Source organism: Euphorbia lathyris, chromosome 7, assembly GCF_963576675.1.
Source record: "Euphorbia lathyris chromosome 7, ddEupLath1.1, whole genome shotgun sequence".
Taxonomy (NCBI): domain Eukaryota; kingdom Viridiplantae; phylum Streptophyta; class Magnoliopsida; order Malpighiales; family Euphorbiaceae; genus Euphorbia; species Euphorbia lathyris.
The window spans coordinates 34,059,210-34,131,298 of NC_088916.1; the positions used below are offsets into that span (position 1 = coordinate 34,059,210).

General features: G+C 37.4%; 2 protein-coding genes and 1 non-coding gene across 8 annotated transcripts; all 3 read right to left on the reverse strand.

Moving 5' to 3' along the window:
• Positions 1 to 11,691: 11,691 nt before the first annotated feature.
• LOC136236071 (wall-associated receptor kinase 5-like) lies at positions 11,692 to 23,282 on the reverse strand. Its single transcript, XM_066026179.1, has 4 exons — positions 23,279 to 23,282; positions 13,056 to 13,841; positions 12,808 to 12,984; positions 11,692 to 12,728 (listed from the first exon to the last, which is right to left on the reverse strand). The coding sequence occupies exons 1-4, from the start codon at positions 23,280 to 23,282 to the stop codon at positions 11,692 to 11,694; spliced, it is 2,004 nt and encodes a 667-aa protein (XP_065882251.1).
• A 9,408-nt stretch (positions 23,283 to 32,690) lies between these two features.
• Positions 32,691 to 36,166, reverse strand: LOC136200637 (protein LAZ1 homolog 2-like). 6 transcript variants are annotated; one of them, XR_010673425.1, is made up of 8 exons: positions 35,868 to 36,155; positions 35,593 to 35,761; positions 35,426 to 35,482; positions 35,158 to 35,266; positions 34,858 to 34,948; positions 33,504 to 33,568; positions 33,189 to 33,398; positions 32,691 to 32,873 (listed from the first exon to the last, which is right to left on the reverse strand). XR_010673425.1 is itself a non-coding variant. In XM_065991050.1 (8 exons), the coding sequence occupies exons 1-5, from the start codon at positions 35,961 to 35,963 to the stop codon at positions 34,881 to 34,883; spliced, it is 462 nt and encodes a 153-aa protein (XP_065847122.1). In that variant the 5' UTR covers positions 35,964 to 36,164; the 3' UTR covers positions 32,691 to 32,873; positions 33,189 to 33,398; positions 33,504 to 33,568; positions 34,858 to 34,880. The 6 variants fall into 6 exon arrangements, 5 of the variants coding, with proteins under 5 accessions (XP_065847122.1, XP_065847120.1, XP_065847123.1 ...); XM_065991050.1 differs by having other exon boundaries at positions 35,593 to 35,724; positions 35,868 to 36,164; XM_065991048.1 differs by lacking the exon at positions 34,858 to 34,948 and having other exon boundaries at positions 35,593 to 35,724; positions 35,868 to 36,166.
• Positions 36,167 to 40,457: 4,291 nt separating this feature from the next.
• On the reverse strand, positions 40,458 to 40,564 carry LOC136201718 (small nucleolar RNA R71). Its single transcript, XR_010674060.1, has one exon. It is a non-coding gene; the product is annotated as a small nucleolar RNA R71 (small nucleolar RNA).
• Between the last annotated feature and the right edge of the window lie 31,525 nt (positions 40,565 to 72,089).

The following is a 72,089-nucleotide window of genomic DNA, read 5'->3' on the forward strand; positions in this document are numbered from 1 at the left end:
TTCAATTGATTCTGAATCATTGGAAACATGCGAAGCATGTTTAAAAGGTAAAATGACAAAGACACCCTTTAGCAATAAAGGTGAGCATGTATCAGACACTCTAGGATTAATACATTCAGATGTATGCGGTCATATGTCAGTCCAAGCAAGAGGAGGACTCAGATACTTCATAAGCTTCATAGACGACCATACCAGATATGGTTATGTTTACTTGATGAAGCACAAGTCCGAGGCTTTTGAGAAATTCAAATGCTTCAAGAATGAAGTAGAAAATCAATTAGGAAAAAAAATAAAGATACTTCGATCCGATCAAGGTGGCGAATATCTTTTAGATGATTTTCTGAATTATCTAACTGAATGTGGGATATGCTCACAATGGACACCTCCCTATACACCACAACACAATGGTGTATCCGAAAGGAGGAACCGTACCTTACTAGATATGGTACGATCTATGATGAGCATAACATTACTTCCAAAGACATTCTGGGGCTATGCCTTAGAAACTGCCCTCTTCACCCTAAATCGAGTACCAACTAAATCCGCTAGTTCCACACCATATGAATTGTTCGTTGGTAGGAAACCCACATTCTCATTCATGAGAGTATGAGGTTGTTCAGCATTTGTCAAACGCGTAGCGTCAGACAAGCTAGATTCTAAATCTGATAAATGTTTCTTCATTGGATATCCTAAGGAAACTGTAGGGTATTACTTCTATCATCCAGATGATCAGAAAGTAATAGTATCCAAGCACGCAACCTTCTTGGAGAAAGAGTTTCTCGAAGAAACAGAAAAGGGAAGCATGATTGAACTTGATGAAGTTCAAGAAGAAGAAACACCGATTGAAACAATAGAGGCAGTTGAGGAACCCGAAGCAGTCCCATTGGATGAGACTCAAGTGCTACCCATTCGTATATCACAAAGAGTTCGTGAACTCCCAATTAGATATGGTTTTCTAGTGGGAGATGATGATGAGGTTCCCGTGTTAGACGACGAACCCGAAAACTACGAAGAGGCTCTTACCAGTCCAGATTCTAAAGCATGGCTTGAGGCCATGGATTCTGAAATGGATTCCATGTACACCAACCAAGTGTGGACTTTTCTTGATCCACCCAAAGGGATAAAACCCATTGGGTGCAGGTGGATCTTCAAAAAGAAGACTGACATGGATGGAAAGGTTAGCACCTACAAAGCTAGGTTAGTAGCGAAAGGATATCATCAGAAACAATGAATTGATTATGATGAAACTTTCTCTCTTATGGCTATGTCCAAATCAATCAGAATAATGCTCGCTATTGCCGCTCACTACAATTACGAGATATGGCAAATGGATGTGAAAACAGCTTTCCTAAATGGAAACCTGCTTGAGGATGTATATGTGATGCAGCCTGAAGGTTTCATATCAAAGGATGCAAACAAGGTTTGCAAACTACAGAGATCCATTTATGGACTCAAGCAAGCATCTAGAAGCTGGAACAAGCGTTTTGACGAAACCATAAAATAATTTGGTTTCGAACAAAATTGCGAAGAGGCTTGCATTTACAAGAAAGCAAGTGGGAGCTCAGTTGCATTTCTAATATTATATGTGGACGATATATTATTAATGGGAAATGATACAGCTCTGCTACAGTCGGTAAAAGTTTGGTTATCAGGTAACTTCTCCATGAAAGACCTTGGTGAAGCAGCTTATATACTTGGTATAAAGATCTACAGAGATAGATCAAGAAGACTGTTTGGTCTTTCACAGGCTACATACATTGAAAAGGTGCTAAAGCGGTTTAGCATGCTTGAATCGAAACGAGGTAACTTACCCATGGTACATGGAGTAAAGTTAAGCAATCATCAATGTCCTAAAACCGAAGATGATAAGAAACGCATGGCTGTAATCCTGTACGCCAGCGCAATCGGTTCGATTATGTATGCTATGCTATGCAGTAGACCTAACGTAGCGTTCACGTTAAGTATAACGAGTCATTATCAAGGTAATCCGGGAGACGAGCATTGGAATGCCGTCAAGAACATTTTTAAGTACTGGAGATGGACTAAAGACATGTTCCTAGTGTACGGAGAAGGGGATCTGAAAATAGAGGGATTTTCAGATGCCAGTCATCTCACAGATGAGAACGATTTTAGATCCCAATCAGGATACCTGTTTATCTTGAATGGGGGTGCGGTCAGTTGGAAGAGTTCCAAGCAGGGAAGCATAGCTTTCTCTACGACCGAGTCAGAGTACATCGCTGCTGCAGAGGCAGCAAAGGAAACGGTTTGGATTAAGAAGTTCATTATAGAACTTGGTGTGGTGCCTGACATTGTAAATCCCATTACTCTGTACTTTGATAACAATGGAGCCATTGCACAAGCAAAGGAACCACGGTCTCATAATGCATCCAAGCATTACCTAAAGCGATACCACATTGTAAGAGAGATTGTGGCAAGAGGAGATGTGAGAATAGAAAGAGTACCTACTCAGGACAACGTTGCAGATCCGTTGACAAAGCCCTTAGCCAAGAAAGTACATGATCGTCATCTAAGTTTTACTGGGATAAGTTGTAAAAACAATTGGCTTTAGTCCAAGTGGGAGTATGTTGGGGTTTAGTATCCTATAGACAATTGTTCTAGGATATAAACTTAATGTAAATGAAGTGTTCTTTACATCATTTGTTTTAAATAGATATGGTTTCATAAACTATATAAAGGCAACCTCTTTTAAGAACTAAATAAGTCTAATAAAAGGAAATCCTTAAGTTTGTTTAAAGTGATTATAAAGTGTTCATACAAGCATGAAGTGAGACAAAACTTTATAATAAACTAATAAACTTAAAACCACCCTAAGTCAAGTAATATGTTTAGAAATAGGATTGACATATCACTGTTGAGACTTGCATATAACAATGTCTTCTGTCAAGACAGAGAGCTGATCTCACAAGCTTCAGATATGCAGATATTTGGACAGTTACATGGATCCAATGAAAGGGAGTTCATTAGGATTGGGACCCGACTTGAGATAACAGGATGGGTAGATTTATCCTTGTCACATGTTCATCTCATTGGTATTAATAGGTATAAGTAATCCTCAGACTCAAAGGAATGTTAATTAGTGATTCTGGATTATGGAATGTGATGCTTTGATCATGTTGTAACACGATCCGTAACAGAGATGACTCTGGGGTGTGAACGGCAGACGTTGGGTATCACATGAAGTAATTGCAGGATAGTTATACATTGGATTGAGCATTTGTCACTCCCGATAAATGGGAGATACGTCCAAGGATCGCTTGTGGAAGACTTGACTCTAAATCCTTGCAAGGTGATAGCTTAAGACTTGAAATACAGATTTCACTTAACCTATCTAATTGGAGTTAACTCGGCCTGTACAAGTAAAACGAACGTCTCGCTATATGTGACTTGACATTATCCATAGTCATAAGATTCGGTTCAAGGATGTAGTTGATAAAGGATCGAATTATACTGTAACTAATACGGAAAGGTCAACGACAGATTCAACCTGTCTTCTTATAGCTCTGGGGGAATGTTTCGGATTTGCTAATCACATTTCGCGTACTCATTCCGTTATGCAAAGATTAAATATAATTCTGAGAAAATTAATTTAATAGTTGCATACGGCTAGAAGCAATAAGAACCTAATGGGTCACACATAAGACTTGGAGCCCAAAAGAGAAACAGATGTTAATTAATTGATGGAAGCCCAACTGAGTCCACTAAGGCCCAGTACTTAAGGGGGCGATTTTTATGTATGTAAAATACATAAATAATTAATTTGATTTTTAACAATTCTAATTAGATTATGATTGTGAATTAAATTAGTTAAAGGATAAATAAGTTAGGAGGTTTAATGAGATTAAATTGCTCCTATTATTATCCTAAAAGGTTATTATTATTATCTTTATATTTAGATATAATTATAGATAATAAATAAGAATTATATTCCGAATTAAATTCTTATTCAGTAACCTAATTCTATCTAACTAGGGTTTAGATACAAGAGAGTATATATACCCCCTTTATGTGTAAATTTCGGCCAAGCACTAGTCTACCGAAGAGAAGAATTTTCGACCCCCTTGTTGATGACGAGATCATTCACCGCTTCCTTCCGTTTCAATTGATTATTAATCTCTTTCTCTATTCCTTGATCTTGTGTTGATTAATTAGAGGCAATCTATTCTTGATTGCTTTCATACGGTTGAATTCTAACTTGGTTTTGAATTGTGTTTTTGTCTTGTGCTCGGGAACTCGAAGTAAGAGTTGTGGGCACTTCGATAGCAACGGTAGATAGAACATCAAAAGGTATTTCCTTCTATCCCTCTTTATATGAAATAACGATTAACGGATCTTGGGTTAATAGAAAGGGAATTTTCCCAATCCTAAACATTCCAAGAAAGGCAAGGGGGCCATGCCCACTAGAGCTAAGGGAAAGGAAGTGAAGAAGCCCAAAGGAGAGTGCCACTTTTGTGGTAAAGACAGGCATTGGAGAAGGAACTGCAAGGAGTACCTAGCCTCCCTCAAGAAGGGAAAAGACGGTGCTTCAACGTCCGGTATGTTTTATATTGAAATAAATACAATTTCACAGTCTGAATCTTGGGTACTTGATACCGGATGTGGATCTCATATTTGTACAAATATGCAGGAACTAAATCAGACTAAGGAATTGAAGAAAGGAAGCATAAACTTGCGAGTAGGAAATGGAGCAAGAGTTGTCGCCCTCGCTGTTGGAGATTATGCTTTGAGTTTGCCTTCTGGGCTTGTAATAGAATTAGGGAACTGTTTGTATGTTCCAGAAATGTCCAAAAACATTATTTCTATTAGCCGTCTTGTTGACGACGGTTTTCATATTTCAATAAAAGACAAACATTGCGAGTTTTATAGAGATGGGATTTTCTATTTTTCAGGAATATCACAAAATGGGATTTATGTGCTAGATGACAAAAATTTATGTATTTGCGATTGATACCAAAAGACATAAGCTAGATAATTCGACTTACTTGTGGCATTGTCGTTTAGGCCATATAAACAAAAGACGCATGCTTAAGCTACATCAAGATGGGCTTATAGATTCAATTGATTCTGAATCATTGGAAACATGCGAAGCATGTTTAAAAGGTAAAATGACAAAGACACCCTTTAGCAATAAAGGTGAGCATGTATCAGACACTCTAGGATTAATACATTCAGATGTATGCGGTCCTATGTCAGTCCAAGCAAGAGGAGGACTCAGATACTTCATAAGCTTCATAGACGACCATACCAGATATGGTTATGTTTACTTGATGAAGCACAAGTCCGAGGCTTTTGAGAAATTCAAATGCTTCAAGAATGAAGTAGAAAATCAATTAGGAAAAAAAATAAAGATACTTCGATCCGATCAAGGTGGCGAATATCTTTTAGATGATTTTCTGAATTATCTAACTGAATGTGGGATATGCTCACAATGGACACCTCCCTATACACCACAACACAATGGTGTATCCGAAAGGAGGAACCGTACCTTACTAGATATGGTACGATCTATGATGAGCATAACATTACTTCCAAAGACATTCTGGGGCTATGCCTTAGAAACTGCCCTCTTCACCCTAAATCGAGTACCAACTAAATCCGCTAGTTCCACACCATATGAATTGTTCGTTGGTAGGAAACCCACATTCTCATTCATGAGAGTATGAGGTTGTTCAGCATTTGTCAAACGCGTAGCGTCAGACAAGCTAGATTCTAAATCTGATAAATGTTTCTTCATTGGATATCCTAAGGAAACTGTAGGGTATTACTTCTATCATCCAGATGATCAGAAAGTAATAGTATCCAAGCACGCAACCTTCTTGGAGAAAGAGTTTCTCGAAGAAACAGAAAAGGGAAGCATGATTGAACTTGATGAAGTTCAAGAAGAAGAAACACCGATTGAAACAATAGAGGCAGTTGAGGAACCCGAAGCAGTCCCATTGGATGAGACTCAAGTGCTACCCATTCGTATATCACAAAGAGTTCGTGAACTCCCAATTAGATATGGTTTTCTAGTGGGAGATGATGATGAGGTTCCCGTGTTAGACGACGAACCCGAAAACTACGAAGAGGCTCTTACCAGTCCAGATTCTAAAGCATGCCACGAGGCCATGGATTCTGAAATGGATTCCATGTACACCAACCAAGTGTGGACTTTGGTTGATCCACCCGAAGGGATAAAACCCATTGGGTGCAGGTGGATCTTCAAAAAGAAGACTGACATGGATGGAAAGGTTAGCACCTACAAAGCTAGGTTAGTAGCGAAAGGATATCATCAGAAACAAGGAATTGATTATGACGAAACTTTCTCTCTTATGGCTATGTCCAAATCAATCAGAATAATGCTCGCTATTGCCGCTCACTACAATTACGAGATATGGCAAATGGATGTGAAAACAGCTTTCCTAAATGGAAACCTGTTTGAGGATGTATATGTGATGCAGCCTGAAGGTTTCATATCAAAGGATGCAAACAAGGTTTGCAAACTACAGAGATCCATTTATGGACTCAAGCAAGCATCTAGAAGCTGGAACAAGCGTTTTGACGAAACCATAAAATAATTTGTTTTCGAACAAAATTGTGAAGAAGCTTGCATTTACAAGAAAGCAAGTGGGAGCTCAGTTGCATTTCTAATATTATATGTGGACGATATATTATTAATGGGAAATGATATAGCTCTGCTACAGTCGGTAAAAGTTTGGTTATCAGGTAACTTCTCCATGAAAGACCTTGGTGAAGCAGCTTATATACTTGGTATAAAGATCTACAGAGATAGATCAAGAAGACTGTTTGGTCTTTCACAGGCTACATACATTGAAAAGGTGCTAAAGCGGTTTAGCATGCTTGAATCGAAACGAGGTAACTTACCCATGGTACATGGAGTAAAGTTAAGCAATCATCAATGTCCTAAAACCGAAGATGATAAGAAACGCATGGCTGTAATCCTGTACGCCAGCGCAATCGGTTCGATTATGTATGCTATGTTATGCAGTAGACCTAACGTAGCGTTCACGTTAAGTATAACGAGTCATTATCAAGGTAATCCGGGAGACGAGCATTGGAATGCCGTCAAGAACATTTTTAAGTACTTGAGAAGGACTAAAGACATGTTCCTAGTGTACGGAGAAGGGGATCTAAAAATAGAGGGATTTTCAGATGCCAGTCATCTCACAGATGAGAACGGTTTTAGATCCCAATCAGGATACCTGTTTATCTTGAATGGGGGTGCGGTCAGTTGGAAGAGTTCCAAGCAGGGAGGCATAGCTTTCTCTACGACCGAGTCAGAGTACATCGCTGCTGCAGAGGCAGCAAAGGAAACGGTTTGGATTAAGAAGTTCATTACAGAACTTGGTGTGGTGCCTGACATTGTAAATCCCATTACTCTGTACTTTGATAACAATGGAGCCATTGCACAAGCAAAGGAACCACGATCTCATAATGCATCCAAGCATTACCTAAAGCGATACCACATTGTAAGAGAGATTGTGGCAAGAGGAGATGTGAGAATAGAAAGAGTACCTACTCAGGACAACGTTGCAGATCCGTTGACAAAGCCCTTAGCCAAGAAAGTACATGATCGTCATCTAAGTTTTACTGGGATAAGTTGTAAAAACAATTGGCTTTAGTCCAAGTGGGAGTATGTTGGGGTTTAGTATCCTATAGACAATTGTTCTAGGATATAAACTTAATGTAAATGAAGTGTTCTTTACATCATTTGTTTTAAATAGATATGGTTTCATAAACTATATAAAGGCAACCTCTTTTAAGAACTAAATAAGTCTAATAAAAGGAAATCCTTAAGTTTGTTTAAAGTGATTATAAAGTGTTCATACAAGCATGAAGTGAGACAAAACTTTATAATAAACTAATAAACTTAAAACCACCCTAAGTCAAGTAATATGTTTAGAAATAGGATTGACATATCACTGTTGAGACTTGCATATAACAATGTCTTCTGTCAAGACAGAGAGCTGATCTCACAAGCTTCAGATATGCAGATATTTGGACAGTTACATGGATCCAATGAAAGGGAGTTCATTAGGATTGGGACCCGACTTGAGATAACAGGATGGGTAGATTTATCCTTGTCACATGTTCATCTCATTGGTATTAATAGGTATAAGTAATCCTCAGACTCAAAGGAATGTTAATTAGTGATTCTGGATTATGGAATGTGATGCTTTGATCATGTTGTAACACGATCCGTAACAGAGATGACTCTGGGGTGTGAACGGCAGACGTTGGGTATCACATGAAGTAATTGCAGGATAGTTATACATTGGATTGAGCATTTGTCACTCCCGATAAATGGGAGATACGTCCAAGGATCGCTTGTGGAAGACTTGACTCTAAATCCTTGCAAGGTGATAGCTTAAGACTTGAAATACAGATTTCACTTAACCTATCTAATTGGAGTTAACTCGGCCTGTACAAGTAAAACGAACGTCTCGCTATATGTGACTTGACATTATCCATAGTCATAAGATTCGGTTCAAGGATGTAGTTGATAAAGGATCGAATTATACTGTAACTAATACGGAAAGGTCAACGACAGATTCAACCTGTCTTCTTATAGCTCTGGGGGAATGTTTCGGATTTGCTAATCACATTTCGCGTACTCATTCCGTTATGCAAAGATTAAATATAATTCTGAGAAAATTAATTTAATAGTTGCATACGGCTAGAAGCAATAAGAACCTAATGGGTCACACATAAGACTTGGAGCCCAAAAGAGAAACAGATGTTAATTAATTGATGGAAGCCCAACTGAGTCCACTAAGGCCCAGTACTTAAGGGGGCGATTTTTATGTATGTAAAATACATAAATAATTAATTTGATTTTTAACAATTCTAATTAGATTATGATTGTGAATTAAATTAGTTAAAGGATAAATAAGTTAGGAGGTTTAATGAGATTAAATTGCTCCTATTATTATCCTAAAAGGTTATTATTATTATCTTTATATTTAGATATAATTATAGATAATAAATAAGAATTATATTCCGAATTAAATTCTTATTCAGTAACCTAATTCTATCTAACTAGGGTTTAGATACAAGAGAGTATATATACCCCCTTTATGTGTAAATTTCGGCCAAGCACTAGTCTACCGAAGAGAAGAATTTTCGACCCCCTTGTTGATGACGAGATCATTCACCGCTTCCTTCCGTTTCAATTGATTATTAATCTCTTTCTCTATTCCTTGATCTTGTGTTGATTAATTAGAGGCAATCTATTCTTGATTGCTTTCATACGGTTGAATTCTAACTTGGTTTTGAATTGTGTTTTTGTCTTGTGCTCGGGAACTCGAAGTAAGAGTTGTGGGCACTTCGATAGCAACGGTAGATAGAACATCAAAAGGTATTTCCTTCTATCCCTCTTTATATGAAATAACGATTAACTGCTCTTTAATCTGAAGACACTGCGCCACTGATGCCACATCTGTTTTATCCTGAAGCTGTAATAGCAACTTATGGCATCACACAATTCCACGAAAGAATCGCCCCATAAAATCCCCACCCCACTCCGCCATTTACGCGCTACAGGCCTCCAGCCTAGTCATGACAAACTTCCCTTCTGTATCCCAACACTGGTGAACCATCTCCTTGAACCCTTCCTCATCCCGCCAAGCTACCTCAAAATGAAATTTGTGCTTACACAGACCCTGTTGTCTTGGCTCAAGGGTAAACAGGAGTGGATTATGATCAGAGTATACGGAACACAAGTTGGATAACGTGTAATTACCGAAACGTTGCAACCAAACAGTCAAGTCGAATGCTCTATCCAACTTTTCTCAAACCTAGTCTACTGACCCTCTCCTTCTCTCCCAAGTAAATGGACTACTCAGTAACTGAAGCTCATGAATGTCATTTTCCTGAACTGCCTCCAGAAACTTAGAAATTAAGTGAACTGGGTAGGACTGGCCTCCAACCTTCTCATCATGGCCTAATAAGCAGTTAAAATCTCCAATAAAACATACTAGAAGAATAGATGCATGATTAACTCTAGTCAACAGCTCCCATGATTCCTGATATAAGTTTCTTTTTGCATACCCATAAAAGCAACTAACTTTCCAATCCCATTTCCTGACATCCCAAACACTCATCTCAATATGATGATCCGAGAATGAAGACAGATTTAGCTCTGCCAAAACCTTCCATAAAACAGCCAAACCCCCACTGCGGCCGCTTGCGTTGACCACAAAACAATTATCATAAGCGAACTTTCTACACAAACCCCCACTCTACTTTTCTCACATAAAGTCTCAATCAGAATAACTACGTCTGGCTTGTGAGTTTTAATCAACTCACCCAGTTCTCGAACTGCCCGAGGGTTGTCGATACCCTAACAGTTCCAACTTAAGAAAATCATGATGATCGGCAGGTCTGGTTCCTAGACTGCGCCGTTTCTATCTCCATGGAAATTGAATTATCATTAATGTTCTTAGAATATTGAATTCCCTTGGATTGTTCCTGTTGAATACCCTTAAGCCACATACCTTGAGTAGCTCTAGGAGTTCCGTCTATCGAGGATTGGCTCCGACATTTACGCTCATCGTCAATGTCCATCGCTACTTCTTCCCCCATTATGTGCGTAGCTACATCTACCCGAACACCTTCCCACGACACCACCAGCACTCTTTCTAGTCAGTCCTGACCCCCATTTCGACTCATCAAAGCTACCTCCTGGTTCACGCAACCATTTAGATATAATGGAGCTGCCCCTACCACGAGACATTGCACGTAGCCATTCTCCCTAGCCCATGCCATCTCCTTTGGTAGATTAAAAAACAACTTCTCGCAGAAACTTTCTGTGTGGCCTATAATGCTACAAATATAACAAAAGTTACACAAACGCTCATATTTGAATTTGATGAGTGTTCCCTCCTATCCAGCTTGCTTAACTCGTTTGAAATGTTTTAAAGGAAGACGGATATCCACTGCAACCCTAATCCGCATAAACAACCGTCTAGCACTGCTTGTGTTCTTCAGGTCATATTCGAGGAAACTTCCAATGAAATCCCCAATCTGCTGACCGATAACTTCTATCATGCACCCCAATGGTAGTTCGTGAATCTGTATCCACATCGGGACAGTGTTAGCCTCGACTGGTGTCAGTGGTACCCCGAGTTTCCATTCCGCCAAAACCAACATTGAATTATCAAAAGCCCAGGGGCCCCCTTCTAACACCCTATCCAGATTAGCCCGATGAAAAAACTCAAAAGAGAAGAGATTATCATCGACCTCCTGGATTGTTATTCCCATCTTTGCCATCCAAATATCAGCTAACTGATTCTTCATAGCAACATAGTTAATAGGTCGTTCCGTTAAAAATATGCCCACCAGTCGGAATTTAGAATGAGCATCCACCTCCATCTGCTCGCTTGCGGGAAACTCCAGAAGAGATAACTCCTCCGCAACTAGCCACACTTCTTCCACAGCTCGCTCCATACAACCCAACGACCAATCCACAACTAGAAGTAACGATTAGTTTAAAGCACAACACGCACAAAAAGCACCACCGTGATGAACACGGAACCAGCAAACCCTAGAAGACTCCAACGAGATGGTGGTACTAAAATTAATAGACATAAGACTTAGTTAATTAGACGGTAATTGTATAATAATCATTGAAAATGCAATTAGAAAAGATAAAGGAAAACATGAAGCTAGTTATTAGTTGGTTGAGTGTCTCAAAAGATGAAGGTCTTCCATGATTTGTTTCATAGTAGGTCTCCTTTCTCCTTCCAAGCTTAAGCTAGTCCTTGCTATAGCAGCCAGTCTTTTAATTTGAGTTTTAGTTCCCTCTTGTTTGACTTTATCTTCCAGAATATCGAACAAGTTGTTTGTTTTAAACGAAGAAAGGAAATACAAAGCTAGACTCTTCTCCTGGCATTCAGAACAAATGGCCTTCTTCCCTGTCAGCAACTCAACAAGAACTACTCCGAAGCTATAAACATCACTCTTTTCTGTTAATAATCCTGACTGAAAATATTCAGGGTCCATATACCCAAGTGTACCCTGAACCAGCGTAGATATCTCTTCTTGATCAAAAGGTACCAATCTTGAAACTCCAAAATCAGAAACTTTACTAGTGAATTCATCATCTAACAAAATGTTAGAAGATTTGACATCTCTGTGTATAATCTGCATAGAGTGCATATATGCAAGTGCTGAAGCAGTTTCTTCTGCTATTCTCAAACGTGTTGCCCATGGTAATGAATTCACACGATTTGGAGAGTGAAGATGGTGAAAAAGAGTAGCATTAGTGATGAATTCGTACACCAGTAATGGAACGGATGTTTCTAAACAGCAACCCATAAGCTTGACTACATTTGGATGATACACTTGAGTAAGAACAATAACTTCATTAACAAATTGCTCAATCTGGGTTTTGTCGATAGCCTTTGATCTCTTGATGGCCACAATTGTGTTATCTGATAGAGTTCCTTTGTAAACAACACCAAATCCACCTTGCCCGATTATCATATTTTTATTGTAGTTATCGGTTGCCTTGTTTAGTTCTTCTTCAGAAATAATCTTAGCTGCTGCATCTTCTGAATGTTTGCTTTTCGAGAGTAGTAATTTTTGTAACAAGAAACCTCCATTTTGCTTGAAGTATTCTTTTCTCAGCTTCAGGATGCTTCTTCTATGGACTCCCATTATAATTATGCCAATCGACAAGAATAACAACCCAAAACTGATGCTGCCGCCTGCACAATACCAATCAAAATTTAAAGGTTTTTCATATTAAAAATGTTTCCTTTACCTTAAAAATTTGAAACTAATTACCAATAATTAAAATATTTTGGGCGTGAAAACTGGAACGATCACGAATAACACAACCAACTCCATCTTTTCTTCCGTCTCCTTGGTAGCCCTTTGGACAATAACAATTATAATTCCCAATTATATTTGCACAACCATTTGTACACTGATTAAGACTGGCCATTTTACACTCGTCTACATCTGATAAACAATAAAAAGAATAAATTAATACAAGTATAGTATACGATGATGAACATAATCCATATACGTACCTTGACATCCATTTTGAATATAAGGGTTGCCATAAAAACCAGGATGACACATGCAAAGGTAGCCAGGGCCATTATGAGAATCATAGCAGGTGCTATTATAGGCCTTGCAAGCAAAATCATCATCCTTGTTTTTAATTGCATCATCGCAGGTTTGATTTCGAATAGCCCAATCAAGAACAAGCGGAAACACGATTGGATAATCATCATCAGGCAAACGAGCAAGATCCAAAGTAGAGAAATTGTAGGAGTTTACATCAACCAAAAATGCATAGCTACAGGGATTAAAATCCTGGACAATTTGATGGTTGAAAAAGCTTGAAATCTCAATAGAAAACTCCATTGCTTCAGTGGGAAGTGAAGTCTGGCAACAGCCCATTCCTGTGCAGGAGGCATTGATCATATCTACAATATTCTCACAATAGGAAATGCAACCAGTTGCATATGATTTAGTTTCCATGCCTGAGATGACTGCATTGGTGTCACACCCAATGGCAGTAAACTTGTTCTGTGTATAAGAAATTGGGAATATGAAGTGCTGCTCCCACAGTGAAACCCTGGTGGGTTTAGCTTCCGCATAACAATCATAGGCTGGCCATGTACCTACGCGGAGAGTCCCATCCACAGATATATTTAGGATTCGAGTATCTGTTAATCCCAGAAATGGCTGTGAATCACGACATGTTATCAGGAAATCCTCGTTAAGGCTGCATCCTTGGGTTGTCCCAAAGGGAAATGGAATGCTTATTTCTCCACATTGTCTTTCACAAGATTCATATGCTTCTATACCTGCAACTAATAACAACATATATAATAATAATTTCATATGCATCATTCCGCCCTTGCTTGTTCTTATTTCTGCTGCACAACATTTGCTCTTATGATAATATCTTTAATTCATCGTATTCATCGAACTTAAGAGAGATCGATCGGAATTAAAAACTCTAAATTAACAACTCATTGTGCACTAATTGACAAAACCTGCCCGCCGGCTACTAGTTCAACGGAAACTTTAGTTAACAATTCATAACATCAGTTTTGGATGATAATGTTAATTCAAGTTTCACTAGAGACTTCAATTTATAAACCTATGACTATGGTTACTTTCAAATATTGAGTTTTTGTGCAGCCGTACTTGTAATAAAATTCCAAGCAAATAAAATAAAATAAATAAAGATCCAAAGCAGAGACTTGGCTAATTCTAATTAGGTTGGTACCAATTGGAAAACAAACTTAGATCCAAAGTCTGGGATACATCAAAAAAAATATACAAACCAGAAAAAGAAAATAAATAACGCACAAGAGCCTAAACAAAAGGAAGATAATCACTGTAAATAAGAATAGGGAAAAAGGCCATCACCAGGAATATTCACGTGGACCTTAATGACTAAGTGAATTTAGTCATTCACCGTTTGATGTAGGCTTATTAAATCTAAGCCACATAATTCTTCGAATCCCCATCTTAGGATTCTAATATGCCTAGATCTAACGATGAATGACCGAATATTGCATCAAAACCGAGGTCATCAAAAAGCATGCCAAGCAGAACCTCCAAACCGAGCAAGTGCATCAGAAATGCATTACCCACACGAAAGACATGGCTAATGCAGACACATCATCCAACTGTGGAGCTACTCAAACCATATATTCACCCTATCCACCTGTTAGTCACTCGCTAAGTGAATTTGGCCAATCACAGTTAGATCTATAAGGTGTAATGCGCCAAAGCTAAGTATAAAACATCTAAACAAGGTAATTGTTGTGATCGCTTCGCTAATGGATTTGTCCCCCGAGAACAAGAAATGCATATAAAAAAAACCGATACCCCAGGAAAAAAATATTCAGAGTTCTCGCAGTGGATTCGCACTTAAGAGCTATCGTCGACTGATCGCATTGATTTGCATGTTCTAAAATGGCCCTAAGTTTGTTCCCCATTCGGTAGTTTCAGACTTCTTTTTTCGTTTTAGTAGAATGTCTCCGGCTCACAAAAAAAAAATCCGAGTCTTTGAAGAAAAAGTTAAAGTTTTTAAGACTAGTCCTAATCGAAGACGAAAGCCTCTAGTTCAGGATACGGAACAACTATCAAAAATCTTCCAGAAAGCGGAGTTGAATCTCGAAATGAGTATTTTTATTTAACGAAATAACTTAATGAAAGGAACGGTTTTGATTCTTAGTCAAACAAGGGCGAGCACTAAATTCAAAAGGCGAATGGGAAGAGTGTGGAGCCATAAGATTGTTTTAATCTCCACCATTACACCTCACTTGGTTAATCACTGACCTGGTGAAAACTACTGTCCACCATATATTAATTAGAGCCGCAATCAATCCAAAGAAGAAACCAGTCACAAGCATGGACCGCCCAAAGAAGACTCATTAGTATTCACCTTAATCCAACATCGGAGTTCTAGCGAACCGAAACAAGATTTTCCCTCAGAATATCAATGATGATGAATTTATTAAAAACATTCCAATCTGCAAAAGAATTAAACATAGTACCCTTCGTAAAGAAATCTGTTTCCTTAACCACCTGTTAAATAGACCGCAGTCAATTGTCGACCCTGGAAAAAATACCATTCAAAATACAGCGATTCCGTATCAACCAGATTAACCAAAACCAAATGAATGATGGTGTAACCCCTTTATTAGGATCACATCACATTGTCATACAATCAGAGTCCCACGTGTACACACAAGTCTCCGTCAATCTCTTTGCAAGGTATATTTTTAATTTTTTTTTTTGTTATATTCTTTATTAATTTCAATCGATGTTTTTTATGGTCATTTATCATATAATTATAGTATCTCTATTAACATGAAATAATTATATATGCATAACTTCAATTTCACATTAACATTTTCAACACAACCAAATTAAGTGGATAACAACCTACACCATATATGTAGATACCATTCCTCACGTTCACACATAATCAAAAGTTGAAAATTTATGATACATGTTTAAGTCAATCTATACAAAGGATTTATAAAACAAAAAACAATCAAAACACTCCAAAATGCACGGGTGATGAAGAATTATCAGTATTGGTGCAATCTTAAACATAAGAACTCCACCTATCCAATAAAAAAAAATATTGGTACGAGGTGAACTACCTACTCAATAAAAATATAACATATATATGTATATAAAGATATTTAAAGGACACAAGTAAAATATAATATTATTATGAGAATAATATTTACTACACATTCACAACATAAAGTAAGTCCGTCGGTTCATTTATTATCCTAATTATTAAATAATTAATTATGGACCTTGATGTACTTGGATGACATATGTATAATGGCCTTTGGGTCCAATATGTATCTCAGATTCACTATTTCAAAATACAATCATATGTATAATGGTCTTTGGTCAATTATTTTACTGAAGTGACATGTGTTGTCAAACTTTATCAATGACTTCATGGAAAATGATATGGAGGAGCGAATGAAAGTAGAAACATGGGAGATGTAAACAAATGGAGATTCCTCTTAGGAAGAAGCGGGAGTATATGTTTTAATTAAAGGTATGAACAAGATCTGGATCGCTTATGCAGTAAAGCTAGCTTTCCCTACTACTAACAACATGATTGAGTATGAGGCTATGATCTGAAGATTATAGCTCATTAGAGAGGCTAATTTAAGCAATGTACACATTTTAGCGATTCCAGATTGATAGTGAATTAATCAATAAGAGCGACTGTGAGCAATCATGGAACCCGATTATATCCTACTCTCGGAGGATTTCGACCAACGAGATTCCGTTTTTACATAACACTATCACTTTCCATTTTTAAGGACGACGCTAGGCGTGTCCCTTCCTATGTATGCATTCTTTTGATTATTTCTCTAACCCATCTTATCATGTTTTAAGATTAGGTTAATTAATTCAGAGTCACCACCCGAGTTTTAATGTTCGGGAACATGTCAAAAGTTTAGATGGCACACGGGCTCACAACATGTCACCTCTTCAGAGTTAAGTTTGTGACTTAAACGATTTAAGGGTCCGACTAATAAACGCGTAGACTTGTCTTTATTAAAATACCATAATATTTCTAATCCAATTTCATTTAGATATCGTTTAACCTTCGAAAGCGATAAATAAATACCGGAAAGATAAACTTATTATATCAATTTCACAAATGGCATAAATAGCCCTAATACATAAGATCTAGCCCTATAAAATAAATCTATTAAACCTGCAAGACAATAAACGTTAGCTACGGGACATTGGAACCCGTCTTTTGAATTTAACTATGATGTCGCACTCGATCAAATAGGACTCATCTAAGCCTAAAATCTAACAAACAGCATGCAATTATATCTGAAGCCTAATCCATTCATCTAATCAGTTTTAAAATATTTAATAACAAAAATACATGTATCATCCCGGGATTGATTTTAGCCTCATTTAATTAGAAACAGTGGAATAATAAATTTACCGAAATAAACCTAATCTACCCAAACAGAAAACATGGATCTGCATGTCTGTCCTGTTATCGATCTGACATATGGTGTCCGATTAGTAACAGAGGTTGCTGGTCGGCAACCAGGTCACCGGTCGGCAACTAGGTCACTGATCGATGGCTGCCCTACAGGCAAATCCTCTATTTACGTGTCAGAAACCTGAAACAAAGATGAAAGTTGCAGAAAAATAAATAAACAAGTAGCAGACAGTAGGGATAGGCTTTTAAAACCCTTCAGAAGATAACAACATTACCTTGAAAGCATTTTTCTAGTTTATGGCGCGTGGTAGGCCGACGAACACAAGATTGCGACTTTAGCAGCAATCCAAACCCGTGCAGTAATAAATTGATAGGATCAGAAAGTGGAATTTCACATATTTGAACCGAAATTCAACGATAAATTAGAGGTTTTGAACCCAAAAGATCAATTTTGGAAGTGTAGTGACTTCATAATCGACAAATAGCGAGAAACAGTTGTGATAAACATGTTTTCTCTACTATAATATTTGAAATATTGTTTGCTTTGGGCGTAGGAACCTTCAAATGTGGCTGATTTGGTATAAAACCGTATAAAATACTCTCTTTTTCACTCAATTTCACTTAGTTTCATTCACTTTCAACGAGTTTCACTCCAATTTCACTTTCTCTCAATTTCACTAAAAATCTCTTCCTTTTGGTAAAAACTGCTCACCCCTCAATCCTGCCAGTTATTTCCACTTTAATAGTGGAGAAAACAAGCAAATTGTCGAAGAAACTGCCTGAAAACTACCCGAAAACCATCAAAGGTCGCCGATCGGCAACCAGGGTACCCGATCAAAGATCTACATTGCAAACATGTATTTTTAAATCTCAGAAAGATTAATATGTAAAAGATTTTGATAAAAAAAAAGAAGTAAAACAAGCCAAAGAACGCATAAAATGGGGTCCTAGTCTTAGCTCGTATGTTGCATGACGTGACGTGTGAAGCTCACCTACACAAACTGTTAGCAAGAGTGTAACATAGACTCGTTAATAGGGTCGGAAAAAGTCTATACGCATAGCTACGCCATAGAAGATACATCCATGCTTCAATACTTAAGCGAAGTAAGGAGAGGGTTGTCAAACCTAGAGCACAAAGGAAATGCATGCAAGATTTCACATGTAGCAGAGAACAAACCATGTAAGCACATTGACTATCAAATGTTGCAATGAGTGTAGAAGGATGGAGGTTGGTAACCTATCCTTTCAAAGTCTAGGAAGTCCTCAGTCAAGCAAGAAGGAATATCACGATGGTTGAACCTTAGGGGACAGATCGGAGGAAATTCATCTACAACTACCTTACATATGGAACCCTCTTAGAAAATCATACAAAGGTTGAAAGTGTTCCGAGAAAATCGACAAGATACTCTATCATTAGAGAACAATTATATCGAATATCTTTTAGTCACCCTTGGTTGAAATACTTTTCAAAAGATGATGGCATGAGACTACTAGTTGAGCTACGCGAAGGCATATGGTGTTCATGAAAGAACATGAACGATAGTCCAAATGGTGAGAATGTGAGGTTACCATTGGTCGAGTGCAGAACAAAATGCAAAGGGCATGGTAGAGTCATGCCAAAATTGCCAAATATATGCAAATTTGACGCATGCCCTCCCAAGGGCGGACCGTCATTTCAATCTGCCCTCTTATCTCTTATCCATCATTATTATTTATCCTCTAATTAGCAAAAAGGCTCGGTAATGCTTTGAGCTTAATCTTATTATAGGGATGAAAGAGTTAAACGATGTTCGTATGAAAGGTTAATGACGTTTAAATTTTCATGTAAATGTAATATATCGCTTTCTTCCTACAAGAGCATGAACGATAGTCCAAATGGTAAGAATGTGAGGTCACCATTGGCCGAGTGCAGCAAAAAATGCAAAGGGCGTGGTAGAGTCGTGCCAGAATTGCCAAGTGGGGATATACATAGTAGGAGCATTCCCCGAAATAGCACGGCAAAGGAAGTAGCAGTGGTTGTGGAATGTTTCTTAAAATGGGTAGAAGCTCGTCTATCACACAAGAAAAGATGGTTTACAATGAATAAGAATAACATCATTATTATAAGGTTTGGGGTCTCTCACAAGGTAATGAAGAAGATGAGGTCGATAATGATAATGTTGAAATTAGAAGATGAAGACAATCAAGAAACTAGAGCATAGGGAAGTACATGACTACCCGTGGTTGCTGTATTTGCATTGTAATTGATGATGACAATAATATATATAGCTTCCATTGTAATTGTAATTGTAAACAAACAACATTTGAGTAGAGTAGAGTACAGGAATTTGATCAGTTAGAAATGTATTAATAAAATCATATATATTATGCACACAACACAAGATGCTTTAAAGAAAAATAAAACAATCCAAAGAAATAAGAATATCTTCAAGTGTTATTGTTTGGAAATGGGAGCAAGTAGGAATTGAGAAGGTTCCTTGATGCGGATTATCCTTGAGACATGACCATAAAAACTCATTAGAGAAAGATCCATCTTTAGTGGAGGAGTTAGTAGTAAGAGACAGAAGAAGAAGATATTTTGTTTTGTGTTGGTCTGAATTTGTGATGATCTTTCTTAGAATTGAAGTTGGAATATAACTTAAGTAGAAGACTAAAAAGCTTTTGTTTTTGCTTGAACTTCCACTTCTCATGTCGGTCCTCAACTCAATTCCAACACTCCACTTCAACTTTCATGCTTTTAATTTTTTTTATGATGTCTATATAATTTATTATAAATATATATTTTTATTAATGTTTTTTATGTATTAGTTTAAAAGTTCAATTCTAAATGCAATTATTAATTCAAATAATATTATTTGAAGTTAAAAACAGAATCTTTCTTTTTTTTTATTTCAGTTTCTTTAGTCCAGTCGCGTTCAATTGGACCCTAATGACCAAATGAAATTTGGACCTTCACCCTTAGATCTAGCCTTATATTAATCCTATGATGATTAAATTACTTGATTAAAATATTAGTTAACAGATTTCTTTCTTTTGCCTTTTCATCTACTATTAATCCTAATTAACTCCTAAAAACGAGCAGCAACAACGATAACGAACGGTATTCTTCTTCTTGGAGAAATCGATGAAGAAGGTGGAGTTTATTCTGGATGATTTTCTAAGACTTTTTGGATGCCATGCCCACTGTTTTACATCATCCAACAAGAGATAATGGGTTTTTTCAGTTCTCAATTCTTTTAATCAATTTTCTATTCATCTAATTGAACGAATAAGTGCCTAAATTTTTCTGACCCGAAATCCAAGAAGAAGACTGAGCGACGAGACAGACAGTTTCCTATTCATAACTAGGAAAGGGAGATACCAAGCAAGGATAGGTCTGAATGAACTCTTGATTCAAAAAAAAGCCATATCTGGCTTTTGCAGTAATATATTATTTGAAATAGATATTCATCGTAAAAATGGAGGCAAATAAGTATTCACAGCAATTTGAGGGAAATTGACTAGCTTACAAAGCCATCAAGCTTGAACAACTCCGGGAACATGATTTCTCCTCAAGACAAAGTCAGTGTTCGCCTTTAAATCAGGAATAAAATAAGAAAAGAAGTCGATTAAATCATTCAAAGAAAAGACCTGCTTTATTTCTGTTCATCTAATTGAACAAATAAATGCCTAAATTTGTCTCAGGCAAAGTCCAAGAAGAAGACGGTTAGAGTTTGGTTCGTGCAAAATGGAAGAATCCATATGCGAATTTCTCTCTCTACAGTTGTTGGAGTTAATTAGAATTAATAATTGTAATTTAACTAATATTTTAATCAAGTAATTTAATCACCGTAGGATTAATATCAGGCTAGATCTAAGGGTGAAGGTCCAAATTTCATTTGGTCATCAGGGTCCAATTGAGCGGGACTGTTCTTTAGTCATTTTGAGATATATATATTCTAACATTTAGAAAAAAATCAAAGTTTTTATTATTTTATTATCTTTAAAAAACATTTCGTCATGCTGACTCATCTTCTAATTAAAGCTTTTTACATATGTTAGAACTTCAACTCAACATTAATTGGTAACAATAAAATAATTAAGTAAACAAATGTCAAAACACATGAGCAGGTCTTGAATTTTTTTTATATTTTAAAGATTAACCCTTTGATCTTTAATTTTTACACAAATTAAGTCATTTACTAATGGTTTAGCTATCGGAACTATTAGTAAGGGCTCAATGTGTATGAATATTAAAATTCAATGATTTAACCTAGAAAAATATATAATTAGGGGTTCAAATCCTTAAGACTATAAAAGTTCGAAGGTTTAATTATATTTAGCCTTTACATAAAGTGTTTATTTATTTGAACATGTTGTTTGTTGTTACGCGTTGCTGTTTGCTATTACAAAAAATTATTTTTCTAAAAAGTATGGATTCTTGGTTTTCATAAAAAACTATTTTTCAACTATGAAATGCAAACTGGTAGTATCTAACTAAACACCTAAACCTCTCACTTTTAAAGTGAAAATGCAAATAGAAAATTGAATAACCAAACACTCCTACAATTATATTATTATTATTAATTACTTTCAATGGAATTTTTATCTTCATACCACTTTTGAACTCATTTTTACTCTTTTCCATAAAAAAAATATGGGTTTCTTACCAAAACAGAGCAGAAAGAGTTATGTGTTACCTCAAGGGGACCATAGGTTTGGGGTTGTTCTTCCCCGCATGCAACGACTTGCAATTACAGGCTTTCACCGATTCAGACTGGGCAACCTGTCAAGAGACTCGGAAATCAATCACCGGGTACGCCGTCTTCCTCGGACCAGCCCTTATCTCTTGGAGATCGAAGAAACAGAACACTGTCTCTAGATCTTCCTCGGAATCGGAATATAGAGCCATGGCTTCCACGTCCTGTGAACTTCACTGGCTCACAAACCTTCTGACAGACATGAAAACACCACCGGCGACGGCCTCCCTCTTGTTCTGCGACAATATTTCGGCCATGCACATAGCTCAGAACCCGGTTTTTCACGAGCGGACGAAACACATAGACATCGATTGTCACGTAATCCGCGAACGCGTTCAAGCCGGTTTGATTCGTCTAATGCCGATCCCGTCGGCTTTGCAGGTGGCGGACCTTTTTACAAAAGCTCAGCACTCTCCGCAACTTAGGTTTTTGGTTAGCAAACTAAGCTTGAGGAATCTATGCCAAGCATAGTTTGAGGGAGGATATCAAACTCACTAAGGTAAAGTTTCAGCAAAAGAAGAGTTACAGGAACAATGGAGGAGCAATGGAGGTTTTACAGTACATGAGGAAGAGGAAGAAGAAGACCTTTGGGTTTCCCAGAGAGAAGAAGAAGAGTTGTGTCAGGAAGTAAATGAGTTTGGATTCCCAAACTCTTTCTTCCGGTTAATAAAAGCCAAATTGCTTAAGGGCAATTTGGTCCTTTCAACAATAATAAGGGCGTCATGGTAATTTCTCATTGATAGCACATTCCAGAAGCATTGCACTTCCTTATGATGGACCATCCTCACTTAATCAAAGCCCTAGCAAATCACCACCATCCATTTTAATCAAGACCATCACAAGGCTCTATTGTTGACACTTGTCATGTCCTTTTGTTTTCTTAATTATCAAGTTTGCTTGGTGACCACACCTAGCAAATATATAAAACAATGTATGTAAGTATTAATTTCTTAATGAGAATATGTCAATTTAGTGATTCACTCATTCAATTTATTATGGTATCAGAGCGAAACTTAAGATAAAAGGCTATCCGTTTACTTACCCATTATAGCTGGACCGATGATCACGTCCAGCAGTCCTTACCACCTTCCTCAGAATGAGACTCCGGCGTTGGCCCTGGTCTCGCAGGTTCTCACCGAGCCAAACTATCACCAATGGTCTAGAGCTGTCAAGGTAGCTCTAATGTCAAAGAACAAATTTGCGTTTGTTGACGGCACCATCATCGCACCTGCAACCGAAGACAACATGTTTAGTCAATGGGAAAGGTGCAATAACATGGTCATATCCTGGCTAAATCATGCAGTTTCACCTACCATTGCAAGAAGTGTAATGTGGCTCGATAAGGCAGATCAGATCTGGGCAGACCTGAAAGAGCAATTTGCGCAGACAGACTCACTGTGGATACTCGAGCTGCGAAGGGAAATACACAGTATGAAGCAAGGAAACGGGAGTGTTACTGAGTATTATACCAACTTGAAAGTTTTGCAAGATGAGCTAACAAACCTGAGACCAATGCCAAAATGTGTTTGCCGGCATGCATGTAGCTATAATGCCTTCAGGATCCTGCGGGGTCAACAAGATGCTGACCAGGTTATTACCTTCCTTCAAGGGTTGAATGAGTCTTACTCTACTGTCTGTTCGCAGATCCTATTGATCGAACCAATCCCCTCTTTGAACAAGACCTACGCACTGGCCATCCAACATGAGAGACAGCTTGGTCTTGTACCTGCGAAAGGAAATGAAGGAAGTGAAAGCATCATGTTTGCAGGGTTCACTAACACCAATGGCAGACAGGGTAAACAGAACAACACCAAGAACAACCAGAACAACAATCGTAGAAATAATGGTAAAAGCTCATCCTTATGCACTTATTGTGGCAACACTGGACACACAGAAGAAATATGTTTCAAAAAGCATGGATATCCGCCGAACTACGGTAACAGAAACAAGAATCCTTTCGGAACAAATCAACCCAGGGCAAACTCAGCAGTGAATCAAGGCAACGAGGAAAACTCAGGAGAAGAAGACAATAGGCAAACTAATCCAGAACCATTCACTCTAACCAAAGACCAGTACCAATCGCTTGTTGCCCTATTGCCCATGAATTAAGGAAAGACCCCGGCCTCGGGCAACAGCGTTAACACCTTTGTCAAGGGAGACAGTTCTGGTAACAGTTTTAACCCTAATTTTGTCTCATCATGTTGGATAATTGACACAGGGGCTACAGATCATATCATTTGTCATAAACAAATGTACAGCTCATACAACCAAATTGAAAAATGCTGGGTAAACTTGCCAAACGGAGAAAGGGTCAAGGCAGAATATATTGGCACTTTGACTCTAAGTCCGCAGCTTATTTTGCATAATGTTCTGTGTATACCTACTTTTGATTACAATCTTATATCGACTAGTAAGCTATTGAATGCTAATGGACTCTGTGTTGTGATAACGGGATCAATGTGTGTGATACAGGACACAACAAGTTGGAAGAAGATTAGCTTGGCTAGAGAACATGGAGGCCTTTATTACCTGGAATACCCACTACCAAATCACATTTCTGTTTTTTCTGTTAAAGCCAGTATGTGGCATTTACGTTTTGGTCATCCCTCTCATGAGAGGTTGAAAGGCCTCAATCTATTATGTAATGATTTTGATTCCCTTAAAGAAATGCCATGTGACAGTTGTCAAAAAGCCAAGCAAAAGAAAATGCCTTTCTCACTGAGTCATAGCATAGCAGATGAATGTTTTGATCTAATTCATGTAGATATATGGGGTCCACCACAAGAGTCACATTCTAGTAAACGATATTTCCTAACCATATTAGACGATCACAGCAGGTATACATGGGTCACATTAATGCAAACAAAGGGGGAATCAAGCACAGCACTACAACAGTTTTGCACATATGTAAACAGACAATTTGGCAAGAATGTGAAAACAATCCGAACGGACAACGGCCCTGAGTTCATCATGAAGGATTTTTACGCAGACAATGGAATCATACATCACACATCATGCCCAGAGACACCACAACAAAACGGCAGGGTAGAACGCAAACATCAGGACATCATGAATACCACCAGGGCACTCATATTTCAAAGCTCACTGCCTCATATTTTTTGGCCAGAAGCGGTTAGTCATGCAGTTTATCTCATAAACAGATTACCGTCCACACCAATTCGGGGCCAGACGCCTTACGAGCGACTGTATGGGAAAGAGGCACATGTAGACGACCTTAAGGTCTTTGGGTGTCTTGCATACGCCTCAGCTTTAGACAGACACAAAGGCAAATTCACAGAAAGAGCAATGAAGTGCATATTCTTGGGATATAGACATGGCACAAAAGGATTCAAACTTTTGAATCTAAGCACTAATATTGTTTTCTTTTCCAGGCATGTGAAGTTTTTTGAGAACTTATTTCCTTTTTCAGAGGAACATAAGAAGAATGACACATCATGTTGCAGTGAGGCAGAGCTAGAGTCACTTCATAAAGCATGCGTAAATGAAGATGAGGATGAATCATACAGTACAGATGAGGAACAACAAGGCACACCGGAAATAACACAGCATGTTGATGAAATACAAGAAATTGAAGAAAATGTCGAACAACTAGAGACATTAGCACATGAACATCAACAAACCAACACAAGACCACAAAGAACAAGGAAACTTCCAACCTATCTCAGAGATTATCACTTGGCACTGGTCCAAGGCTCTACTCTGCCATGCTTGACCAATTCCCCGCATGCCTTGTGTAAACATCTATCTTATGATAGACTCTCTCCGGCCAAGAGAATTTTTTCAATCAATCTCACCTGTCATCTGGAGCCTGCAACATATCAAGAAGCAAAGTTAGAGAAAGGTTGGGTAGAAGCAATGAACAAGGAATTAGCTGCGTTAGAAGTTAATCAGACCTGGAGCTTAGTTACCTTGCCAAATGGTAAAAGGCCCATAGGCTGCCGATGGGTCTACAAGATCAAGCACAAATCCGATGGGAGCATTGCCAGATTCAAGGCCAGACTAGTGGCAAAGGGCTACACTCAATAGGAGGGAGTGGATTTCACTGCAACCTCCGCCCCTATAGCAAAATTCACCACCATAAGAACTCTATGGACAGTAGCAATTGCAAAAGAGTGGCATATACATCAACTCGATATTGATAACGCATACTTACATGGGGAGCTGAGCGAAGATGTCTATATGACAATGCCACCAGGGGTAATTCCGGAGAGCCCACAGCAAGTATGCAAACTCAATAAGGCCCTCTACGGGCTCAGGCAAGCAGGCATGCAGTGGAACGCCAAGTTGACCAGCACCATCAAACAAATGGGCTTCTTTCAGTCAGTAGCTGATCCATCCTTGTTCATAAAGGAATATGTAGGACAGGTAACCATGTTACTAGTATATGTTGATGATGTGGTTCTCCCAAGAAACAACATGCAATCCATCAACCAGGCCAAGCAACACCTAAATGATGCTTTCAGCATCAAGGATCTTGGGGTCATACACTACTTTCTGGGCTTTGAGTTCTCTCGTGGCGGTCAGGGACTCCACATGTCACAAAGAAAGTATATATTAGAGTTGTTACAAGACCAGGGCTTCATCGACTGTAAACCAGCCTCGTCCCCGGCTTTACCAAACTACAAACCAAGCCAAAATGACAAACCACTTCCAGAAAAAAACATCATATAGACAGTTAATAGGGAAACTGCTCTATCTCACACATACAAGACCAGACATCACATATATCGTAAATCAACTATCCCAACATCTCATGCAACCAACCATAGAAGACCAAAACAGAGCAGAAAGAGTTCTGCGTTACCTCAAGGGGACCATAGGTTTGGGGTTGTTCTTTCCCGCATGAAACGACTTGCAATTACAGGCTTTCACCGATTCAGACTGAGCAACCTGTCAAGAGACTCGGAAATCAATCACCGGGTACGCCGTCTTCCTCGAACCAGCCCTTATCTCCTAGAGATCGAAGAAACAGAACACTGTCTCTAGATCTTCCTCGGAATCGGAATATAGAGCCATGGCTTCCACGTCCTGTGAACTTCACTGGCTCACAAACCTTCTGACAGACATGAAAACACCACCAGCGACGGCCTCCCTCTTGTTCTGCGACAATATTTCGGCCATGCACATAGCTCAGAACCCGGTTTTTCATGAGCGGACGAAACACATAGACATCGACTGTCACGTAATCCGCGAACGCGTTCAAGCCGGTTTGATTCGTCTAATGCCGATCCCGTCGGCTTTACAGGTGGCGGACCTTTTTACAAAAGCTCAGCACTCTCTGGAACTTAGGTTTTTGGTTAGCAAACTAAGCTTGAGGAATCTGTGCCAAGCATAGTTTGAGGGAGGATATCAAACTCACTAAGGTAAAGTTTCAGCAAAAGAAGAGTTACGGGAACAATGGAGGAGCAATGGAGGTTTTACGGTACATGAGGAAGAGGAAGAAGAAGACCTTTGGTTTCCTAGAGAGAAGAAGAAGAGTTGTGTCAGGAAGTAAATGAGTTTGGATTCCCAAACTCTTTCTTCCGGTTAATAAAAGCCAAATTGCTTAAGGGCAATTTGGTCCTTTCAACAACAATAAGGGCGTCATGGTAATTTTCCATTGATAGCACATTCCAGAAGCATTGCACCTCCTTATGATGGACCATCCTCACTTAATCAAAGCCCTAGCAAATCACCACCATCCATTTTAATCAAGACCATCACAAGGCTCTATTGTTGACACTTGTCATGTCCTTTTGTTTTCTTAATTATCAAGTTTGCTTGGTGACCACACCTAGCAAATATATAAAACAATGTATGTAAATAATAATTTCTTAATGAGAATATGTCAATTTAGTGATTCACTCATTCAATTTATTACTCATCTAAAAAAAGTAATTCGACCGTAAAATCAAAACTGTAATATGCCATACCGAAATTATGATGATGGTGTTTAATCCTTTTTTTTTCTTTTTGTTTGGTTGTATACAAATACGAAAATGGGATATCTAATTTTACAGTTTTATGGCATTACTGTAATTTCAATGTATCCATTAGTACTTAATAGTCATTTATTAAATCCTTATAGTCTAAAAATATACCATTGGCATTATTAATGAACTATTGAAAACTATTTTAAATTGTCCTTCTCTCATGGTATCATAGCAAGAATTTTGCAAAAAGAAGCTATTGAATTTGTAATTCAATTTTTGTATCTCTCTTTCTCAAAGAAAGAGAGAACTTTCTAGTGGCTCCACAATTCCCAATCTCTTCCACTTATTGATATCGTATGAAATTACATATACATGTGGCTCTCAGATTAAGACACAACGTAAAATGAATATGACCTTCATATATATTAATAAGAAACTTTCATGATACGTTCCCCCTATAGGGTAAGCCCCATGCGGCTAAGTTAAGAGTTCCACGTTACAAAGAACTTCTCCTAAGACTAGACCCCTAACACAGGAAGGAATCCTAACACATAAAGGACTCCTAGTAGACAAAGGATTCGGCCTAATATGGACATGTATAATCATATCCTATGGTACGTTAACTATTATCTCACAACTAGTCTATACTCTTCAACCCTTTCTAAGCACTTGACTGATTTAGGCATCAGAGCAGCTTCACCGAACCCTGGCCCCTCTCTAACCTTGGTTTTGTTTTACAGGTTTATACATAGAAGGCTCAATAATGCATTCAAACAATTGATCAAGGTTCAGATACACGGTTATCATTAGCGTGGTGAGCGTGGACCTTGAATAAAACAATGATAAATTAGATCATTTAGAGATGGCATAATCAAGTCGCCTCCAATTGGAGGTCAATCGGAATAATAGAGAAGAATCCCAACAGGAAGTTGTGCGTCAGTCATTGCGGCATCTACTATACTGATTATTTATGGTAAATAGTTGAAACATCGGGTGGAGACTCTTATTATTCTTTGAAAATGGACGTTCATCCTACTAAAACCAAACCATGCATAATACACAGAAGAATACTGACAATCACGAACATCGGTCGGAATATTCTAAACTTAGAAAATGAAAGCTTTCTCTGGGATGCGAATCCCATCGAGGCAAAGTTTTCACAGCTGCTCGCAACCTCACCGAATAAGAAATAAAGCACCCAAGAGCATTGATTTTTCCTTTTAGCTTCTGTATGTCATTGAGTTTCTTCGATGGTTCCATATGAAGATGATTCCAAATCCCAAATAGGATATATGTTTATTCTGAATGGGGGTACAGTTAGCTGAAAGAGTTTCGAGCAAGCTACTGTAGCAGACTCTATGGCCGAATCATAGTACATTGTAGTCGTAGAAGCAGCTAAGGAGTGATTTAGATGAAGAAGTTCATTACTAAACAAGCAGCGATGTCTTACATTGTTAATCTTATTACCCACAGTCTCATAATGTGTCCAAACATTACCTCATACAATACAATCTCATTAAGGAGATAATAGTTAGGGGAGATGTGAGAATAGAAAGAGTACCCACTGATAGGAGTATTTTACCCCTATCTTTTACTACAGTTTTAGGAATTATTTTGTATCTTTTATTATCTTTTCATTTACTTTAAGTTTAGTTTATCTTTGTTTTGTCAATAATAAAATTGTAATTACATTTTTAGCATTTAGTTAATATTCTTAGCTTTTATCAAGTATTTTGCACTTTTAATAAATTGATTTTGAGCTTAACTTATACCCAAAATCATGAAATTAACTTACCAAAAATAAATCAATTTTGACCTGGTAATTAAAAATGATTTTTGGTAAAATAATTATTTGAGTTTGGATAATTATCTTATGGGATTTTATGAGATTGTACGCTATTTCAGGGGATTCAGAACCAGAGGAGTTTCTGACCAGATTCATTGGATTCAGTTTCATCCTTTAAATTTGAATATGAAAAATCTTATACAAATATTTTGGCATATTTATAGGATTATTTTCAGCTTTTATTTTTTATTTAAAGACTTGGGATATCATCCCCAAGCATCTAATTAGCCATTTTAATCAGGGTTAGCACTTGTTAGTATCCTGTAGAATTTATTTTTCAACAACTATTGCATAAGTCCTCTAGATAAAGCAACATCTCGAAGATTTTGGAGTCAACTCTCAAATGATTGATGTCATGTGTGACAACAAGCGTGCTATTGACCTCTCAAAGAATCCAATTTAGCACAATAGGATGAAGTGGTGTCATATACTGACATGCTTCATGTCCTTAAAGGAAAAATTAAATTGATTTATGTACCCTTAGAAGCACAACTTGTTGATATCTTAAGCTTTTAGCAAGAGAACAATTCAGCACTCTGAAAGAAGCAATAGGTATGTCTAATCCCCTTTAGTAGTTCTGATTGCCATGTATGTATGCTATAAACACGCTCAGAACTGATTATCCTATATTTCTGGGTGTACTTCTAAATGAATACCGCGTTTCTAGATTAGCACGCACATTAAAACCTAGAGGTTATTAGAACGGCTAAATGTCTAACAGTTACTTCTAGGTCTTCGTTACGCCATCATAACTCTAAGACTAGAACCTAGGTCATAACTGCCTCCATTCTAGCTCTTCGGCTCCTAAATGCATCAACTTCTATCCATGTCTATTAATAGGCCTCTAATTCCAAAACTTAAACTTTACAATAATATCCATCTTCTTCTTCCCTAAGCCTTTCTATCTCAAGATTTCCTAAACTTTAAGCTTTTCTTCTCCATTCAACAATGGCGATTGAAGATACACTAGAAACTTTATTATCTTCATCTAGAAATGAAAGCTTCATTCCAGTTCATCTTTATCCAAATCTCTCCAGATACACTATGACGATAACCCTTCAAATGATGGTTCAAAATCGTCATCCCGATGAATATAAAACTGTCACGGGGCTCGCTACCATTTGATGACCCTTGAGATGACTGTTTCCTTCTATCACTTGAAATAATCTCACATGACATCGGCCTATTGGTAGGTTGTCATCTTAGCCGTATTTCGATGACGGCTTATTTATTATTACCATCACCTATATGACCCTTGAATGACAGCACACTAAATAAAAATGTCAAAAAAGTTATGGGAAATTGGCTTATTGGTTATAGTGATGACAGTTTGCATAATAATTTCAGATGTCATAGGTCTTAATCAATTATGTCAATGAACTTTTTTTTAGAAGACAGATTTGTTTCATTATTTTGTTGAAACATAATTTCCAAGAGTTTTTTTATTCTGAAAAAAATAATTTAATAACCCTAAAATAATTTAATCAAGAAATTTAAGTTTAAATTTGATTAATGTAACGTTGTTTATTGAATATCTTAAGAAATAGTAATAATTCAAAACAAGAGGAAACATGTTCATAAAAATAAAATCCCCAAAATAGATAAGAAGCCTACAGATTCAGAAGCCCAGAAGCAAAGAGTGAACACAACTGGCGTTGACAAAAGCCAAATCATGTGTGTTTCCAAGACTGACAAGAAGTACATGCTATAGAAGCAATGTCCCCTCAACAGTACCTATGTCCATCGAGTAGTGGAAAGTTAGCAGAATGCAACACATAAAACACAGCTCAAGACAAAAGAGCCTTTGGAGTCTACAACGAAAACTTTTGGCTAAAGATACAATAGAAGTCAAAAGCTGATATTGACTAGAACCGTTTGTCACCAAACGACTAGTTCAAATTTCAAATGGATCTCTCACCAGCCTCTGCTATAATTACCAAGCCATTTGCTCTTTTTGAAGTTGGCGAAATCACAAGCAATCAAAGAGATCAAAACTTCAAAAAGTGTCTAAGAACAATATTCAAATACACAAGTCATTTTCATATATGTGTTCGTCCAAAAAGAAAATTAGATCTTCATTGTGTTCTTAGAAGGAACTTATTATTGTTCATAGTATTACATCAGATGTTCTGTTATTTGTTCAGGTTATAAGCAAATAGCAGAGAAATAGATACCTGAGAGATATTATAATGGAAGGTACTTTACAGAGGCTCTGACTATTGTATAAAGGTTTGTGCTCACTACGCCAAAACCCTCTTCAGACGACGATTAAAAACCATCGTCCCGTAAGATATAAATCTGTCACAGGGCTCGCTGCCATCTGATGATACTTCAGATGATGGTCGCGCTCTGTCATCCGTAATAGCCTCACATGACAGCGACCAAATAGCAACCTATCATCTGACGACTAACAACTGTCATCGAATATATGTTCTCATGACACCATTTTTAAATAATCAGTCAAAATATCAAATTAAAATGAAACTATTATGTTAATGTTATGCCAGTTTTTATTTTCTTTACTGTCGTTGTAACGTAATTCACATGACATAATTTGTATTAAATCATGTTGTTGGAACGTAATTAGTATGACATTTTCTTATAGGAATTTTATCATTGTTTTTTTTTTACCTCTTTCATGAACCTGTATAAATAACCAAAATAGATTGCAAATAATGTGCAAATTAACCTTTATATATAACAATAAACTTGTACATATGTGAAAATCATAATCCTAACCAAAGGTTTGTCATTACAAAGCTAACATTTAACTATATAACAAGCCTAAAAACCTAAACCTTGAATCTCATGACTTGTTATGCCCATTCTTTGCACGTTTTCTTCCATCCCTTTGCTCCCTGCAACATAAAATACACAAGTTAATTGAGTGATGATCTTCAAAATATAAAGATAGATGCTTGAAATATGGTCAGCAAACTTTAGCTGTTGAAGTATTCAATGAATTAATCAGTAAAGCAGTTGTCCTGTTTCAGGAAATAGTATAGAAACAATAAAGGAAACCAACAAGTTCATATAGTGAACAATTTGATATTCTTATTGATCAAACTTATAAGTTCATGCTTGCGATATATAGTTTGACAAGACGACTAAGCGAACAATTCAAAATGAAATAGATATAAAGAGCAAAGGAGCAGCTGCAAATAGATACTTACCGGTAGTGCGTTCAGCGGTGAGAAGAACGTTGGTGGTTTGGCCTAGGGCGATTAGGATTGAGTCAGTTTTGAAGGGTTTGACATAGGTGGCATCAACTTCAACCACCGTGAGTAGGTGGCCCGCGATTTTGAAAAACAGTTCTTCATTAAGTGCAGCATTGATTATTCTAAGCATGTACGTTTTCCCTGAATCAACTGGTAAGTTGAATCCTGTTGCAATTCAATACAAACAATCTTTTTATTATTTAAAATTGCAAATAATTAAAGTGATTTCTTTTTTTTTAAGAATTCGCAGAGTTAATTATTTGGTGATACCTTGAGAAGGGCAGGAAGGGAGAGGACCAGGATGACCATTAATGATGTGAGAATCAGAAACATTACTGTTGCATACCATTTTTTACTATCAAACATCATTTTCAATATATATATATATTCACTAAAATATTATAGGCAAAGGGACTGCAATAACAAATACGATTAATTAAAAGTGACACTTGAAGATCAAACAAGTATATGTTCTAACACTTTGAAGAAGAAGCTTAGGAAACATTAGGAAACAAGAAGAAAGAAGACCTTACCAATCATTCTTTAACTCATGCAAAAATAACTGTTACAATATGAAGATAATTCACTGCATCCAAATTGTTATAGAAAGGGAAAAGGGGCTAATATGAACTTTCCAAGGTGTTAGAGACAAAAATTAGACCACTCCATAAAAAAATCACCTGTTAAAACTCATTTCTGTTCCTATAAAAGAACATGACAATGTTGGCCTATTTATAATGATCCATTTCTAGTAGTTACACATACTCATACCAACATTTTAACTACAGATGATCATTGATCACTCATAAATAGTTCAATCAATGCCTAAGTTGTCCAAGAGAATGTCCATCCCAATGTGGATTCAAATTATGAATCCAATTGCAACTATACAATTGAGTACATAGGGCATCAAAGATAGAGAGAGAAATGATTATAAGCCCAACTAGACAACATCTAAGCACAGAAATCATGGTTGAAAATGATCTTGACACAATTAATTATTAATAAAAAAGATTAACAAAATGATAAGTAATTAATGAAGTTCCAAAAGAATAATGCTAATTAATGATTAAAAATGGTTTTGACATGTTAATCATTACATCGAAATGTAAAAAATGCTCATGATTTTTATTGAAAAACAAAATAAGAAGACAAACAAGTATGACAAATCAGGCCAATTGGAGGATTGAAAAACCAAATGAGAAAGATGAGTATTTCATTAGTTGAAATTGATCATTGTTTCAACTCAATGTCATTTCTTAAACAAATAGATAAAAGTTATCCAAAAGTTATCATAAATTTAACACATTAATGGTCTAAACCATAAAGAATTAAAAAATAAAAAAAGATGGACATAAAGAGCAGCATACCACATATTTCCTTTTAACAAAGCAATAAATTGACATTAAGAGCAAGAAATATTTTAAATGGTCTCATAAGCACATAGTGGAAATATAAAAAGGAAAAGAAAGCAAGCAAGATAAGCAATTCCACTAAATAATAAAGGAAAACAACTTAGATGCAATTCTAAAAAGCAAAGCCTCACATATAATCACATGTGAAAATGTCAACAGGAAATAATCACATTAAGAACAAAAGTATTGCAAGAAGCCTCAGTATCCACCTGTTCAAACCTGTAGAGATTCCTCAGCTGAGAACACAGACTTTGTCAAGAGGCGCTTCAGGGTTGATCTTGGCAACACAACCAACATGGACTACAATGTATATGTACATAACGTGGTAAATTAAAATTTATAAAGTGACCTAAATGAACTATTACACATAGATTATGTTTGATAATTCTAGAATCTGAGTTTGAATTCCTGCAGGGAGCCAGGGACATTAAGATATAGACAGTGGCACCATTTTATGCTATGAAAGGGAACAGAATGATCAATTACGCAAGCCATGAAAGGTGTCTCACCTAGACAAGCAACCAAATAGCTACCAAAAGCATATAGAGCGAATGCTTCATAGCAAGTTCTTAAAATGTCACAGGCAAGTGAGGTTTTGGGATTCGACAATGAAATGATCTGCAATAAGAGGAGAGTCATTCTGTAAGTGATCAAATAATATTTACTTATTTCCAGCAAGGAAATGTTAATGATGAACTACTATCAGAACCAACAAACAACTAAAATGCAGAGGGATGAAACCTCAAACAAACGCCTTTATTTGAGATAGAAAGTTACCGACTCCGAAGCATAGACATGAACCATGAAAATAACTGCAACCATCCAGTTTTGTTCCTGGAAGAAGTGAATTCAGCCATCCCATTAATTAATCTGCAACATTAATGGTAGAAAAAGAAATCGAAGAAAACGTAATAAATTGAGTAAAGTAGAGGAAAAGAAGAAACCGAAGTATTTGTGTATGATGTAAGATGTTGGAATTCAAGGAAAATGGAAAGCAGGACTGCTAGAAAAGCAAAGCATCCTCCGACTAAAACAGCTAGTTTGGTGCAAATCGATGTATGTATCTCCACGATAGGCTGTAAAATAAGTTGGAGACATCGATTGTTCGAGTATCTCCAAAACCCCCAAAGTCAATAAATTAAGGTTAGGGTTTTCAAAATGTGCGGCCATACCACCAGCATAGCTAAATTGAAAAGGTTTAAGCGGTCTAGGAACAGACCTTAGGCCCAAAGAGCGTTGTTCCATGTTTTGATTTTAGATCGCTTAGGTTTCTTGGCGGAAGAAGAAGGTCCGGCCACGCTCGAACTGCCTTCATTAGCTGGTACCATTGTCACGTCTGTATCCATTTGAGCGCTGTTAGGGATAAACCCATAGCCTGAAGAAATTAATAGAGAGGAGAGATGGAAGGCGAAGGTATCCTAAAGGAAATATCAACAGAGAAAGAAGACCAAACTAGGCTTACAGTGAAGATAGAAAAGAGGGAAAAGAGAAAAGGGGGTAAAATGGTATACTTGGAGTTTTGGGGAGCGTTCAATTTTTAGATACTTTTTGCTCCGCCCGCCAAAATTAGAAAATTTTAGATTTTTGTTTACGCGCAACAATGATAGTTCAATTTAATAAGTGTCGTTTGATGGTTAAGTGACTTTTCCATCAAAATCGTATTTTGTTAAGATGACAGAAGACTTTCATCGTAACGTCACATGAGAATCGAGCGCATTTTTAATTAAGCTTTCAGATGACATAATTTTAATATATTGTCATAAAAAATAATCAGACGACACGAAAACAAATGTCTGTCATGTATCTTGTGTCATGTGAAAGGAAAAATGGCATAGTAGCTCTACCCGTGAAAGAGTGATTTAGTGGATTAAAGCTCATAAGAAGGTATTATAAGGACTGAACGTAGGCTAGAGGCCGAACTAGTATAAATCTGCTGAGTAACGATTTTCTAACTCTACCTTTATTGTTTCTGATTATTTATGCTTTGACTCTCTCTCTCTCTCTCTCTCTCTCTCTCTCTCTCTCTCTCTCTACATACATATATATATAACCTATAATATCATCAGAAGCTCTGTCCAAACAAAAGGCTGCTATAAGTGCAACATTTGAAATCAGAACCACACTCAGTAGACAATACTTGTCGCTGATCTAAACTTGTTTCTGATATTAAATATTGCCTTATACTCTATAAATGAAAACACCCCGAGTGAGAATAATTTCAAAAATATTAAAATTAACCAATAGTTCCATTCACCCCCCATTTGGAACTTATATTACCTCACAAGGTACCAAAAAGTGGTATCAGAGCCTAAAGCTCTTGTTAAAAGATAACACTATCTTGAGCTCAAGATCCCTAAATAGATGTTAATAGCACAAGAAACCTTCATGGTAACGAGACCACACAAATCCTTCCAGAGGATCTATCGATTACCAAACCTCTCTGTTCTTTGGATCTAATTATATATTCTGGAAGAACATAATGAAAAATTTCATCCAAGCTTAGACTATGAGCGCCTGGTTAGTAATAACCAAAGGCCCTTATGTTCCTACTGAGACAGTAAGAGGGACTCAAAGCATTAAGAGTGAGGACAAATAGTCTGATATTGATCTAAAGAAACTACAAACTAACGCTTTAGCTATAAATATGCTTCACTATGCTTTAGATGCTATATAATACAATAAAATATCAGGTTGTAAGACAACCCAAGAGATCTAGAACAAGTTGGAGGTATCCTATGAAGGAACCAACAAAGTAAAGGAGTCCAAGGTGAACCAAAATATGAGACTTTATAAGCTGTTTGAAATGAAGGACGGAGAAGGCATCTCTGATATGAATGCCAGATTCACCAATATCATAAACGAGCTCAAAAGTCTGGGGAAAGTCTTCTTGGAAGAAAAGCAAGTCAAGAAAAACATCAAAACCCTTCCGAAAGGTTGGCAGGCCAAGAAGACGGCTATTGAGGAAGCTTAGAACTTAACAACATACAAATATGACGAGCTGATTGGTTCTCTTCTGACACATGAAATCTGAATGAAAACTTTGAGACTAAAGAGAAGTCAGAAGACAAGAAACAAAAGTCAATAGTGCTGAAAGCTTATTCCTCAAAAGAAAGCACTACTGATGATGAAGAGATGGAAATGTTCACCCGCAAGATGAAACAGATGTTCAGAAAGAGTGATCAATATAAGAAGTCATTCAAACGGTCTAACAGACCCAAAAGGGAGGAAAGTGATAGTAAGTTCAGAAAGGAACCCTCCAAGCCTATTATATGCTTTGAATGTCATCAGTTGGGGCACATCAAATCTAACTGTCCAACTCTGAAAAAGGAGAAGAAGTATGGTAAGAAGGCCATGGCAGCAATATGGAGTGACAGTGATGAATCATGATCATCTGAACACGAAGCTGCTGAAACAGCCAACATATGTTTCATGGTTGCGGAGACAGAAGAGCAAGTAGCTGTTGAAGAGGTTGAGGCCTCCAATGCCTTTGATGATGATCATTCGAATGCTGAGGTAATTTCCATTCTTGTCTTCCGAAATGAAATGATAAATGCCCTATGTGATGTCTATACACTTGTAAAGAAGTGCAATAAAAAATTAGGGCACTAGGAAGGAGATGTGATGAAGTTGAGGAAGTAAAACTCGGAGACATCCGACATCTTCTTCAAGACAATACTAGGCAAGATGGAAACTTAAAAATCATTCATAAGTTTTTCACTGAAGTCCAGAAGGAATCCAAAAACCTTCAAAAGGACATCACATCGATTCAGAATCATTTGACTTCGAAGCAATGTAGCCACCATCATCAGTACGCTGGAAGTAATACTTTCAGTAGGAAAGGATGGAACCCACAAACAAAAGTCCAATGTGACTTCTATGGAAAATTTGGCCAAACCACTAAGATTTACTGGCACAAGAATGACTATTTTGATGAAGAAAATATAAAACCTCTTAAAGCTAACTGATACGAGTGAAATGAGCTAGTTTTAGAGGCTGGTCATTCATGGAAAAGAGCTTCAAAGTTATAGTTTTCAACCAGAAATGGAAGAAACAGGCAGAAATAACAGTTCAAAGAGGAATCTTCACGAACAGGCTTTCAGTAGAACAGAACAACATAAACAACAGCATTAACGGGTCATTTGGAAAGAAACAGATAAACGCGCGGGTCGAGCAAGCTACAGGAGAGAGAAAGAGAGAAAAACGTGGAAAGCAAGACAGCTTCCATCTTGCGCCAAGTGTAGGAAGATTGTTCATTTGTCCTTTTTGTATTTACTTTTAGTACTCTTTACCCTTGTGTTTAGGGTTTGGTTTTAGAGGATATAAATAGAGTAGTAGTCTTAATGTTTAGGGCACCTCGTTTTCCGCCACCATCAGTTTTATTCTCTGTTTTTATGCTTATTATCGGAGGAATGATTTTGGGAAAAACAAGCTATTCGCTCATGTCAATAAGTGTGTAATTCCTTTTGCAGGCCTACCCAACCATTAAACGGTGACTGTAAGTAACTTTTGTTGATTAATGAAGTATTTCCATCCATGAATGATTGTCATTAGCATGCTTTAAAGAATAGATTAGGATCAAATCTATATTCTAATTACCGAAGATGGCACGACAGTGCTCCAACGTAATAGAAATAGCTATTTGGCATATATCGTAGTGGACGGACACGAAAACAACCATATATTGGGGTTTCATTTATGAATGCTTCCTGGTTCTTAATGCTTGTTTGTATGTTAACGCAAGGACACTTGGTTGATTTTACTTACCTAGAATCTTTGGAAATGGGACACCGGACCTTAGTGATAAATGAGGAAGAGACCCAAATCAGGAATATGGTCGTACTTCATTAAAAGATAATCGCTTAAATACAGTTGTTCGTAGGCGTAGTGCTAGGTCTGTGCCTGTTCATCTTAATTTCGTTACGCTTATTATTGCTTTTAGTTTGGCTGTTTATGCTAGTTTAATCAAATCAACCCACTCAATATTTCGAATTATAACACTTAAGGTAAATGTTCATCCAACTAAGTTCAATCACTATGGAATACGACACTTGGTCTTACCAACACTACATCTACCCTAGTACACTTGATAGAGTCCATATTCAACACACCAAGTTTTTGGCGCCGTTGCCGGGGATTGTTTAAATCGAAGTTTGGAAGAATTTGTATGCTTATTTTGTTACCCGATAACCACTTGTTTGTCCAGTTTTTGTATTTTGACTTCTAGCTGTGTATGCGAAGAGCAGGTATTCCTATTCTCCCTGTGGACCTCGAGATTGACAGAACCTACAGAAGAAGAAGAAGACTACTCAGACAAGCTAGACGTGCCAGAATGGATCGCGAAAACGAAATACCAGAGCTTGAACAAGCAGGGAACCATGAGGAGGGTCATGTCGAAAACAACGGTATTAACGGAAACAATAACAACAACGGCAACCAGAGGTTGCAGATGAAGGATTATTCCAGACCATCCATTGAAGGCCATTCCTCGTGCATTGTAATACCAAATGAAGGAAACTGCCTATTTGAAGTGAAAGCTTCAATGATCCAAATGTTGCAAACAGTTGTGCAATTTGGTGGATATCCAAATGAAGATCCAAATGCTCACATTCAAGACTTCGTCACAATGTGCAACACATTTTGCACTCATAGAAATGAAAGTGACGAAGTGATCAGACTCAAGTTGTTTCCCTTTTCTTTGAAGGATAAGGCAAAGAATTGGTTGAAGAATCTACAACCAGGTTCTATCACAAATTGGGAGGAAATGGCTACGCTATTCCTGATGAAATATTTTCCTCCCAGACAAGCAATCAAGCTAAGGAATGAGGTTTCACACCTCTTTCAAGAGGAGGATGAATCATTATCCGAAGCATGGGAGAGATACAAGGAATTATTGAGAAGAGTACCGAATCATGGCATACCCATGTGGATGCAAGTTCAAAACTTCTACAACGGGGGGACCAATGCGTACAAGATCCAGATTGAATCAGTTGCTAATGGAAATCCAGAGGAACTTGAACATCAAACATTATACGAGCTAATTGAAAGAGTTTTCAACACCAGTTATAACTGGCACTCAGTAAGAAGTGATGGAAAGAGAGTTACGAACAATGCAAACAGTGAGTCTATCCCTAAACTCTCCTCATAAATGGAACAACTGGTTAAAACAATGGGAAAGATGAATGTCTCTGCGATTAACATGCAACCATCTGCCCCGGTTGAGATATTATCACTTGATGGTTGTGATTTCTATAGCGGGCCCCACCGATCAATAGACTGCCCATGAATCAAACCAGGAGCATCCATGCAAGAACAATGTGATTTGATCGCTCGACAACCACCGAATCCTTATTCGAATACATATAACTCTGGTTGGAGAAACCATCCTAACTTTTCATGGCAGGATAATCAGAGACAACCAGCTGCTCAGCAACCCTACAGACATGACAATCAATGAACAACCTACTCGCCGCAATAAGGCAGTGCATCTAATCATCAATATCAGAGACAACCAGCTGCTCAACAAGAAGGAAAACCTGATCTGGAGTCCATGATGATTCAGTTCATGAAGCAGACACAATCTTCTATAAAGAGCCTTGAGACTCAATTGCAACAATTTGCGACAGTCATATCCTCAAAGGAAAAAAGCGCTCTCCCTAGCCATACTGTGACCAACCCAAAAGAAGAGGTCAATGCTATTATGTTAAGAGAAGGCAAGGAATTATCTGACACTGTTGATAAATCTGCTGCAGGAAAGGTAGCTGAGCCTAATGTTCAAACGTCTATACCCCAACAAAAGAAGGATAAACAGCCAATTGAAGATGAACCAGTTGCACCTCAATACGAAACACGAATTCCATACCCAGAACAATTGAAGCAGCAAAACTGTGAGAAGCGACATAAGAGCTTTTTGGAACAATTGACAAAATTGCACATCAACATACCGTTCATCGAAGCTTTATCTGAAATGCCCATGTATGTCAAGTTTCTGAAAGACCTACTCACCAACAAAAATAAATTGGAAAGTGTAGCTATGGTACAACTGAACAAGGGTAGCTCCTTGATTCTACAAGCCAAATAGTAGATTCCAAAGAAGCTCAAAGATCGAGGGAGTTTTTCGATACCTTATTCAATAGGAACACTCACTATTCAAAATGCCCTATGTGATCTAGGAGCTAGCATCAACCTTATGTCGTATTCAATTTATATGCAATTGGGGTTAGGGGAACCAAGACCAACAAAGGTCACGGTTCAACTAGCTGATCGATCAATCCGATACCCCAAGGGCATAGTCGAGGATGTCCTGGTTAAGGTTGGAAATTTTATTTTACCTGTTAACTTTGTAATAATAGATATTGCTAAAGATTTGGAAGTCCCAATAATCTTAGGACGACCTTTTCTAGCAACAGGAAAAGCTGTCATTGATGTCCATAAGGGACATCTTATTCTAAAAATCAATAATGAAGAGGTAGTGTTTAAGATGCATGAAGTTGTTCGATATGCATCTGCCTTTGATGATTCGTGTTACTTCCTCGATACACATGACAAAAGTCTCTTTTTGCAGGAACAATACGACACAGAGAAGCATAACAAAGAAGAACAATTGTTCAAATCAGTCCAGAAAGAAGAAACTACTGGAAGCAGCATTGATGGAGAAGAAAAGGACATCCTTCTTGAACTAAACTTAGGAAGGAAAGCGGAAGCAAGATGCCCAGAGCTGAAATAGCTTCCCGATCATTTAGAATATGCTTTCCTGGATTCGCCGAACAGCAGACCAGTGATTATCTCGGCAACATTGACGAAGGATCAGAAAGACCAACTGCTCACCTGTTAAGGATTATAGCCAGTTAATCAACTGTAGCGCAGCGGAATTGCGGTTTAAAATTTATTTCTAATCCCTTTGAGTTTGATTTTTGTCCGTTAACCATTGATTGAATAAAACCTTTCGATCCGTTTAAGGATATAAACATACCCGGACTGTCTCTTTTAGAGACGGCTGAAGAATCCACAAGGTAGTAAGATCTCCGTAGTCAGGTGCACGAACAACTATTGAGCTAGAACCGGTGCTAGCCGAAGAACGAAGAAGAACTGGAGAGATTTTGTAAAAAACCAAGAAAATCCCACTATCTCAAACTCATATATGTTTCTGCCGAAATTCTTCTTCCAAGAATATAGTGGTGGCCGAATATGAATAGTAGGTTAATTAGGTTTAGAGTGTTTTAATTTATATATATAGTGTATTCCTAAACCTAATTGGTTTAGGGTTAATTGGTTAATTACAAAACTAATCCAATTCTAATCTAATTACATAAATAAATACTAATAATATTTATTCTATGTAATTAATTATGATTAGATTAAATTTAATTATCCCAATTAAACAAACAACACTAATTAATAAATTAACGTATTAGTTTAATTAATTATTCACCGAATGCAATATTATTAATTTACAAATTAATTAATTACATTCCGTAAATTAATTAATCAATTAAATACTCAACTCCTAAAACCATTAATTAATTACATTGATACAAAGTATCAATTAATCAATTAATCAACCACTAATTAATTACCTTGACATTTTATTGTCAATCAATTAATAAATTCTATCTCTCCAATGTACCGTTCTATAAGTTCTAACTCAGATGTTCGATGTGCACGATCCTATGGGTCTGTCCTTAGCTAGCAGTGGGCTTATGGCTCACACACAGTAAGTGGGTTCTAGCAAACCATTACTGCCCCTAACTAAGACAGAGTTTCAGCAGTCTAAAGGTGCAGAGACCCTGTAGTTATCTCTTAATGTCTTTTACCATTTGATATCGATATTATAAACTAGAGGCATAGCGGCTGTCATCCTCTCTACTGTTTGTGATTTTTCTTGATCTTAAGTAGATTAATGAATCAGATAAGTAAACTACTTATCAGGGTGTGGCCACACACTTATCAATCTCACTTATCAAGTGGCCTGTGATATCATCTCACTGTTATGTGAGTGGTAATTCCATCACTTCACTATCAATACCAACATGTTCACTTGTTCACCCAATCATACCCGTATTTGGCATCCTGTTACAGACCTGTTAGGCGTATGTCAAAGTGAACCAGATCCCACATCGATATTATAATGAAATCCGGTCTGAAGATAGTTAGAGACCTACTTAAGAAAAACTAATAACACAACCACCATGTAGTTTTCTCGGGTAGATCGATCCAGTCACATGTATACAACATATACCCATATTCACAATTGACTTATCAAGTGCTATGGCTAGTATCAATTACTATCATACAGTCGTCGAATAGACTTGGGATATGGTTTTACAATTATCAATCAATGGATTCTCTATTCATATTATAGCACAAGATATAAATGAACTAGATTAATGCCTTTATTAATGTGACACAAATACATTTTATAAGAACCAATGTCTATGAACTAGGGCACACCAACATCACCATCCTAAGAAGGCACAAAGAAGCCTTAGCATGGAAGATTGAAGATATAAAGGGGATCAACCCAACCATATGCATGCACAAGATTTTAATGGAAGAGGATCACAAACCAACTGTGCAACCATAGCGAAGATTGAACCCTCACATGAAGGAAGTTATCAAAGCAGAAGTAATAAAGCTTATCGAGGTAGGAATCATCTACTCAATTTCAGATAGTGTGTGGACCAGTCATGTACAAGTTGTTCCAAAGAAGGGAGGAACCACCGTGGTCCGAAATGAAAAGAACGAGCTCATCCCTACAAGAAAAATCACGGACTGGCGAATGTGCATCGATTACAGAAAGCTGAACGAAGCAACACGTAAAGATCACTTCCCCTTACCTTTCATCGACCAGATGTTAGAGCGACTAGCTAGTTATCAATTCTACTGTTTCCTGGATGGGCATTCGGGATATAATCAGATCCATATTTCCACAAAAAGACCAAGAGAAGACCACCTTCACCTGCCCATATGGGACTTTTGCATACAAGCGCATGCCGTTTGGACTGTGTAATGCTCTCGCCACATTTCGAAGATGTATGATGGCCATCTTTCATGATATGATTGAAAAAACAGTTGAAATCTTCATGGATGACTTCTCTGACTATGGAATGACATTCGAAGCCTGTTTGGAAAATCTAGAAGTTGTCTTAGAGAGATGCACGGAAACACAGATAGTCCTCAACTGGGAAAAATGCCATTTTATGGTAACAGGAGGAATTGTGCTGGGTCATAAGATATCAAGTAAAGGGCTGGAAGTTAACAAAGCTAAAGTGGAAGTAATCGAGAAACTGACTATCCCCAAAATTGTCAAGGATATTCGAAGTTTTTTAGGGCACGCTGGATTTTACAGAAGGTTTATCAAGGATTTCTCCAAGATTGCACAACCACTCTTTGCATTACTACACAAGGAGGTAGATTTCATTTTCGATGAAAAGTGCAAACAAGCATTCGTGCAGTTAAAGGAAATGTTGACACACGCACCCATACTCATTTCACCAGATTGGGGTGCACCATTCGAGTTAGTGTGCGACGCCAGCGACATAAGTGTAGGAGAATAATCTAATGGTTATTATGTTGAAACACCTTTCCATATGATTTTGATTTGATAAAATTATTTAAGTTAATCCCATGATTAAGACAATTAAATTTAAGTGCTTTGATTTAATTGTACTAATGTGTTTGTTCAATGTTGAGTATATAAATAAATGAGAACAGAAATAAAAAGCAAGACAGAACGAAGTCATCATGAGCCACAGAAGCTGAGTAGAACACAACTTAGCATTATAAAAGAAAAGTCTTCTTCAGAACAAACGCTTGAAGATAAAGCTGACCGAAGATGCTAAGTAAAATGTTACTCAGTCTCCGATAAAGATAAAGGTCGAAGGCAACGTAAATTAAGTCAAGCTGAGTGTTCGTCAGGACAGCATCAATGATCCGTTAACTAGAAGACAAAGTCCGACAAAGGTCTGCACCAATTCAGAAGCCTCGAAATTACGCCAAGAGACCTTTTCGAGACGCATGGATCACCTGGCGTTTGGCAAGAAGACAAACCTGGCGCTATAAGACGAAACCTGGCGCAAGAAGACGAAACCTGGCGCAAGAAGACGAAACTCGCAAGCCTGACGCCTGCTAAATTCAGACGACAGGATTGGCCTGCAAATCTGAATGCTGACCAATGAATGACGCAAGAAGACCGTTTGAATTCAACGGATATGTCTGAATTTAAATGATTGAAGCTTCAGATTTTACTATAAAAGGACAAGTTCATCACTTGGATCCTTTGCCAAAATACAAGAAAGCACAGACAGAAAAGCAAATCTTCACAAGAGTGAAAATCCAAAAGAGAAACTGCCAAATTAGAAAAAGTAAGTTCTTACACCCAAATCCAATCTCTGTGTAAAAGTCTAGAGTGAATTTATATTCATCTAAAGTGTTCTTCGTTTAGAGAGAACAAATCTTGTATCAATTGTAAAGGTTGAGAAAGTGAAGCTGAGTACTCGGTTTCAGTACTCAGTGGTAGAGAAAATCTGAGTGTTCGGTTATAGCGCTCAGTAAGATTGAGTAGACGAATAAAGGATGGTACTCTTGCATACTCAATTGCTTTGTAAACGTTTTGTGCTCTACCTTTAAAGAGCTCAGTAGTGGATTGAAAAAGCCCGGAAGGATTCTGGGGACTGGACGTAGGCGGTGAGGCCGAACTAGGATAAGACTGCTGAGTAATCTCTAACCCTCTCTTGATATATATATATATATATATATATATATATGTGTGTGTGTGTGTGTGTGTGTGTGTGTGTGTGTGTGTGTGTGTGTGTTGCTTGCTTAAATTACTCAGTATATAATTTGTATAAGCCGACGCTGAGTAATCAGAGTGCTGAGTTGGAAGCTGACCTTAAGCGTTATTTCCCAACTCACAAGTGAAACTGTTCTAGTCAGCCTCTGACTAAAGCTGTCTTACATCACGCTCAGCCTTGCTGACAAAAACTGAGTGAAGTTATTTGAACATTCAATTAAATCAGCATAATTAAGCGAAAAAGTTATATTAGTTCCTAACCCCCCCCCCCCTTGGAACTAATCCTATTACATTACACGGGACCAACAAGTGGTATCAGAGAACAGTCGCTCACTATTCGAGATAAAACTATCTTGAGCTGATCCCTGTAAATGGCTAAGAACAGCACTCGTTTCCTTCCCGGAAATCAAACAACACAGATACTCCCTGAGAGATTATCAATTAGTTGGCCTCCTTTATTTTTTGGGTCAAACTATACATTTTGGAAAAACAGAATAAAAAACTTCATTCAGGCAACAAAGATGAGTGCATGGCTGGCTATAGTCCAAGGCCCCTTTGTTCCCTATGAAATTGTTGATGGAGTAAAGTCTATCAAGAGTGAGTCTAAGTGGTCAGAGGATGACCTTAAAAAATTGCAAAATAATGCTTCGGCTATCAATATGCTTCACTATGCGTTAGATGCTGCAGAGTACAACAAAATTTCAGGTTGTGAGTCAGCACAGGAAATCTAGAAGAAGCTGGAGGTGACCTATGAAGGCACAAGTAAGGTCAAGGAGAATCAACACATGAGACTATACGAGATGCTCGAGATGAATGAAAATGAAGACATCTCTGAGATGAACTCAAGGTTCACCAACATCATCAATGAGCTTAAGAGACTCGGCAAGAACTTCATAGAAGAAGAACAGGTGAAGAAAATCTTGAGAAGTCTCCGCAAGAGCTGGCAAGCTAAGAAGACAGCTGTGGAAGAAGCTCAGGACCTGACCACATACAAATATGATGAGCTCATTGGATCTCTGCTGACCCACGAGATCTCCATGAAGAATTTCGAAGCTAAAGAAAAGTCAGAGGACAAGAAGCAAAAATCTCTTGTCATGAAAGCTGACTCGACAGAAGCTGACTCATCAGATGATGAGGAGATGGACATGTTCACCAGAAAGATGAAGAAGCTGTTCAGAAAGAATGACAAGAACAGCAAAAGGCCATTTAGAAGAAGCGATAAATACAAAGCTGAGTCCAGTGATAGTAGATACAATAAGGACAGCCCGAAGCCTGTCACTTGCTTTGAACGCCATCAAACTGGGCACATTAAATCAAGCTATCCCATGCTAAAGAAAGAAAAGAAAGGTAGCAGAAAAGCAATGGTGGCAACATGGAGCGATAGTGATGAGTCAACCTCATCAGAAGCTGATGCCACTGAGTCAGCAAACATATGTTTCATGGCTGACGAATCTGCTGACCACTGCCGATCTGAGCAAGCTGACCTCTTAGATGGATCTGACCAAGAGGAACACTCCAATGAGGTAACATCACTTCTTCTGCTTAGAAATGAAATGGTTAATGCCCTGAGTGATCTCTATACACTGACCAAAAAGTGTAATAAGAAAATAAGAGCACTCAGCAGGCGATGTGATGAGATTAACGAGGTCAAACTGAGTGACCTCCGACATCTGCTTCAAGATAACACCAAGCAAGATGAAAATCTAAAAATCATGCATCGGTTTATCTCGGAAGTCCAATCAGACTCTAAGAAGCTGAGAAAGGACATCACATCTATACAGAACCAGCTGAGTACATCGGCTAAGAAAAGGTTCTATCCAAATGTTGAGTATCAAAGTATTGGTCAGCATAGATAGTACACTCAGCAGAACAGTCAGTGTGACTGTTGTAAATCATGCATCGATTTATCTCGGAAGTCCAATCAGACTCTAAGAAGCTGAGAAAGGACATCACATCTATACAGAACCAGCTGAGTACATCGGCTAAGAAAAGGTTCTATCCAAATGCTGAGTATCAAAGTACTGGTCAGCATAGACAGTACACTCAGCAGAACAGTCAGTGTGACTGTTGTGGAAAGAGAGGACACACTATAAATGTGTGTTGGTATGCTCAGCACCATCGTGCTGACCAAAAGAGGAAATACCCTCAAAGGATAATTTTTTTGTGACTATTGTGGTAAAGAGGGCCACACCATAAATGTATGCCGTCACAAAATAAAATATGATGCTTCACCTGTTCATGCTAACCAACGAGGACCCAAAAAGAATTGGGTACCTAAAGATGAATAGTTTAAATTACAGGTGAGCCTGAGGTGCGCGGAGAAGTCAAAGTTATGCGCATGCTCGAGGCATATGACTGGTGATGAAACTCAGTTCATCACACTTGTGCATAAAAGAGGTGGAAATGTAAGTTTTGGAGACAATAAAAAGGGTAAGATAGTAGGATCAGGTACTATCGGAGGAAATCCCACTATTGAGTCAGTCTCCCTAGTCAGGAGTCTCAAATATAACCTATTGAACGTGGCTCAGCTGTGTGACAGCGGTAGAAAGGTTGTATTTGATGCCACTGAGTGTCGGATACTCGAGGGAAAAACAAATGATTTGATTTTAACTGCCCCTCGTGTTGACAATGTCTTCATGCTGAGTTTAGAAAAGAAGTTTTCGAAAAATATATGCTTAGTGTCAAAGGAAGATAATTCCTGGCTATGGCATAGGAGACTTGGTCATGTAAGCATGGACCTCCTTGCCAAATTAGCAAGAAAGCAATTAGTTGAGGGTTTACCCAAACTTAGATTTGAGAAAGATCAATTATTCAATGCTTATTAGCAAGGTAAACAAACCAAAAAGTCTTTTCAAAGTAAAAATATTGTCTCAACCAAGCGTCCATTGGAATTACTACACTTGGATCTTTTCGGACCAGTCCAGCCACTCAGCTTGGGTGGTAAGAGATTTTCCTTGGTCATTGTAGATGATTTCTCTCGGTACACTTGGGCCATCTTGCTGAGCAACAAGGATGAAGCTTTTGAGATGTTCTCAACACTGATTAGAAAACTTGAAAATGACAAAGACCTAAAATTAGCTCACATCCGAAGTGATAATGGCGGAGAATTTAAAAACCAACAGTTTGATGAATTCCGTGAAGTCAGCGGCATTGACCACAATTTTTCTGCTCCTAGAACGCCTAAACAGAATGGGGTTATTGAGAGGAAGAACATAACCTTAGTCGAAATAGTTAGGACAATGCTGAGTGAGAATAGGCTTCCAAAGTATTTCTGGGGTGAAGCTGTCAACACAGCTTGCTATATACTTAATAGGGCTTTAGTTAGACATATACTTAAGAAAACCCCCTATGAACTTTGGAAAGGATGAAAGCCCAACATTGGATATTTTCGTGCCTTTGGTTGTAAATGTTTTATACTCAATACGAAAGACAACCTTGCTAAGTTTGACTCTAAAGATGACGAAGCGATCTTTCTAGGGTACTCAACTAACAGTAAAGCATATAGGGTGTTCAATAAACGAACTCAGGTCGTAGAAGAGTCTGTACATATTGAGTTCGATGAAACTGGCCCTGCAGGGAAGTCAAGTCAGCCTACCGAAGATGACCCATGCTCAGCTTCCGCTGACCAAAATGGAGCCACTGAGTCATTACCACACGGACTGACCAAAGGTAAAAACGAACCTGAAATTACCGTTGCTCACCAATCTAAAACTGCAGAGATTGTTGAAACACCTGCTCCTGAAAACTCAACACTGCCCAAAGAGATCAAAATTCCAAGAGGACACTCAGAAAAGTCCATTTTTGATGCTGCTGAGAACACCCTGATGACCAGAAATCAACTCAGGAGATATCTCAGTAATGTTGCGTTCGTCTCAGTTCATGAACCAAAGAACTTCATCGAATCTGAGCACGACGAATTCTGGATAAATGCGATGCAAGAAGAGCTTGATCAATTCAAGAGAAATGAGGTATGGGATTTAGTGCCAAAACCTAGGAATCAAAAGACCATAGGAACTAAATGGATCTTTCGAAATAAACTAGATGAAAAAGGTAATGTAGTCAGGAACAAAGCCAGACTCGTAGCTCAAGGCTACAGTCAGCAAGAAGGCATTGACTATAGTGAGACCTTTGTACCCGTAGCTAGGTTAGAGGCTATAAGAATATTGTGTGCATATGTTAGCTTTATGAACTTTAAACTATTCCAAATGGATGTCAAGAGTGCATTTCTTAATGGAGTTATAAACGAAGAGGTATATGTTGGTCAGCCTCCTGGGTTTGAAGATCCAAAATTTCCAAACCACGTTTATAAACTCAAAAAGGCCCTGTACGGCCTGAAACAAGCACCACGTGCTTAGTACGAAAGGTTGACCAGTTTCCTGCTGACCAGGAACTATGTCAGAGGTAAAGCTGACACAACCTTATTCATTAAAAAAAAGGGTAAAGATACCCTGCTGGCACAAATATACGTAGATGATATAATCTTTGGTGCTACTAATGAATCTATGTGCAAGGAATTTAGTAAACAGATGCAAACTGAGTTCGAGATGTCAATGATGGGCGAACTCAACTTCTTCCTTGGACTTCAAATTAAGCAAGGGAAGAATGGCATCTTCATTAGTCAGTCTAAGTACGCCAAAGAAATATTGAAGAAATTCGATATGGAAGAATGTAAGCCCATATCTACCCCAATGGGTACTGACACTGTGCTTTGCACTGATGAGAAAGGTAAGTCAGTAGACAGAAAGTTACATCGAGGTATGATTGGTTCTCTATTTTATCTAACTGCTAGTAGGCCAGACATTCAGTACTCAGTATGTTACTGTGCGATATATCAAACTGACCCCAGGGAATCTCACTATATAGCTGTAAAAAGAATTTTTAGATATTTGCAGAGCTCAATTAATGCAGGTTTATGGTATCCAAACACAAATGACTTCACACTCATTGGATACACTGACGCTGACTATGGACGAGACAAGCTGGAGCGTAAAAGCACCTCAGGAGGATGTCACTTCCTTGGAAGCTGTCTAGTGTCTTGGTTCAGTAAGAAGCAATCGTCAGTGGCCATGTCAACAACTGAAGCTGAGTACATTACTGTTGGAAGCTGTGTGGCACAAGTCCTATGGATTAAGCAACAACTGGAAGATTATGGAGTACAAACAGAAACAATCGAAGTTAAATGCGACAACAAGAGTGCCATTGACTTATCCAAAAATCCAATCCAACACAGCAGGATGAAGCATGTCAGCATTAGGCATCACTTCATCAAAGACCATTACTCAAGGGTGAGATCAAGCTGACCTATGTTCCAACAGATGAACAGCTTGCGGATATCTTTACGAAGCCCTTGCCTCGTGAGCAATTTAACATACTAAGGGAAGCTATCTGTATGTCTAATTTTCTACAATAGATTTCTGCCCTTAAATGAATGTTGAGTGATTATAACATGATGAGTGATTAGTGCATGATATGCTGAGCTAATATGAATGATATAAAATCACCTTATGCTGAGTAGACATACATACTGAGTGATTACTATGAGTTGAGTTACTAAGCATGCTAAAATCCCTTATGCGTAACACTGAGCACTCAGAACTTCAAAACGTTTAGTATTCTAGATACTGAGTAAAGCCACTTGCACAATTAATGCTAGCACGCGCATTTAAGTAGCCACCTAGGATGACGTAAGCGTAATAATTAGAAAACCATGCACCGAATGTGTCATTAATGCCAGAGATAACGGTCGATTGATCAACTCGAGGTGAAATCGCCATTCCGACCTATCAGATTAACTCGAAACGACTATAAATAGTGGACGATTTCCCACTAACTTCTCTTTACACTTGAAATCTTTGGCATTCGATTTCTCTCTCTCTCAAAATCCCAAAACTTCTGCACTTCTCTAATTCTTAAGAAAATCATGTCTAGCGATTCCCAGAACCATTCCGGTCAAGAATACGACGAAAATCGCTCCGATCTGAATCCTCCATCTCCTACTGAGCAGGACTATCAAGAGACTTCCACTGAGTCTCAAGAACAAACCCACGGTAGCATGACCAATCTGTCACCAAGGTCAGCATGAACCCTAAAGCTGACCCGATAACTCCGTCGAAAAAGAAGAAGGAGAAAACCATGGAAAAGGTGTTCCTCCCAGTCTACAAAAGCGTAAAAAATTTTAAAGTCTTCTGTTCCCGTTGGTTCTCTAAAGGATTCGTAGAAGCTGAGAAACCTTTCTACGAATGGATCTCCAAAAACGGCTGGACCGAACTCTTCAAACTCCCCGGTACCACTTACCCGCAGTTGGTAAGAGAATTTTATGCAAATCTAAGGGTTGCTGAAGATGATGTTGACCACTTAGTGACCAAGGTAAAAAACAAGGACATCATCATCACTCCGACCTATCTCGCTAAACTATTAAAGCTGGCGGCAAAAGGATCAGAACTTAGGTGCACGAACGACTACACCCGCATTGATTACCCTGTTGAGTTCTGTAAACCAAAGAACCATAAAGGCGAAATCACCAGCACCTGCATGGGTCAGCCTCAGAAAATGGCCCACTATATTCTAACCAATTTCTTGTTCCCCAAGATCAATGCCTCCTCCTCAGCTTCCAATTTTGAGCAGTGCTTCATCTGGCACATGCTGAACTACAAACCGCTCAATATGCCCGTGTTTCTCATCGGCGCTTTCCAACGCAGTACCGAGACACTCATGATGGGTTCTCTCATCACAAAGATACTGCAGGATCACAAGGTCAGCATGGTAGAGGAAATTGAGATTTCAGGTACAGAAATCACCGCACCAGTACTGTTCGGCTTAGCCTACAACCAACCGATAAAACCTAAGAAAGGAAAGGGGACTACGGTTGAAGAAGAACCCGCTGAGGAAGATAGAGAAGGGGATAATATGGTTGAAGGGGATAATATGGTTGAAGCAACACAGGATGCACTGACCAAGAAAGAGAAGAAAGTTGTGGTTGAAAGGGAACCTGTTGAGCGCACTAGGCAGGATAAAAAGAGGAAAGCTGACCAATCCTCCTCCAAAGACATTAACACAGCTCCGAGGAAGCTCAGGATTGTATCTAGTGCGAAGAAAGTTGCTCTTGGTGAGCAAGCTCAAGAGGAACCTAAGTCAACGGAGAAACAGAAAAAGGCAAGATGAGCCTGAGGAAGAAAGTGAGGAAACCCCTGATCAGCCTTTGAAGAGAAAGAAAACCTCTGGGTTGAAGCCGCTAGATGCTAACCCACTTGACTTCATGATTACAAAGGAATCACACTTCATAAGGAGTCAAGAAATTGATCTGGAGAAGACTCCTTGTGATCAGGAGGAAGAACATGGTGGTACTGAGGGTCAACCTCTAGCTGACAAGATGGATCCTGCTGAGCAAAGTGAAAAAGTTGTTGCTGAGCAAACTGAGAACCAAGCTGAGTCTCCAGTGAAGGACAAGGTTGTGGAAGGCCTTGATACTAACCTTGGACTCAATTCTTCTTCTGAGTCCCTTGACTCTATTGCTGTTGATCCCTCACCTCAAACCAACCAGGTCAGTACGGACAAGCGTTTCAAATGCAAAGCCCAAAAACCCAACATCATCGATTTGTTGGATGACTCCCCGCTCAGAGATCCAATCATAGACTTGACCGGGCTTCAATTCTAGTTCTTCACCAATGTCACTGAGCCAACTCCGGACCAAATCAAGGAAAAATAAGCCTCTGTTTCTCGAGCTGAGGAACAAGCCGATCCAACAGTCTCTAAGGGTCTAATTTCTGCCGACACTTCTGCTCATCCTTCCACTGAGCAAGTGCTCGAAGTCCATGCTGCTCAACCCAATGAGTTAGCAAAGGAAACTCCTGCTCAAGATAGTTCTGAGCTACCTCAACCTCCAAATCCTTCCCAGCCTCAAACTAACACTGAGCAGGTTAATAACTCTGTTGATCCACCTCTTCCTACTCCTACAAAGCAGAAAGAAAATCAGTCAGCACCTGCTGCTGACCTGAATACAAGTGCAGCTGCTGACCAAGCTGGCACCTCCACTTCCCAACACCAAACACCTCGTCCATCCGGTGCTGACAAGGTTCCGGCCCTTGAGCAAAACATCGATGATTCCTATGCTTATCTGAATGCTTTTGAGTCTGGAAGAAAAATCATCGACTCAGCTCAAGCTCTACTTCAGGATATTCATCAAACTCACGCCGATGCTGCTGGGCCTGTTCCTGTTGAGCCAACCCAAATATCCTCTGTCACTCAACTTCTGACCGAAATCAAGGGTCTCAAAGATTTGATGAGTGTCATGACATCTTTTGTATCTCAACAGCCCAAGCAAGAGTCAATAGTGAAGCTGACTGAACTCCAGCTGATGATGGTAAACCATATGAATTCCATCCAAGGTCAACTCAATACCTTATCAGCTGCGAACTCAACATCTGCAACCTCTGTTGAGGTCAATCATCTATTCTCCCAGCTGACTTCTGAACTGACCGGAGCCCAGGACCTTATCTCCTCCTCTTCTCAATGCTCCATCGAACAGATTGGTGAAGCCATTCGCCTACTCAACCTGAGCAAAGAGGAAATGGACACTGACCAGGTCAAGACCAATGAGACTCTGCAATGCACGCAAACCACACTTGCGCAAGTCAGGCACACAAATGCTCAACGTCAGACCTACGATACTGCACTGCTCAGGATGTATCATCAATCCTATGCCCGGATGACAGAATCGATTACTTGGATCAGGAAATCTCAAGAGTATTTACTCAGCATGCTCAGTGCCAACATTAAAATCCCCGCTTCAAGTATGGCCGATGGCATGCAGGTCTTCCAAGGTCTAAGGGAGAGTACGAGTCAACTGCAACTGTACTCCTCGAAACTGACTCGTGCTGTTCAATATGGCACTTTTTATGCTCCTTCTCCTCCATCTCATGATGCTGGCAAAACGGGGGAAAAAGAACGAACAAAGCAAGCAGCTGGAACTCAACAGAAAATGGGAGAGATTTCTACGCCAGCTGCTGGAACTCAGCAGAAGCCTGGTTAACCTTCTGCTGACCCGAGCACCCACACTCAGCAACAAAAAACTGCCCAAACCAAACCCAAGAAATAGTGCTAGCAATAGTCTATATAGTCTTTGCTTGTAACTTATATTGTATGGCATGTTCGTGTTAAGCTGAGTAATATTACTTATAAGCATCTTTTATCCAAATTGCCTTTATATATGCGATGCTTACTTGTTGTGCTTATATGCTGATCTGTCATATTTAACTATTCATTGAACAACAAATTAAAACTTGTGAATATAAGAATATACAAGTAAAATATACTTAGCACACAACTCTGATACCTATATGCGACACTGAGTAAAAACTAAATGTTCCAAGCATTGACCTACTTCTGATGACCTTAGGCTCATCTGAATTAGATCTTGGAAGGTCTATAATTGAACTAAGTCAGCAAAGGCATGTCTTAATTTCACTCGATTAGATCTTAGAAGGTTTAGAGTTGGATTAAGTCAATAAATGCAATCCTTACGGGGGAGTAATTTCAGAAGAATAAGAAAGGTTAACAATCATGGGGAACCTCAATGCTGAGTTCCAAAATTGAATACTTTTGCCAACATCAAAATGGGGGAGTTTGTTGAAACACTTTTCCACATGATTTTGATTTGACAAAATTATTTAAGTTAATCTCATGATTAAGACAATTAAATTTAAGTGCATTGATTTAATTGTACTAATGTGTTTGTTCAATGTTGAGTATATAAATAAATGAGAACATAAATAAAAAGCAAGACAGAACGAAGTCAGCATGAGCCACAGAAGCTGAGTAGAACACAACTCAGCATTATAAAAGAAAAGTCTTCTTTAGAACAAACGCTTGAAGACGAAGCTGACCGAAGATGCTAAGTAAAATGTTACTCAGTCTCCGATAAAGATAAAGGTCGAAGACAACGTCAATTAAGTCAAGCTGAGTGTTCGTCAGGACAGCATCAATGATCCGTTAACTAGAAGACAAAGCCCGACAAAGGTCTGCACCAATTCAGAAGCCTCGGAATTACGCTAAGAGACCTTTTCGAGACGCATGGATCACCTGGCGTTTGGCAAGAAGACAAACCTGGCGCTATAAGACGAAACCTGGCGCAAGAAGATGAAACTGGCAAGCCTAACGCCTGCTAAATTCAGACGACATGATTGGCCTGCAAATCTGAATGCTGACCAATGAATGATGCAAGAAGACCGTTTGAATTCAACGGATATGTCTGAATTCAAATGATTGAAGCTTCAGATTTTACTATAAAAGGACAAGTTCATCACTTGGATCCTTTGCCAAAATACAAGAAAGCACAGACAGAAAAGCAAATCTTCACAAGAGTGAAAATCCAAAAGAGAAGCTGTCAAATTAGAAAAAGCAAGTTCTTACACCAAAATCCAATCTCTGTGTAAAAGTCTAGAGTGAATTTATATTCATCTAAAGTGTTCTTCATTTAGAGAGAACAAATCTTGTATCAATTGTAAAGGTTGAGAAAGTGAAGCTGAGTACTCGGTTTTAGTACTCAGCGGTAGAGAACATCTGAGTGTTCGGTTATAGCGCTCAGTAAGATTGAGTAGACGAGTAGAGGAAGGTACTCTTGCATACTCAATTGCTTTGTAAACGGTTTGTGCTCTACCTTTAAAGAGCTCAGTAGTGGATTGAAAAAGCCCAGAAGGATTCTGGGGACTAGACGTAGGCGGTGAGGCCGAACCAGGATAAGACTGCTGAGTAATCTCTAACCCTTCTCTTGATATATATATATATATATATATATGTGTGTGTGTGTGTGTGTTGCTTGCTTAAATTACTCAGTATATAATTTGTATAAGCCGACGCTGAGTAATCAGAGTGCTGAGTTGGAAGCTGACCTTAAACGTTATTTCCCAACTCACAAGTGAAACAGTTCTAGTCAGCCTCTGACTAAAGCTGTCTTACATCACGCTCAGCCTTGCTGACAAAAACTGAGTGAAGTTATTTGAACATTCAATTAAGTCAGCATAATTAAGCGAAAAAGTTATATTAGTTCCTAACCCCCCCCTTGGAACTAATCCTATTACATTACACGGGACCAACATATTACTCCTGCAAGAGTTCGATCTGGAGATAAAGGATAAAAAGGGCTCCGAGAATCTGGCAACTGACCATCTATCCAGGATCGAAGCCACCACAAAGATCAAACAACCAGAGATCCTCAACCGCTTCCCTGACGAACAGTTGTTAGCAATTTCTACACTCCCTTGGTTTGCTGATATTACAAATTTTTTGGCTTACAAAATAAAACCATTTCGATATTCCACGAATAAAAAACAAAAGTTTTATTCTGAACTTAAATATTATATATGGGAGGAACCTTATCTATTTAAATTATGTGCGGACCAACTTCTTCGAAGATGTGTGAACCAGGAGGAAAGCATGGAAATATTACACAAATGTCACACATTAGAATCTGGTGGACATTTTGGTGCAAATCGAACAGCCGCGAAGGTATTTCAAGCCGGTTTTTACTGGCCCACCATTTACAAAGATGCCCAAAGGTTCGTTCAAAGATGCAATGAATGTCAACGCACAGGTATTTCTCAGCCCGAAACGCTATGCCCCTAAACAACATAGTTGTTTGCGAAATTTTTGTTGTATGGGGTATAGATTTCATGGGACCATTTCCCATCTCTTTTGGAAATCAATATATCTTGGTAGCGGTTGATTATGTGAGTAAATGGGTCGAAGCATGTGCATATCATTCAAATAAGGCAAAGGTAGTTATTAAGTTTTTAAAACAATTGTTCGCCCAGTACGGAGTGCCGAGGGCAATTATAAGCGATCAGGGCACTCATTTTTGCAACCAACTATTTGAGAAGCTCCTTAAGAAATACGGTGTCACACATCGTATAGCCACACCATATCAAGTAACGCCCGCAAAATTATATATAGACATCTATTATATCTATATGGGTATATTTTATTTATAAAATAAGTAATTGAAATGGTAACATGAATGTAAAAATTATATAACTTTGATCTTTTAGAGAATGTATGTATTTAAAATATTATATAAGAAAATAAATAAGTGTAATTAATAAGATTTTAAATTCCTATTTTGTCCAAAACCCTAACCAACTCCACCTATATATATATTTACGGAAAAAAGAGAGGCTCTCAGTTGTTTTCTTTCTCTCGGCGGCGCGACATTCATCCCAATTATTTACAGGTGCCATGATCTTCCATTTTTATTATTTTTGTTTATTACTTTTAATAGATCTTAAGCAAACCATCTTTAATTCTTTAATTGATTAAATGGTTAGATATAGAACCATAGAAAGTGGTGAGTTTTCACTTTCCCATTTTTATAGTGCAATAATTATATTGTTTCAATCTATTCATGGTATAAATATAAATATATATGAAATGAATTTGAAACAAGTTTTCTGGAAAGAAAACTTTATATATATATAAAGGCAATCCATATTTATATAATATAATTCTAATGGTTGTTTTGAATGCATAATTATTATATTAATGTCATTAAATTATTTTAGATATCGAAGTTAAATAGATGATAGGCTAGAAGAGTTCGTTGGGCAATTAAAGTTGATTTGGATATTCGAGGTGAGTAGTTAATTAAATATACAGTACCTTTCATCATATGTCTGTTGCCATGTTAATTGGTTGAGATAAATTGTTTATCGGTTCGATTTTCGTGTTTGACATATGTAAATGGTTAATTAAATATATAATATGTGTACTTGTACGTTTGGGTGCTATATTTGATTTGGTGTAATAATTGTTTATTGATTTGATTTATATATTTGATACATATACTTGATATTTATGATGATTACGGTGATGTGAATGAATTGAATTTGACATTGATGGTTGTGAGGACATGAATGGATGTTAGACCGAGACTTATTGGGGATAGAATGGAAATCGATTGTGATATAGTTGATAAACTTTGATAATATGAAAGACTGAAAAATTATAAACATAAGAGCTTATCTATGATAGTATATTCAATGGTTGTGACTGAAATATAAACACTGGGTATTTACGACATGGTGTTAAGGTACCGGGTATTTGTTACGACAGGATACCTAGAGATAAGAGATGGGATACCGGGTATTTGTTACGACAGGGTATCCCATGATATGATTTTATTGGCCAAGCAACCATTGGATATTACTAGACTAGAGTAAGCAGGGCCCTTAAATAAAAAGGACTATTAAATTTTTAAATTGATAAACATGTTGCTTGATAACCTATAAATTAGATGCACAAAATTATTGTATGCGCATGTGGTTGAACTGTGTATTTAATTAACTATCTTATTGAGTCGGCAGCTCACCCCTTGCCACCACCACCACTTTTCAGGAATAAAAGACTAGCGACGCTCATATGGATCAGCCAGTATGTAGAGTCGTCCTTCTTAAGATTTTATTACTAATAGTCTAGCTTGTCTGCATTTTTGGTAATTTTTAAATGTTTGGTTTCATTTATTTGAACCTATTGGAATGCATTTATAAACGTAATGGAATTGGGCTTTTGAGTTTGGTTAGTATATTTGGAATTTATTATTGTTCCAGAAATTTACGATTTTTAAAAAGGGGTGTTTCATTTAATGGTATCAGAGCGTCAGTTTTACGTTCCAATGGGTAGAGTAGAAAGAGTTAGGGTACATACTGGTCGAGCGTCTAGTGAAAATTTTGTAAAGCATTGGACCTCATATCTTAATTTTAAATTGTTTAGTTACAAGTTTTGAAACTAACTTAACAGGCCAAGGGCTAAAGAATACTATTTGTGGACATTGTTATTATTTGAACTTTGAGTCTTTTAGTGTTGTTTACCTTGCCAATGTTGATTGAATTTTGCTGGAAAGCAAAATTTTTATCTGAACATAAACTTTTTAGATTATGCTTTCTACCATTTTTCTTGTTATAAATTGTAATTAAATTAAATGTGAATGTTATAGTTTGAATAATTAAGTGTTGAGAAATATCAAAATTTGAAATGTGCATAGTCAATGTCGAATATATTGTAGAGATACATAGAAAATATATTTAGTGCTTAATGAACTTCCCTAATTTAATTTCCCTCAATTAGGGTTGAGCTAACGCTTTGTATATTTAGTAGAATACATGAGGTAGAGTTTAACTAGGATTTACAATACATAATAGAGATAAATATGAACACTAATTATTAAATAATTTTAAATAAACCTAATAATCATCCGTTAGTATTTTATGATAGGTAAATAGATAATTAACAATAATTATTGTGATTATCTCTTGTTTTCAATTTCTTTTTCAAGTGATTATAGTGTCTTGGTGATAGTGAAACAATCAAGTAAGATGTTTTTTTTCCTGTCCGTGGAGTATGCGAAATCATTTATTTTATTTTCTTCCTAGTGCATTCGCATGTAGAAAAGCATTACTTGCTTACAATCGAGTTTTAGCATATCTTTTCAATGTGTACCATTATAAGGTCTCTCCATGCTATGATTCCTCTTGAGTTAAATTTAATGCGGTTTTCAAATTTCAAAGTTTACATGTATTATTCTTTTTAAAATTTAATTTGTCAAAATTTCAAAAGAATATGAACATTAATTTTTCAAATTTCCAAAATTTCTGCTATAAGTATTCCTTTGATGAGTATTATCAATAGCAAAAAAAAAATCATTTAGCATTAGAATGAATATGCATTGATATTTAAAAAGTCTAACTCAATATTTTATAATTATGAGGCTGTGTGCTCTCTCAGTATCATGTATTATATATTTGATTTAATGACATCAGAATCAATTGTATCGCAAAAAAAATTTAAGGTTTAATTGTTAATATAAGTAATGTTTATGGATAATAATGCTATTCTTTGTAAGTATCCAGGAAGATAATACTTCTTAACTTCTATCTAGCCTTTATTTACTTAAGTCTTCTAGGACTCTATTTGTCTTATCTTGGTTTGTATAGAATTTTTCCTCTCTTACTTATACATGTGGCTCGGCCACTTTAGCTGTACAATTGTCATATACTATACTCTTCTCAGATATGATCACAATACAATATATTGTTCTATCATTCAACATTAATGACACTAAATTAGGGAATTTTTTTTTATGAATAACTTTTCATACGGTTAACTACTTCTCTAAAATTCTAAATATTAGATTTCTCTTTTTATTTTATTTTTCTTTGGGATTAAGGTGATTTGGCAATCCAATTAATGACATTTGAAAATAAATGCTATCTTGTTTTGGGTTGTATGTGATAACTGTATTTATGAACTCTAAACGGAGAGTCAGATTGTCTCGTCGAGTCTTATGTGTATCAACCTGTAAAACAGAACCCAGATTAGAGAGAAGTTAGAGTCCGACAAACCCACTTTGATGCTTAAGTCAGTTGCTGTTTAGGACCGAATGAAGGATTTAGACTAGCTTTGTGATAGAAGTTAACGTATCGAAACTTGTCCACATACCTATCTATTTATAGTGTCTTAATTAGATGTTGTCAAGTTATTGTCCCCTTTGGGAATCCTTGTAGAGTTAGGATTCCTAACCCCTTAAAGAACCCGGTCCTGGATAGAAATCAGTTATCTTGTAGGATTGTAGGAGGTCTTTGATGGATGGCATGATGTTGGATTTAGGCCGCCTTACTTTGTCATGATTTCTTTGGACACATTTGGGCTTTGTACACGTTTTGGACTTGGACCATAATGAGTATAGTGATGACGTTATGCATATGAAATCTTTTAGCCGGATATCATATATGTATTAATTATATTACATAACTAAATCCTACATTGCTTTATTTTGTTGAGAAAGATGACATCTAGTGATCTAAGTGGGAGATGCCATAAAAAGAATTATGGAGTAAAAGTACCCTAATTTAAAAGTAAGGTTTTATTTTTGTGGCTTTCAATTTTAGAGTTAACTAAATTTGTATTGATAGTTTTATTTCTACTAATAAAGGGGAAATTCTTTTATTTGTATTGTTGAGTTTTCTGTCCTTTGATTATTCAATTAAACTTGTCTATACCCTAATATGTTTTTTGAAAGAAGAAGAAAGATCATTCTTCTTATATTTACCTTTAAATTTTTTTTTTTGGATTAATTAAATTTGTGAATTTCAATATTTGAAAATTTCATCTCTATATTTTTAATTTTAATAATTTAATTTCTAGAGTTTTTCTTACAGTCGATTTAATAGTAACAAGCACAACTTTTGAATTTCGATGACGAAATTCATTTTAGAGGGGAAGAACTGTAACGCCCGCAATTAATAGGTAATATTTTATTATATCTATATGGGTATATTTTATTTATAAAATAAGTAATTGAAATGGTAACATGAATGTAAAAATTATATATATAACTTTGATCTTTTAGAGAATGTATGTATTTAAAATATTATATAAGAAAATAAATAAGTGTAATTAATAGGATTTTAAATTCCTTTTTTGTCCAAAACCCTAACCAACTCCACCTATATATATATTTACGGAAAAAAGAGAGGCTCTCAGTTGTTTTCTTCCTCTCGACGGCGCGACATTCATCCCAATTATTTACAGGTGCCATGATCTTCCATTTTTATTATTTTTGTTTATTACTTTTAATAGATCTTAAGCAAACCATCTTTAATTCTTTAATTGATTAAATGGTTAGATATAGAACCATAGAAAGTGGTGAGTTTTCACTTTCCCATTTTTATAGTGCAATAATTATATTGTTTTAATCTATTCATGGTATAAATATAAATATATATGAAATGAATTTGAAACAAGTTTTCTGGAAAGAAAACTTTATACATATATAAAGGTAATCCATATTTATATAATATAATTCTAATGGTTGTTTTGAATGCATAATTATTATATTAATGTCATTAAATTATTTTAGATATCGAAGTTAAATAGATGATAGGCTAGAAGAGTTCGTTGGGCAATTAAAGTTGATTTGGATATTCGAGGTGAGTAGTTAATTAAATATACAGTACCTTTCATTATATGTCTGTTGCCATGTTAATTGGTTGAGATAAATTGTTTATCGGTTCGATTTTCGTGTTTGACATATGTAAATGGTTAATTAAATATATAATATGTGTACTTGTACGTTTGGGTGCTATATTTGATTTGGTGTAATAATTGTTTATTGAATTGATTTATATGTTTGATACATATACTTGATATTTATGATGATTACGGTGATGTGAATGAATTGAATTTGACATTGATGGTTGTGAGGACATGAATGGATGTTAGACCGAGACTTTTTGGGGATAGAATGGAAATCGATTGTGATACAGTTGATAAACTTTGATAATATGAAAGACTGAAAAATTATAAACATAAGAGCTTATCTATGATAGTATATTCAATGGTTGCGACTGAAATATAAACACCGGGTATTTACGACATGGTGTTAAGGTACCGGGTATTTGTTACGACAGGGTACCTAGAGATAAGAGACGGGATACCGGGTATTTGTTACGACAGGGTATCCCATGATATGATTTTATTGGCCAAGCAACCATTGGATATTACTAGACTAGAGTAAGCAGGGCCCTTAAATAAAAAGGACTATTAAATTTTTAAATTGATAAACATGTTGCTTGATAACCTATAAATTAGATGCACGAAATTATTGTATGCGCATGTGGTTGAACTGTGTATTTAATTAACTATCTTATTGAGTCGGCAGCTCACCCCTTGCCACCACCACTTTTCAGGAATAAAAGACTAGCGACGCTCATATGGATCAGCCAGTATGTAGAGTCGTCCTTCTTAATATTTTATTACTAATAGTCTAGCTTGTCTGCATTTTTGGTAATTTTTAAATGTTTGGTTTCATTTATTTGAACCTATTGGAATGCATTTATAAACGTAATGGAATTGGGCTTTTGAGTTTGGTTAGTATATTTGGAATTTATTATTGTTCCAGAAATTTACGATTTTTAAAAAGGGGTGTTTCATATCATCCCCAAACAAGTGGGAAGGTTGAGCTATCAAACAGGGAGCTCAAGCGAATTTTAGAGAAAACAGTCAATTCCTCACGAAAAGACTGGTCTCTAAAATTAGATGATGCACTGTGGGCTTACCGAACAGCTTATAAGACACCTATCGAGATGTCCCCTTTTAAGCTTATAAGACAGCTTATAAGACTGGTCTCTATAGTGATGGAGCAATCTTCAAAGTAGATGGACAACGTCTAAAACACTACCTTGTTCATGAGCCTCCCGGAACAGTGGGCATCACCCATTGTTTGAACAAACCATGACAAACAAAAGGGGGGTAAATAAAAGTATCTTTGCTTTCTTATTTTTATTTTATTTTATTTTATGAAGCATAATTAATTTCTAGCTATGTTATCCTCCGCTTTTTCAATTGATTTAGTACTAATGTTTTAATTTCAGTCCACTTTTTGAATAAACATGCTTTTAAGTACATAGGGAAGTATGAACAATCATTTCTCTCACCAACCCCTAACCACTCACGGGACATCCACCGCCCGAGCCGTCTCGTCCTTTAATTAGAGATTGTCAGGCGGCAGACCCCCAGTCACAACGGTCACATACATTGATGCAGTTACTCCTCCTTCCAAACACGTCGAATTGATTCCCTATTCTTACGGTGGAATAAGGAAGGTGATTGGTCAAAACGGTTTGAACCAACCTTGACGGTTCATTATCCATCTCCATCGTGTATAAAAGTTACACCTTTCACTACACTATCACATTTGAAAACCTTTCTAACCTAGACATAACCCACTTTTCCTTCGTTCCCCACCAAGGCAAGAAAGAACACTAGGTCCGCCACCGTTACCAAAGGCAAGGAAAAGAAAACGGAAGTCATTTCTAGTACCCAAGACTCTCTTGTCCTCTCCAAGCAGCTCTTGACTTTCTTCGACGAGATTGAACAAAACAACTATGAAGCTTTCCAAAACACCGAGTTGTGCGCCACAAGGCAAATCTACTGGGAAAGCTTGCACGAGCTTGGTCTGGACACAGAGTCCAGACAGATGATCGGAGGTGCCAACTTGGCCAAGTTTCTGGCCATTGAGGAGTTTACCTATCACGAACTCACGATGGAGTTCATCTCCACCTTTCAGAGAGACGTCAAGTACACCGACCCGAATCACCACAAGCGTTACCAGTTCCGGCTAATGGGGAATCACATGAACTGCTCCATAAACAAGATGAATGTTTTTCTTGGCTTGGTCGACCAAACCAAACTCGAAGAGGAGCCTTACCTCTCGGCATATAGAGAAATCCCCCAAGAATTTGATGTTAACTCCTTTTGGCATGCCATCACCGGCCACACCGATTATAACCCTAGTTCATCCAAGGCTTTCAGGTATCGAAAACTATTCCCTGAAATATTTACACCGTTTACTCGCTGGTTCACTTTTTGGCAGGGTTCATCAAGCCATTATGCCGTCTACTGACCTGTTCGCCCTGGCCTGTCTCCGAGACCGGAAGCCGCTGAACGTTGGGTATTATTTTGCCGAGTACATCGCCTCTCTGCAACAAAAGAAGAATGTCATCGGCCTGTTCTGTGGACCATTCATCACCACCATTGCTCATAAGCTTGGGTTCTTTGGCCTAAAGATTACTACACTAATCCTTGGTCCAGTTATGGAACCTTAAATTTACAGGTGATGAAGCGAATCGAAATTTGTTGCGATATCAAGGGTATGAAGGGAAGCTGAGCTGCTCAAGAAGAAAGATAGGGACACACCTGGTCCATAAAAAAGGTGAAGATCTGAGGAAACAATGCCACAACCTATTCATGTCACACCGATTCGAGCTGTCCCAGAGACCACACCAAGTAGTGATGATGACAAAATCTAAAGCATTGTCGCCAAAATGAGTATGGAGACCATCCTCATCAATATGCGAGTCATGGAGCAAAGAATCAACTCTTACGAACAAGAAGTGGAAATTTTACGAGCCAGAATAGCTATTCTTGAAGGAAACAGTCACTCTGCACCAAAACCACATGTATCTGATGAATCACAGAAGAGCCCAGTAAAGAACAATGAGCCCTTGGAAGACGGACTCACACCAACTACTACAAAGACCACTGCTGATGAGGAGGCTGAGTCCTCCCAATCTCCAACCGTGTAAATCTCTCTCTTTTTCTCTCTATCCTTTGCTCGGCTTGCTGCTGCTGTGTTTGTGCGCGATCTATTGGTGGTTGTTCTCCTACCCAATTGTCTTACATTGAGGACAATGTTTTGGTTAAGTTGGGGTAGGGGAACAACGTCTTAACATCTGATTGACTGTTCGTTTATTTTTCTCACCCCACTTGTCTTTTGTCCCTTGCTTCGCATCAACTTCAACGACCACAAAAACAAAGCACAACCACCATCACCACCCTGTGCGCAACACCCGCCTTTCATCCATCCATTTATCTTCATTAAGGTTTGGTTGATCAAGTTTGAAGTAGCTAAGTTGCCATGCACTTTTTTTTTAATTTCTGTGATAATCAATGGTGAGTAGTTTAGACTGATCAATTTGGCATATGGACTCCCTGAACATTTTGATTGCTGACCAAGTGCAAACAACCAGTGGGACTTGTGCCTAAATCATGCACACTGATGCAATAATTTTCTTGTTGAGTGAGCTTTGCATGTTTTAGGTAGGTTAGATTTTGCCTTGTTTGCATTTCAGTAAAATGAGACGACTCTTGACACAAGAGGATGAACATCCAACCACTCACCACCAAACACCCGTATTAAAAATCCATGGCTGAAAGCTGTGCACCAAAATATTAAAAAGGCCCGGTTTCCAAAAATCCATCAGAGGGGATTCAATTCACATGTAAAAAAACCCTCTTCAATTAAAATATATATACAAAAGAAGGAAAAACTTTTCCCTTCTCAAGAATCAAAAGAGAAAGAATGAAACATGAGAACTAGAAACATCGGTGTCACAACCAGCTTTCCACAAGAACCATTCACCATCACCACGAAATGCCTATTCCTACCAACATCTCCACCCAACCAACCATCTAAACCACCCCTTACCCTTGTAATGATTCTGACGGTGTCTATGGAAGTTTTAATTCTCCGTTTGACGAGAAGGCAAGGTCAAAAACTTAATCCTTTACATGCATTGCTGTTGAGAGGCTTAAACAACCCAAAATTGAGAGCAGACACTGTGAGTAATGAGCGAAATCTCAGAAGCACTTTGAAAGTGATCAATCTTAGATCAAGGAATCCACTCACTAGTTGAAGACAATTTAAGCTCCTCACCTTATGAATTATCACAATTGTTAAAAAAAAATTATTGTGCATCCACTTAGTTGTTTTTACTTGTGATATTACTGCCTATTCCTTCACTTTTCTTTTGATGTGTTGCTTGAGGACAAGCAAGAGTTCAAGTTGGGGGTAATTTGATACGAGTGAAATGAGCAAGTTTTAGAGCCTGATCATTCATAGAAAAGAGCTTCAAAGTTATAGTTTTCAACCAGAAATGGAAGAAACAGACAGAAATAACAGTTCAAGGAGGAATCCTCACGAACATGCTTTTAGTAGAACAGAATAAACAACAACATTAACGGGTCATTTGGAAAGAAATGGATAAATGCACGGGTCGAGCAAGCTACAGGAGAGAGAAAGAGAGCAAAACGTGGAAAGCAAGACAGTTTCCATCTTGCGCCAAGTGTAGGAAGATTGTTCATTTGTCCTTTTTGTATTTACTTTTAGTACTCTTTACCCTTGTGTTTAGGGTTTGTTTTTAGAGGATATAAATAAAGTAGTAGTCTTAATGTTTAGGGCACCTCATTTTCCGCCACCATCAGTTTTATTCTCTGTTTTTATGCTTATTATCGGAGGAATGATTTTGGGAAGAACAAGCTATTCGCTCATGTCAATGAGTGAGTAATTCCTTTTGCAGGCCTAGCCAGCCATTAAACGGCGACTATAAGTAACTTGTGTTGATTAATGAAGTATTTCCATCCATGAATGATTGTCATTAGCATGCTTTAAAGAATAGATTAGGATCAAATCTATATTCTAGTTACCGAAGATGACACAACGGTGCTCCGACGTAATAGAAATAGCTATTTGGCATATATCATAGTGGACGGACACGAAAACAACCATATATTGGGGTTTCATTTATGAATGCTTCCTGGTTCTTAATGCTTGTTTGTATGTTAACGCAAGGACACTTGGTTGATTTTACTTACTTAGAATCTTTGGAAATGGGACACCGGACCTTAGTGATAAATGAGGAAGAGATTCGTAGGCGTAGTGCTAGGTCTGTGCCTGTTCATCTTGATTTCGTTACGCTTATTGTTGAGGGATTTCCGCAAGTGCACTGTTTCGCTTGTAGTAATAAAAAGATATCGAACCCACAGAGAACGCTTTTTAATGAAAACTTATTTTAATTCAGTTTGATTCACGTTTTAGGGTTATAATATAGAAAATCGTTTAATTGAATTGGATTGAATTGAATTGAATTAATAAGAATCAGATTAGAATATAAGTCAGAATGTTAGAAATCAATTCTGTTTTGAGATTAAATTACAAGACAGAAACATTTAGCGTTTTAAAATTAAGAGAAGAGTTGTACTCGTTTGCATTAAGCAAAGATACCAACTTTAAACTTTGTAAAAATTATAAGTATGTAATAAGAGTAAATTCCTTCAATTAAAAGGCTTTGAACCGCAGAGAACCCCCATGGCGTTGAGTAGATTTCTACCTCAGCCATGTTTATACTTATTTCCGATAAGCCGATCCAACGATCATATCGTCCATAAGAATGAACTTGCCCAAGTGTTCAACAAAGTTTCCTTGTAAAGATATGAATTTAACTACGTTTTAATGAAAATACCAGAACTTTACTTCGGATCATTTACCAAAGTAACTACATAAAAATATATTGAATTGCATGAACTTTTATTAGATGAATTGTGAATTGATACAAGTTTACAGAGAACAAAAAGCATGGAAGCATTCAAAAGGAATTAGTGAGTCCTGGGTCATCAATCCTTTCCTCAAACCTCGTTAGAGTTTGTCAGTCTCCGGGGTCGAATCCGCTACTTGATCTTCTCGCTGAATCTTCGGAATAGAGATAATATTTCTACTACCAAAATGTAAACCAGTCTTCGAACAGATCTTAATCTAAATTTAATTGCTACTGTGTTTGTAAGTAATCTAAGAACAATTTGTCTACATCAGATTGCTTTTACAAAATTGAAATCTAAACTCTGACTCTTTTCTGAGTCAGAGTTTCTGCATAAATTTTGCACTCTATTCTTAATTAATCTTACTCTCCTTAAACTCTGAAATCAACTCTTTATTTATAGATGTTGAAGAGTCGTGTTGAAGGGTCATGTCCGCTGCGAAGAGACGTTTCTATCCACCCGAATAAACGTGTTTCTTGGAATTTAAACATGTGAATTTGGTGCTGAAAAAGTTGCTGATCCTACCGAGATCATGGAATCCCTGCCGAGATTGGGGGAGCAGTTTTTGGTCTTCGGAACGAAAGGGGAGAACGCCGGAAAAAGGCGTGTCACGACCGAGATTTTGAAATCTCGATCGCGACCCAGAATCTCTACCAAGATTCCGAAATCTCTATCGAGATTCCAAAATCTCTACCGAGATTCAGGATGTTCCTCTTGGTCCTGACTCCGTTCCCGTCTTCCTCGTATCGGTGTGCTGAATTCTTCATCTTTTTGCTCGTAACTTAGGGTTTTTCCTTCGTTTTTTATCTGTTTTCGCTCCTATTTGGATTTTACCAAATATTTAGGTACCTTGCATGAAAGAAACATATTCGGACTTAAAAGTATTCTAAATAGATATAAATAGCACAATTTCATAGCAAAACTGATGTAAATATTAATGATATTTTAGGTATATTTTGGGCTTAACAAATCTCCACACTTAATCTTTTGCTAGTCCTGAGCAAAATTTCACTGAATTTATTCTTTAACTAATCTCTTTATAAAAATAAAACATATATCCTTGTATTCCTTTTTAAATTAGTTAAACCGAAAGATTAACTTTGCATGGTAAATTTATACGCAAAATATCAAACTAACTAGTGTAAAGGCGATATATCATTCGTCTTGTATTTCAATTTTTAAATTGAAGTATTCGGGACGATATAAGCACGCATGTTTTTGAGTCTTTCATCTCAAGGCATTTCAAAGCACAAAATTTCCTTTCCCAAACCTAAACTATTATATGAAAATAAAATGAATAAAGACCTAGGTTTATTTATTTACTTAGTTACGCCCGTGATAAGGGTGATCTCGACCGTAACTTTTATTTTAATATAAAAATAATAAGGATGGCAACGGTGAAGGATAATAGGCAAACGTTTAGCAGTGGAAATATAAAAAATTTAACCTATTTCCTTTAACCAAGATCCGTTAATCGTTATTTCATATAAAGAGGGATAGAAGGAAATACCTTTCTGAAGAACTATCTACTGTTGCTAGCGAAGTGCCTTCAACTCTAGATCCGAGTTCACGAGCACAAGACAAAAACACAAGATCAAATTAATTAGAATTCAACCAATGAATAGCAACCAAAACAGATTGCCTCTAATTAATCAACACAAGATCAAGGATAAAGAGAAAAAGATAAAATCAATTAAACGGAAGCAATCAGTGGAAATCTCATCCTCAATAGTGGGGGTCGAAATTTCTCTCTCCTCGGAAGGACTAGGGTTGGCCAAAATTCTCAGTAGCAGGGGGTATATATAGCCTCTCGTATCTAAACCTTAGTTAGATAGAATTAGGTTATTGAATAAAAGTTATATTCGGAATAATACTCTTATTATTATTATCTATAATTATATCTAAATATAAAGATAATAATAACTTATTGATATGATAATAATTAGGAACAATTTAATCTCAATAAACCTCCTAACTTATTTATCCTATAATTAATTTAATTCATAATCATAATCTAATTATAATTGTCCGAAATTAAATTAATTCCTTATGTGTCCCTACACATAAAAATCGCCCCCTCTAATATTGGGCCTTAGTGGACTCAGTTGGGCTTCCGTCAATCAATTAATATCTGTTTCTCTTTTGGGTTCCAAGTCTTATGTGTGACCCATTAGGTTCTTATTGCTTCTAGCCGTATACAACCATTAAATTAATTTCTCAAAATTACATTCAATCTTTGTATAACGGAATGAGTACGCGAATTGTGATTGGCAGATCCGAAACATTCCCCCAGAGCTATAAGAAGACAGGTTGATTCCGTCGTTGACCTTTCCGTATTAGTTACAGTATAATTCGATCCTTTATTAACTACATCCTTGAACAAAATCTTATGACTATGGATTATGTCAAGTCACATATAGCAAGACGTTCGTTTTACTTGTACAGGCCGAGTTAACTCCAATTAGATAGGTTAAGTGAAATCTCCATTTCAAGTCTTAAGCTATCACCTTGCAAGGATTTAGAGTCAAGCCTTCCACAAGCGATCCTTAGACATATCTCCCATTTATCAGGAGTGACAAATGCTCAATCCAATGTTAACTATCCTGCAATTACTTCCTGTGATACCCAACGTCTGCCGGACACACCCTAGAGTCATCCTTGTTATGGATCGTGTTACAACAAGATCAAAGCATCACATTCCATAATCCAGAATCACTAATTAACATTCTTTTGAGT

Excerpts from the sequence above, each read along its gene's own strand:
- LOC136236071 (XM_066026179.1), bottom strand. Across the intron at positions 12,985-13,055 it reads TATTCAAAATGGATGTCAAG|ATGTAGACGAGTGTAAAATG; the intron begins GTACGTATATGG and ends ATTGTTTATCAG. Across the intron at positions 12,729-12,807 it reads CCAAAATATTTTAATTATTG|GCGGCAGCATCAGTTTTGGG; the intron begins GTAATTAGTTTC and ends GGTATTGTGCAG.
- LOC136200637 (XM_065991047.1), bottom strand. The coding sequence starts at position 35,963 with ATGAAGGCAGTTCGAGCGTGGCCGGACCTTCTTCTTCCGCCAAGAAAC. Across the intron at positions 35,483-35,592 it reads CATCATACACAAATACTTCG|GAACAAAACTGGATGGTTGC; the intron begins GTTTCTTCTTTT and ends CACTTCTTCCAG. Across the intron at positions 35,267-35,425 it reads ATGTCTATGCTTCGGAGTCG|ATCATTTCATTGTCGAATCC; the intron begins GTAACTTTCTAT and ends CTCTTATTGCAG.